Source organism: Tenrec ecaudatus, chromosome 4 (genome assembly GCF_050624435.1).
Source record: "Tenrec ecaudatus isolate mTenEca1 chromosome 4, mTenEca1.hap1, whole genome shotgun sequence".
NCBI classification, from domain to species: Eukaryota; Metazoa; Chordata; class Mammalia; order Afrosoricida; family Tenrecidae; genus Tenrec; species Tenrec ecaudatus.
This window is the reverse complement of record NC_134533.1, coordinates 20,656,338-20,709,801: the sequence shown is the minus strand read 5'-3', so window position 1 is coordinate 20,709,801 and position 53,464 is coordinate 20,656,338. Positions and strand designations below refer to the sequence as shown.

The window sequence follows — 53,464 nt, the reverse complement described above, 5'->3', positions numbered from 1 at the left end:
GTAAACAGCAAGGCAGGTCACCAACAGTCAGTAAAATGGCAGGGTCTGACACTCCCCAGATCAAGAGATGTAAATCCCAATGGTGTGGTGAAGCAGGTCTTGAAGGGACCTCAAATTATAATGACACAGTCCATGGGTTAGGTGTCCCACAGGTAGTGCAGCTTGCAAATGGAAGCACAGAACAAGCAAGGCAGCCGCACACTGGTCCAATGATCAAAGATCAAGATATAAGAAAGGAAAGGCTCACTGAGCCATTTATCTCTCCACCCTTCAATTATTCTCACAGAAAGAAGGTAATGTGACAAGAGTGGAGACTGTGGGCATTTTGGGCCACTTCTTCATGCAGCTCACTTGTTCCTTCAGGACCTACTATGGCCTGATCTCATATATACTTCTTTCTTTTAAGAATGGAGTGTTACTGCACACATCCAACTTTATGATTCTGTGGGTCAGACAATAACCTGTTCATAATGGGTAGTTCAGGACACATTGTGACTTGGTGGCCCATGGTGAGGCATTCAGTCTCCACCAAGGCCCAGTAAAAGGCCAACCGGGCCATAAGCACATGTGGGATTAAATGAAGGGTAGAGGGAAAAATTCCTCAGTGAGCCTCGTCTTTCTTGCTCTCAGGTCACTTTCTTTCTGATTGTCGGACCAGAGTGCGCCTGCCTTACCATTTCCCTGCTGTAGCTGGCAAGACGCATCAACCCCTAGAGAAGGGCTCAAGAAGCTCCCTTATGAGGATGCCTCAGATGCTGTTAAGTCATGTCCTTGAGTGAACTAGAAGATATGAAAAGGCTCATGGAGGCCTTTTGACCTGTAGTACCTCAAAATCATGGCAAGGGGATGCTGTGGCTAGTCCATCTCTGTTCACAAAGAAAGCAAGGTCAGGAATCTGGGTGTGATGAAATTGACATCTAGGATAGTCAGACCCTGTGCCACTCAGACCTACTCTTTATTTTTCTCTCAGGATTTCAGAGAGGTCAAAGAGATTTTAAGCATGAGAAGGTCTTGGAGCACCATTGTTGATTTCAAAAGGGAGGCAGCAACATGATAAGAACTGCAGGTGTGTGGAGGAACTGGGAGTTACTCCACACTGATAGTTATCAAAGAAACAAGTACCCTGAGTTTATAAGCAACTTAAATATTCACTGTCATGGGCTGAATGAGTAAAGCATGGCATTGTTAAATAACTAAAGCATAACTATATGTGCAGATATAATATTTCCTTTCAAGTCCAACATTAACCCATATGTTCAACACCAACCCACAAAGTCCTCCTCCACCTCAAAAAAACACGCGATGATGCTGACTGCATGAGGAAAGCTGAGTCAGTGAACATGTAAGCATCTCGGCGCTAGCAGGGGTCTCCACACGGCTGCTCTAGCACCCAGAGCTGCATCAGGGTAGGTCCATGTGGTTTCTCCTTGGGGATGTCTGGCAGGAAGTAAGCCTTACCAGCTGAAGCAGGGAAATGGCTAAGGCAGCTGCATCCTGGTCTGACTCTCACAAAGCAAGAGACCAGAGAACTAGAAAGGCGAGGTTTGCTGATCCCTTTATACCTCTGCCCTTCAATTAACTGCACGCGTGTTTATCTGCCAGGTTGGCACAATAAACTAACTACCTCAATCCTCTCCTTGCCAAATTGACTCGTGTGTATACTTCTTTATCCTTACAATTGCAATTAAGTAACACCTACACCTTAATGCTATAATCCTATGAATATGTTCCCCCACATAGGAATGATTGCAAACCAACTACTTCATGTCTTTATCCCCTCCAATTTAGGGCATCCAATATATATATATACTGCCCATTTACATCAATCCAGGTCTCCGAGGAGATTTTGTGGCATAAAGGATCTTCATTCCAGTTGCAGCCTTGTGAAGTCTACATTCATAAGCAAATTCAAATCCGGACAACAATATGCACCAGTTCACAGGCTTGAAAATCTCCAGCTGGTCGGGTTCTGGTCAACTCAATGTGGGATACTTCACTCAGCCTCCACTGGTTGCCCATTGGTTGCCTTGCCGTTAGACCATGGGCTCTCACCAATACTCAACAAGTCTATCCCCCTCGTGCTAGCTCATGAATTTAGACCAGTCTACCTGATATCCTCTTCTCCTTTTTTCCTTTAAACCAAGTCCGCAGGTGTCACTGGCCAAACTCTACCCATGTCTTTACTGCTGCATGTCTTCCGCTTCCACTCAGTCAATAGATCCAGGTGGTCCCCCTAGCAAGCATTTCAGACTGCTCACAGGCTCCCTTTAACATTCGGTGCTAGAGGGGAGTTAACCACATGGAGATGAAGGAACAAGCTCCCAAGTACATGTCAGTCTAGGCGCCACATGCCCCTACCAACCTCGGTGGTGTAGTTGTTATGTGCTGGGCTGCTCACCTGAGGTCAGCGGTTTGAAACCAAGGGCTGCCCCAAGGGAGAAGGATGAGTCTACTCTGACAAGAAAGGTCCAGTCTTGGAAACCCACAGGGACAGTTCTGCAATTGTAGGAGCTCCCTGGGTCAGAATTGACTCGGCATTGACTTTGGTTTTGCTTTCATAGGTCTTCGAGTCTCCCCTCCACGATTAAGAGTTTGGTTTGAGGAAGACTGAGCTCTCCTTCCACTGAAATATTTTCTGCAGACTAGAGAGAGGGGTCGAGACCCGGCGGCAATGAGGAGGCGGGCTGTCGCCCTCAGAAAGACGGGACGCGGAGATGGGTTCAGGAGTCCGGTTTCCTACCATGGCGGGCCCGCACCAGAGGCATCCTCTGCTGAGAACATGCTTGCCTCGTCGGGAGCGTATCCAAGCTAGCATTCTGAATCCCGCGGAGACCCCATCCCTGTCTGTAGCCAGGGGACTCAGGGTCTGTTCTCTTAGGAGCCCTAGACCTGCCCGTCTTCCCTTAAATGGCTCCTAAGGATGGAGTGACCCAAGATGGTAGAGGAATCTTGAGAAAGGGTCACAGTGCAGGATCTACCCAGGCCAGGGCCAGACTGATGTGTTGCACAGACTGGGGTGTAACAGGGAGGAGAGAGACTCGTGGGTCACAGATCTGAGGGCCTGGTCCCAAGGGCACTTTCAGGGTTGCAAAGAGACTTTCATATGTGATTACAACCACCATAATCGACTTTCCAAGGCCCTGTCTGATAGCAAGGTATTCACATCCCTTGACGATATATCTCAGAGGGGATTCGCCTGGGAATGAATCCATGTGGAGTTCCATGGTTATCCATGGTCAGGTATTCCCAATTAAAGCTCTACAATCATCCTCTCCTCTGTATTTGAGAAGTTACACTTACAATCCTGGGATCACTCAGGCTGGTGAATTGCTTCCATGTTGATATAGTTGGCCCCTCACTTAGATGGAGACTTATTTAAAGAGCAGTCTCTCAATTCCCTGGTGCCACAGTGGTGATGTGTTGGGCAGACAGCTGTAATGGCAGCAGTTGGAAACCACCAGTTGTTCTGTGGGAGAACTAGTTCCACAAAGAATTACGTTTTTAGAAAACCAGAGGGGCAGTTGTAACCCGTCTATAGGGTTGTGATAAGTTAGCATCGACTGAAGGACAGTGAATTTTAGGATCCCAGAGCCTACTTTTTCTGATATTCATTCATTATCTAGCTTCTTCATCATACTATTATGGTACCTATATCTTCAGTGATCTCTCCTTATCTTAAGTGATCTTTCATGAGGGCAAGCATTCAGCAGGGTCATGTCATAAGAATTAAATGTTCTTTGACTGGGGATATAATTAAGTGACTTACTAAACATAAAGTTCATCTTTAAATATAAGGTGCAAGATTCCTGAAAAACCTTGAACTGTCTCCCAGAAAGGACCCAACTCTCTAATCAGCCATTTCATCAAGTTCATTTAATAGACATTTATAATGTGCTTACCACTATACTTTAAATATTATTTATGTAATGCATGCATGTTGTGATGTCTTGAAGAGCAGTTCGACTCTCTTTGCTAGGTCACTGTAAGATGAATTCAGCTGGACGCCACTGGGTATGATAAGTATAAGAGTCCTAGTGGAGGAAACTGTCAAGCAGTTCAAATGCTCATTGTGTTACTCCGGGTAGAGTATAGAAACAAATCCACGGAGACTCTTGTGATAGTGACATAAACTGGTGTCAGTTGGGGATTTGAGAGGATTAAGTGTGAAGGGGTGGAATCTAGTCTGTCAATTGAGTCATAGTCAATGAGGCCTCAGTGAGGGCATGGCCTTCCACTGAGGACTCTCAGAATTCCTGTATTTCTTCCTTAGAGGCAGGAGACACTCTCTTTCTCTGCTCATGCCCTGTGGGACACGCTACTGACAAGACACATGGCTCTATACTGGTACGATCCTTGCCCACAGAACTTGAGAATCCATGGGAAGACCCCTGCCAGCGCTGAGATGCCTACAATGGCACTGGATCCACAAGATTTTCCACCCACTGGACTGTGATCTTCCTGCAACCGGTATCATTGCAGGTTCTTTCGTGAGTCTGAAGAGGATTTTATAGATTGGAATCAGACATATGGGCTAAGATGGAACATATTGACTTAATCTGAACTGGGCTGGAATGCTCTCTCAATATTCAATTACTCTGTATATAAAGTTCTTTCTTGTACACATCTGAGTGTGTCTATGAATTTGTTTCTTTAGTCCACCCTGCATAACACAACTCATATGTGTGTTGTGGGACACACACACTCTTTCTTGGCTATGAGAAACACCACAGCCAAGAAACCTTGTGCAGCAGTTCAGCTTTGAGTCATGGGGTTGCTATGATGCAAACACAATTCAGTAGCATCTACAAACCACAGAAATAAGATGATCCTGTAATAGAATTGCGACTCAAATAAAAGTGTTGTGAGGGATTTTGTTTCACAGAGGTGGGAATAAATAAAGCTAGAAAAACAAGTGTTGGGAAATGGGATGGGAAAGCGGTATAAGAGGATAGTGTACCATAGAGTGGTTTGTGAGAAGGAAATACTCATTTTAGAAGATGAAGGGCTGATGAAGCCCTTCATGAAGTGCTGTTTCAAGGTTCATGCAGAGTGTGGCTCATAGTTCAAGTTCCTCAGGGAAGAAGAAATGCATGGTCAAAGTTAAACATTTTGTCCCTGTTGTTCAGTGGAAGAAAGTGCTCAGCTATTCTTTGTGAAGCAGACAATGAGACTAAGAAGGATCTGTATGTAGCTTTGCTAAAAGTAAACCAGGCTCTCCTTGATTCTTTATGTGGAAATATGGAGAAGGACATTAATTTGGCAGTTCTTCAGATCACAAAAGTGCTTTAAAGGCAGGAGGAGTTAATAATGGCTGCTTTCTAAGGTCACAGGGATCAATACCGTTCAATAATTTCCAAGCCATTTCCATTGTCTGTTAAGTATATGGCCCTCCTCATGCATTGCATGTCATCTTGGGATACTAGTGTTGACAGGAGATTTCTGAATGTCCCCGAGAAGTAAAAGAAGTGTGATTAAAAGATTAGTGTCTTTTACTAAATTTAATTTGAAAATATGACTAAGAAAAGAATATTGTTTGGATTTATAAAGTTTCTTTGACAAAATAATTACAAGCAGTGTTAAAATGAAATGGAATCTGACCGTGGTAGAGATGCGTTGCACAGTTCATGCCCTAGCCCATGGCACGCACAGCACATGTGCTCTTTTTAACCTGCTGTTCCAGAAGCGTGGCGCAAAGCTTCTGTTGACAGTTCCAACTTGGGAATCTACACTGCCCTTCTAACATGAATTTTCAGTTTTATTTTGATTGATTCTTTTACACTTCACCAACCATAGAAAAGTTTCTTGGATGTCAATGATTATTTCACAGACACAATCAATTTTAAAAGAAAATAACATCATACCGTAGGATTCCCAAAAGTCTAATTCAATTTGATGGTCTCAATAATGAGCAAATTCCCTAACACATGTTCCAGGTGGGAATTAAGCGTAACATGAAACCATACCACTCTCATGTGGCATGGGTGATCACTATCTTTATTGAATTTTTTCATAAACATACGTAAAATAGAATTTGTAATATGTATTCAATCTATTCCTTTGATTGCATATGAGGGTGAAACAGGAAAATAATAAAAAAATTATTGTCCAGATAAAATAAACATTAATGTGGGGGATATTTTTATGAGTAGATAACTTCATGATTGAATGTGTTCCTACAGTTTTGTTGTCTTTGTATTGAGACATAATCTGTAATGAAGGCTGTAGCATTTGATTCGCATTAGCCAGTGGATGAAGTCCTCTTTACTTTCAACAAGCAAGATTCTGTCACCTGCAGATTGCAGCTTGTTAATCAATCTTCCTCCAATTTGGATGCTACATTCCTATACATAGAGTCCAGCTTCTCAGGTTATTTGATCGGCATACAAATTGAAGAGTTATGGTGAAATGATAGAACCCTGATACACCAAATTCAAAACTAAACTCACTGCCATTTAGTTGATGCCAACTCATAGTGACTCTACTTCGACAGGGAAGAACTACCTGTATGTTTCCCAGACTATATCTCTTTAGAGAAGTAGAAAACCGCATTATTGTCCCTCACAGCAGCTGGTGCATTGGAACTGCTGTCCTTGCAGTTATCAGCTCAATGAGTAACCTCTGTGCTCCCAAGGCCTCTGACACAGACCTTCCCTTATTTTAAACCACTTTGTCTCTCTTTGTTCTGGTGGAAGATCAGCCTCTTGATTTACATACAGATTCTACATGAGCACAATGAAATTTCTGTAATTTTGCTTTTTTATGTTATCCAATTATCCTAAGTTATCCTATGCAAAAACCTTCGGTATTTTCACATATGTGTGTGTGCATGTTTCCACTGAGATAAAAATGAAACCAAATTTACAGCTATTGGGTAGATTCAGACTCATAGAGACCATATAAATCAGAGCGCCAAGGGTTTCTAAAGTTGTGAATCTTTGTTGTTGTTGTTAGGTGCCACTGAGTAGATTCTGACTCACAGTGACGCTATGCACAACAGAACAAAACACAGCCAGTTCCTGCACCCTCCTCTTGATGATTATTAGTGTTTCATTATACATAATTATTTTTATGTTTGAGCCCATCCTTGTAGTACTGGAGTCAATCCACATTATTGAGTGTCTTCCTCTTTTTTCCTGCCTCTCTCCTTTATCAAGGATGATGTCCTTCTCCAGGCACCGGTCTCTCTGACAATATGCAAATCTTTTGGGGAGCTGAAAGCAGCATCCTTTTCACAAGATGTGACTAGTGAGGTTGAAATGCTGGCTTTGAGACCAAACATAAAATCTACCATAAACAAACATAAAACAAACAAAACAGCAACAACAAAATATACTAAGTTGAAATAGAAAGTAGAATTCTTCATAAACATCGTGTTCTTGCTGATTACAATAAGTGTATTTGGGCCGCTGACTTTGCTGTTGGGTGCTGTCAAATCTATGGTGACGCTGCATGTAATAGAAACCCCATGAACAGCAGAATGATGCACTGCCTGGTCTTCAACCATCCTCTCCATCGTCACGCGTAAGCCCATTGTTGTAGCCTTTGTGTTGCAGCTACTGTTAGTGGTTTAAAAAATCACTACTGTTGCGTCTATTTAGATTTCTAGTGACCCTATTTGACACAGTAGAACGGACCCTGTGGCTTTCTGAGACTGTACATCTCTGGATAGAGTACCTCATCTTTGTCTGCAGAGCGGCTGGTGGTTTGGAGGTGTAACCCTCTATGCCAGCAGGACTCCAAGGGGGTGTTTCCCTTATTATGAGGGAATAGTGGTAGCTACGAATTATGCTGTTGCTCTAGTGGATTCTTATCTGCTTACATTTACAACCATGGGATGCATTGCTGTGCAGGGTCACACAGCACTTTCCTTGGCTGCTCTTCTCATGGATGTCTATGGTTTTATTTCACTAACCTGTATCTTTGGTACTCCGGTGTGGTAGTGAAAGGAAGGGCAAGAAAATGTCTGTGTTTTATACTGGGATCGCCTTCATGATGAATCTCCTCATTGAGTTGAAAATATGCACTCACCTGGCACATTCAGAAAACAAGAAAGTGAGGTAATAACTACTATGTACTTGAATTTTTCAAAATACTAAACATGTGTATGTGGGATGATTATGGCCTTGAAGTACTTAGAGGTACTGAGGAGGGTTTAAGGAGAAGACCAGTCACATCAGGGAATGACAAACAACAAAATGATATTTCCCCCCAACTATCATTGATAATTTTTTAACCAAGAGGACACAAATTGAATTCAGAGAAGGGATGATGTAACTATGTATTAAGTCAACAAACAAACTATTTCAATGAGACTAATTGCAGGTTTTCTCCCTGACCTTCTGTTTCCATGCCTTCGCACACTGTTTGATCTACAAACTGTTAGTGAATGTGTGATGAGCTGATCAACTGTTTTGCTCAGCCCTGGTGCTGTCGTGGATTATGCCTTGGGATCCTAGCCTCAAGGTCAGCAGTTATAATTTTCAGGAAAAGATGAGGCTTCACCTTCCTAGAAGACTAATGATCAAACATATGTGGAGAGAAAGAAAAAGAGAGATAGAGAGAGAGGACGCTAAATTTCAGTGTGTGCCAATAAAATCGTTGATACACTTTGTGTTCCTATGTCTATATATTTTCCCAATTTTCCCAATTTTTGGGTCTCTTTTAGTTTACATTGAACCCTGTGTTTTTGCCAAGGGCACAGGAAAATAAGGTCAGTATTGTTTTCTTTTTTGTCTCCCATTCTCTAACAACCTATTCCAACAAAGTTAGCCCATAAAAAAGTGACTTGCATTGGTCCGACTTAGTGTTATGTACTTCAGACACATTGTCAGGAAGACCTGTCCCTGGACAAGGACATCAATCTTGGTGAAGTATCAGGCAGAACAAAAGATGAAGGCGTTTGACAAGTTGGATTGACGTGGCGGCTACTTCGATGGTCTCAAACTTAAGAGCAGTTGAGGATGGCACAAGATTGGGCATTATTTCATTTTTAGGTACATAGGGTCTATATGACTCAACAGTACATACCAAGAACAACAGTCATGAAATTACAAGTCACCTATTTCATGGTGCTACCTACTTAAACACACTTATGTCACTCTGGACAGGGATCTGTATTTTGACTATAAAAGCCTGTCTATGTTGCGTTTTGTCCATCTTAAGTTTCCTGATAGTTGACATAAAACTAATGTAGGTTCACAATTTTTTCTACTGTTCGTCAGTTAATATTGCCTGAATTAGGCAAATGCCAAGATAGAAAGGCACGCTGAGTCTGAACTATCTCAGAAGCATCAGGATCATTAAGATAGATAGAAAATTGGTATTATCTTGTAAATATTTCTACAAAAAGACATCAGGAAATATGGTTTTTGTGATATTGACATGCATATTAATTACTTTTTAGTAGTTTATTTGAATTTATTTATGTTGAAAAAATGAATATAACAGACACTCATTCAACAATTTGTACATGTGTGATTCAATTACAATTGAGAATACTTACATGTGTTATTCAGTTACAATTTCTGCAAGTGTTCTTAGCTTCCTTTACCTAATTGTTCTTCTACCATTAACAAAGACCTACTACCTTCTAATTTTCCTACTTCATCTTTGGAATTGCTTCGGTCAATTTGACCCCCTATAGACTGTTCAAAGACCCACTCATTTTTACATTGTGACATAAATTTATATTCCTCTATGCCTAATGATATTTCCTTCAGATATGCACATGAAACAGATGATCCTTATGATTAAATATACATGTTCTAATAATCAAGAATTTCTGAAAAAAAATTTTATTCAGAATACCACTATGCCAGTGAGGATAGTAAGATTGTATATCATATATTTTGGATTAGTTCCTGGAGAAGCTAATCATGGCTGGTAAACCAGAAGGTCAGCAAACAATGAACTTCCCCAGTCAGTACCTGTAGGAATGGCCTCAAACAGCTATATTTAAAGGGACAAATTTGCAGTTTATCTATTATCTACCATCTCTCTAATTATCTCAATATCCATTGGAAACAATGATAAATAACATCAGAATTAGCTTAGATTATCAGAATGAAAACAAGCACTACAAAAAAGCACAACTTCTGATTCAGAAACATGGGCCTCTTCAAACATGAATTAGATAGAATGGATGATAGAAGGGACGATCTAGAGAGAATAGATCTATATTCTAGATAGAATAAAACAGGTCTAGATAGAATAGAATCTACATAGAATGGATGATCTGATAGAGGGAATTCAATTGACCTGGAAGAATCAAATGGAATGTATTTGGATGGTGATAAGAGTTCTATGAGCCCCTAATAAAATGATTTTTTTAAGTAGAATTTAAGACCAAAGAGAGTTGATTGCAATACATTTGCAGATTTTCACAAGGTGGTACAGCTGTGATTGTGTGGGAGTGAAGACTCAGAGCTAGTATGTCTAGTTCACGGCCAGCGGGGCAGAATTGAACTTTCCGTGAAAGATTGAGGCAAACTTATCCATATGTATCTAAATCATTCTGACATTGTTTCTAGTTGAAATACCAAAAATTAGGATAGACATTCATATTATGTGGTAAGTAGAAAGAATGCTCAATTACTCACACCCGTATAATCATTAGCCATTATACAATAATAAATATCGTTGTATTTGACGTCTGTACAGAATATTCTATTACTGAATACGTCATCATACTCTCATTCATCATTTGTTTTGTGAGGTAAATTTGATTCGCCACAGCTTTCGCATGGCAGTCTTTACTTCTGCATTCCTTAGTGTGTAGATGAGAGGGTTGAGTAAAGGTGTCCCGATGGTATAAAAGAGAGTCACCATTTTGTCCACAGAGAAAGTGGTTGCTGGACGTGTATAGACGAATATGCATGGGCCAAATGATATGACGACTACAATGATGTGAGAGGTGCAGGTGGAAAGCGCCTTCTTCCTGCCTTCTGCACTGTGGATTCTCAGTGAATGCAAGATGACAAAGTATGAGATTATCAGAAGCAAGAAACTAGTCGAACAAAGAGCCCCACTATTGAACACCAGTAGGAGGTTGATCTCATAAGTGTCCATACAGGCAAGTTTCAACAAGGGCTGCAAATCACAACAGTAATGATCGATCAGATTGGGTCCACAGAAAGGCAGTTTCAAGGCCAGGGAAATCTGAACTGTAGAATGGATAAAAGAACAAACCCAGGCAAGAATAATCAAGATGATGCAAACCTGTCTTCTCATAATGGTTAAGTAGTGCAGAGGCTTGCAGATGGCCACATAGCGATCAGCAGCCATGAAGATGAGGACAAAGATCTCCATGGCGCCAAATACATGCATCGTAAAGACCTGCGTCATGCACTCATTGTAGGACATGGCTTTCTTTGCAGACAGAGCATCTGCAAGTAGTCTCGGGGCGGTGCTAGTTGTTAAGCACATATCAGCAAAGGATAAGTAAAAGAGAAAGAAATACATAGGACTCCCTAGAGATCGACTGAACTTGATGGTCGTAATAATGAGCAAATTTCCCACCATACTTCCAGTGTAGTAAATCAAGACAATTATAAACACCACTTTCTGCTTCACAGGATCCTGTGTCAGTCCTAGCAGTATGAATTCAGTGATGCTTTTGTTCTGATGCATTGTTTCAGGAGATGTAGTGAAAGTAGAGGTGAGGAATCCTTCATCTGAAAGGAAGACATACGGAGTTTTGTGCAATGAATACTGTGCTTGTAGTTCGAATCCCTGTGCCTCATGAGGGAACTGCCACTTACTTTGAGGTAATTGCTTACATGTTTGTTTCTCGTTTGTGAATAAAGTGAACCTCCTAATACTTCTATATCTAAGTTGCTAGAAAGAGTTTGTAATAGGAAAATCATGAAAAAGAAAATGACTCTATCAACAATCAATATTAATATTAAGTATTTGACATGAGTGGATCATTTCCCGAGTGTGATGTGTATTTTCAGTTTCCCACAAGCATCTTGCGGAGTCCGTGTGCTGGAAAAAAATAGAGAAAATTTGAATGTGACTTACTTCCAGGCTCTTTATAGTTTGAGCCTCGTAGTCCAATTACAAAATTTGATCCTACTATGTTCTCAAATAGTGTTCTCTTTAGTCATGGTTTTCCTGGGTCCTTTAATATATTTTCTTAGGAAAGAGGAAAACACTATGGATGAAGTGAAAGGAAAATTAGTGTTAGCTATACACCAGGGCATCTAGTTCTATTTCAAGTTAACTGCTTCTAAAATAAGGATCTCACAAAACTCTAAATTCTAGCAGACGATTCTCAGTGTAATTCTTGTAGCATTTATTCTTTATTTCTTATATCCTAACTTTAATTAAGAGAAGTAGACCTAAAAAGAAAACTTGTACTATTCGTTTTATCAAACTACATGCCTGACTCAGGGCTAGATATTTAAAATGCCTCATATGCATGGACAGAGAATACACTGGAAAATGAATTCGGTAGACTAAAGAAACTTGAGGCATTTTAACTAGGGCGTTGTTGAAGAATATTGGATATAAAATGGACAGCTAGAAGAACCACTAAAATCAACAATCGCTAACAGATAATGCTTGCTCATCATGGACTATCACCATTAAATGCCTTTGCGGGTAGCAGTTTAAGTAAGTACAATCTCTGAGGGTGTTACAGACAGCATACTATATCTCTGTCAGTCACTGGTTCAGTTTCCTTTATATTTACTTCTAAATACAAAGAGTATCATTGCCTGTTCTGTGCTAGTCAAAGAAGAGAAAAATATAAATGCTCATTAGAAGGCTGATGAATGAAGTAAGCCTAACTTTCATGGAATCGGGAATTGTTAAAAAGCAGACATAGAGGCAAGTATCTTTAAAATATACTGTGAAACAAACTGTCTGAAGTCATATGCATAAACTTAGAATAAAAATATCCACAATGGAATAAGGACAATGTTGATCACCCATGTAAGCTTTTATGTAAATTATTTCCAAGAGTACCAAGAAATAGTAATTGTTGGTTCTAGAGAAAGAAACTGCATTCTAGCCATCAGTGACAGAAGTAGAGTAATTTTAGAGATATATCTGTTGGTGATATTTGAAAATATGTCTTAAGTATGGTTGACATTAAAGAAGAAAGATTTTGAAAATTCTACCATAGTAGATAGATAGTGTGATTAATTTATTTACAGATGCAAATCACTCTGCACTAACTCTTCTGTGGTAGGCAGAAATTAAAATTTGTTTGTAGTTTCTAACAGTTAAGAGATAAAAATGAGACTATGCCTTTAAATATGTTATGTATATGTGTCACTGTGTGTTATATACATACAATCCAATTTGTGTATGTGTATCTCTCTATATAGGCAAATCCTATGTGCGTTGTTCTTATATACCCTCACATGTATTCTAATTCATAGCCCTCTTAAGAGTAAAGGTAGAACAGAACTGTCCCATGGGGATTGCTTGGCTGACAACTTTATGTGGAAGGTCACAGAGTCCTTTCTCTTTTAGAGACGTTTGGTGGGTTCCAAACTCTAACTTACCAGTGAACAGCCAAGTTCTTAACGCTTGCCCCACACGTGCTTCTTATACACACACAAACACACACACACACGAGTGGGCTTACACACACACACAGAAGGGTGCTTTCAGTAGTTTATGGAAAAGTCACATTATTTTTATTATATATTCTGCAAACTTTTTCAAGTGCCTCATACATGTATACATAAATAACTCCCTGGTGGTACTCTCATAAACAGACTGCTAACTGCTGGCTGGGAAGTTCCTACCCACCAGCCTCTCTGCTGCAGAAACATGAGGCTGTTCAATGCACTAAAGATGTATAGGTTCAGAAATCCTCTATAGTGTTGATATGATTGAAAGGGGGAGTTAACTGCAGTGAGATGAGCTCTATATGAGTTATTCTTTGGTGCTTTTGAGCAAGTTCAAACTCCCAGTTACCTTAGGTACATGACAAAGCACTGGCCCATCCTGCACATCCTCACAGTATATTTGAGCACATTGTTGCAGCTGTTCATCCATCTCGTCCTGCACCTTCTTCTGTTTTGCTGGCTCCGTACTGTATCAGGGATAATTTATTTTTCCAGGGGCTGATCTCTTCTCATAATGTCCAAAATCTTGAGCCCAAGTCTTGCCATCCTTACTTCTAAGCCTATAAGGAGAGCAGTGGCTAGTCTTTCCCAAGACAGATTACTTTCATCTTCTGCTACCTTCAGGATTCTTCGTAATACGACATAATTCAAAAGACACCAATTCTTCTTTATTCATTTCAGCAATTGAAAATGCAACGCCATCGGGTAGGCATATTTCAGTTCTTAAGAGACACTTTGGCGTATTTTACATTTTTTTTATCTAGTGGTCTCGTGCAGCAGAGATTCCCAATGCAATACACTGGCTGATGCCTTGACTGATGCTTCCATACACAAGCGTTAATTATGAAGCTCAGTGAAATGAAATCCTTGATAACTTATCATATGTAAATAGGTCATTGAGTAGCGCAGAGGGTTAAGCACTAATCACTCTAATGCTAGCCTTGCAAACTGTGTGGAACACATTTCTAATCTGTAGGTATGTGAATGCTTGTAGGAATCGATCCAATGGGAACTAGCAACCTAAACAGCATTATATGAGCACTCATGTTAGGAGATGCACACATATTTCCTAATTAATGTAACTGACGTATACCCAAGTGAGATACAGTAAATAAAACAACGCAAAAACAGTGATTTTTGTCTGCTCATAAAGAAACTGCTTGCCTAGAAAACAGTAGTAGGTAATGAATATGCACATATTTTATGTGCCTCCAAAGCGAGTACTAAATATATATGTATTAAAATATATATGTATTAAAATGTATTGAATGAGTAAAAGAATTCAGAGACATTTGCTACACATACAATTCTACTGAGGACCATAAGATAGTGCGCTCAGGTGCCTTGGGATGTGAAGCCTCTAGCCTACTTTACCCATGACAAAATCATCCCGTTTGCAGTGCTTCTGAACACTCAAATCTTCTATTTGTTTCTACTTCACCTCCATCTACCAGTGTCCCTTACCTTGTAGTGCTCACGCCTTGTTCCCCCTCATGTTTTCTGATTTATTAGTTTCTGTTAAGCACAACCTTTGTTTTGGTGCAAAGGTTTACAGTAAAATAGAAGAATCATGCCATCTTTTATTTCCACCTGTTACTTTAGATTGTAAATCCCATCTAGTAAAGTCCCTGCACTCTCGTCCTTCCAAATGCACCTTCTACGTATTTTAGAGTTATTGTAATGCCATGGAACAGATGAGTTTTCTCCACATAGTAAACACAACTAAATCGTTGTACCGTAAACCTCACCAGACTTCATGTAGAGGGTGCAATGCACAGTTGCTCCTTTTCTTGCCATATTCATGTGGAAGCCACACACCCAAATGAGGAACAACAATAAAGGATGAGCTTCTAAACTTTGGATTATTCTAGACCCAGTATCTTTTTTTTTTTTTTAAATCTTAGATGCGTATGTTCTCATCTGGTCATGAGCAGCCAATCTACATTGGACACAATATCATCCCACATGCTATGAAATGCAACCACACACAAGAATTTGACTGTGAAATGCATCTCTTTTGCCTTCCCTGGAGTATTTAACCTGAATGATGCAAAATATAGGCGTCTGGGGAAGATCATGCCCGAAGTGTCCCTTTCCTCCCAATTAAGAACCATGAGCCAGGTGTGATACAGAACTTATCTACAGTTTGTCTTCTTAGATTATGGAGGGTTTGGGTGTGGCATGTGTCTTAATATTAAAATTAAAGGTATTTTGGCCACAAATGGTTTTTATTATTATTAAAATGATGGATTTCTAGAGTCTCTATCTTGGTTCCCAATACCATTCTCCTATAAGAACCATAATTCTTGGGTTGTTTTTCTATGATTTAAAATAAATACTTCTTTTATTTACTGTGATGAGAATGTCAAAGGGCAGCGAGTAGAGGAACTACTTGAAGGAACTCTTGGTTGTCACTGGAAAGCTTTAGACAAGTCAGGAAATAATAGAGTAGTGAAGGACAGCCACACTACAGGGAACATCCCCGGCTCTGAGGGAGAAAGATGGAACTTTCACCCCCTATCAAAATGACTGTTTCAAAAACGCACAGAGGCGGTTCTACTCTGGGAGTCAATGCCAACTACAGTTGCTATAGTAACTGTCAACTCCATGGCGATGGGATTACTTTTATTTTCATTAATAGGAAATCCAGAGATGGCCTACTGGCTTAGTGTTTACATATTGGGCAAGGTCAGAAGTTTTAAACCACCAATAATTCTGAGGGAGAAAGACAGGACTTTCTATTCCTTTAAGTATTTACGGTCTCAGAAACATACAAGAGCAGTTCTATGCTGTCTATAGGGTCCTATTAATTGGCATCTAGTTAATGGCAGCGATTTTTAGTATGCAGGAAATGAATATTCTTATGTCCAAGCTGATGGAAATGAGTGATGGAATATAACAATCAAAGTTCCTTTCTAAAACTGCCATGCTCCATTAGCTACTCTGTCCTCTGGGAGGCAGAGCGTAGTTTCTACCCTGAGTGTAGGCTGTATATGGTGCTATGGAAACAGAGTTCACATAGTGACAGTAGTATGGAACAACCTGGTAAACTCCCTCTCTCAGGTGTTAAGGTTGGCGTCCACAGCAATGACTCATATTGATAGTATGCACCCTTCATTTAATGAGACAACCATGGCCATTTATCATTATGATCATCCTTTAAAAAGTAATAGGCTCAGTCTAACTTCCATCGGTATTCTGTAGAACCAGAACCAGTGATTACATGTGACACACACATATACGTGAATGTATACCTACTGTCTAAGAGTTGATTCTGCCTCACGGAAACCATACATAAGGTTTCTGAGGCTATACAATTTTCAGATAGCTTATCCCCATAGATCATGTATTCAGCTCTAACCACTGATCTTGCAGTTAACGGCTTGTTGCATATCCAATTATGCTATTATACCAAGATAGAGAAAGAATACATTTTTCCATGAATTATCTGAAGCCCACAGTGTGTGTGTAAGGGGGTCTTTATGTGGCCATACACATCTGCATATACACATAGTGTGCACCCGCATGCACGCACACAAGTGTGTATTTGTGCATGTGTAAGTGTGTGAGTGTATGTGTTACCCTGGTGACATTGTCAGATATGTGATGAACTGTTAACTGCACGGCCCTCTTTTAATTTCAAATATTTGAAGATTCTGAGGTGTGCATCTGTCCCTAGTGCTATTGTTCTTATGGTAGAATGTTTATTGTTTGACAGAAAAATCACTGAAAGAATTCATTTCTAGACCTCAAAGGTGACTAAGGCCCACAGTATTGGTGAGGCTGACAGTCTCTATCCAACAAATAATCCTGGTCAATTTATGACTTTGTGTTTTGTTTTTTAAAATCATTTCATTGGGAGTTCATACAACTCTTATCACAGTCCAGCCATTGTGTCAAGCACATTTGTGCACTTTTTTCCCTCATCATTCTCAAAATATTTGCTTTCTACTTGAGCCCCTAATATCAGTTCCTCATTTTCCCCCTCACTCCCCACGCCCCCTCCCTCTTAAACTCTTGATAATTTGTAAATTATTATCATTTTTCATTTTGTACACTGTCAGACATCTCCCATCACCCACTTTTCTGTTGACCAGCACACAGGGAGGGCGTTATATGTAGATCCTTGTAATTGGTTCCCTGTTTCTACCCCCACCTTCCCTCCACCCTCCCTGAATCACCATTCTCAGCACAGGTCCTGAAGTGGTCATCTGTCCTGGATTCTCTGTGCTTCCAATTCCTATCTGTACCAGTGCATTTTCTCTGGTCTAGCTGTATTTGTAAGGTAGAATTGGGATCATATTGGGGGGAGGGCGAGGGAAGCATTTAAGAACTAGAGAATAGTTGTATGATTTATTCTTGCTCTCCTGCACCCTACCTGGATTGTCTCCTCCCCATCACCATTCTGCAAGGGAATGTCCAATTGCCTACAGATGGGCTTTGGGTCCTCCATCTGCACTCCCCTTCATTCACAATGATATGATTTTCTGTTCTTTGAAGCCTGATACTTGATCCCTTCAACATCTCATGATCACACAGGTTGGTGTGTTCTTCCATGTGGGCTTTGTTGCTTGTTAGCTAGATGGCACTTGTTTACCTTCGAGCCTTTAAGACCCAGACACTGTATCTTTTGATGCACCATCACCTTTCTTCTCTTAATTTCCTTATTCACCCATTTGTCTTCAGTGATTGTGTCGGCCAGGTGAGCATCATGCAATGCCAATTTAAAAGAATAAAGCATTCTTCCATTGAGGGAGTACTTGAGCAGAGACCCAATGTCCATCTGCTACCTTAATACTAAACCTATAAATATATGCACATAGATCTATTTACCCACCATAATATGTAAATTATATTTACATATGTACCTGCGTGTATTTAGACCTCTATAAATGCTCTTTGCCTCCTAGTTCTTTCCTCTATTCCTTTAACTTTCCTCTTGTCCCACTAACATGCTCAGCTTTCATTTTGGTTACTCTCCATTACATTGCCTTTGATAAAGGCCTCTTTCACCCGCCATGCCACTGATTTTGGTTCACTAGTTGTTCCCTTGTCCTTGCGTTGGTTAGCACCACTTCATTTCTCCCACCTCCTACTTGAAATTTCTTCCTGGAACCATCACTCCCGTTGTCTTCCCTCCAGATTGTTTATCCAGCCTACCTTACCTCCATAGACCTGCAGAGATAATAATATACAAACAAAAACAAGGCAGAGAAAAACAAAGTGACAAAAGAAAACAAAACAATGACAACATCAAAAACACCAATAACAACAACAAAAATCAGAAAAGCATGTAAATAGTTCAGGTCTGTTTGTCTACCTTTAGGAGTTTTTTTCTGGTCAAGAGTGATGGGGCATCCCACTCTGGACCCAAAGTCTATTTTTGGTACTCCTTCGGGGATTCCTTGCTTTGTTCCCCTTGCTGTTCTGTTGCACGCCCTTAGTGTTTTGCCTCAGTTTTGTGAGGTCAGATCGGGCACAATTTCCACATTGTTTCTCCAGTGTTGTCCCCTGTAGGACTATGAGTCAGTGAGGAAGTAGCAAAACTTCCCTGACCTATTGCCCTAGGTCACAGAAACTCATCTGGGAGCGCCCGCTAATAAGCTATTCCTGGGGAAAAAATGATATTGCATTTTGTTCAACATTTTTCTCTTAATCTATCCAAGACTTTGTTTAAATAAAATACAGTAGCCCTTGTTGTTGATTTTTTTAGCATTTTATTGGGAGCTCTTACATATATTATTACAATCAATAGTTCTATTAGATCAAGCATAATTCAACAATTGCTGCCATCATCATTTTCAATAAATTTTCTTTTATTTTTAAAATCATTGATATCAGCTCCTTTATCCCTTCATCCTCTTCCTTCCTGAATATACCACCTCCTGATTCCTCATTATGTTATATTACTTTATATATATTTATTTGCTGTAAGTTGCACCATCCCACTTATCAAATCACCAGAATTTTGATTTATGTTCCCTGTGAGATCCTTCTAATAGGATTTTTTTTTAACCCTAGAATTTGGTGGTCGTAACCAAGAACTATGGGGACTTACTTTGGCCCTTTGGACTAATACTTTCCACGTGTCTTTATTATGTCAACTCCCTTTCTTTAAGACATGAGAGAAAAAGAGTTACCTCTTAGATTATCATATACATATACAGGATAAGTAATTGTGTCCTTACAATAGGCATATGCTTTTTAAATGATTCTGTTTGGGCTGGTAAGTGCCATTGTGTTAGTTCTGATACACAGCAACAAACATTGACACACAACAAACAATCGTCAACACCCAGCACCATCCTCACAAACATATAAGTATAAGAAAGAGCTTTATATCAGGAAGGACTCTTCTATAACTAAGGCATCCTTGCTCAGTTCAACTTCAGTTCATAGGCCCAGTGATAGTTGAAGCTCCCTTTGTACTCATGTAGCTGCAAGCCTATGGGGCAACAAGGTGAATCTGCATGCAGGAGGATCACACGCTAAGGGGTGCACAGTGCCATGGATCATCTAAGGTTGGTGTGAACACGTCAGGGTGCTGACAGCTGTCAGGGTGAGGCAGCCATATGGAATTGCCCTTGGAGATAGGCCCAGAAGCCATAGCATGAGAAATGTGAAGGGACAGTGAGAGAGGAGAGCAGACCTCAGTGTCTCCTTGTGAAAAAGGCCAAATCTCTGAGTGACAGGATGGATCCCCCCCTTACACTTTCTTACAAACTCAAGTTGATATAAATTATAACCACCACCACAGTTACTGTGTAACTCCTTGTTGAGGGACTTAGTCCCTTTCAATGCCCTTCTACCTTACCAAGCTCCATGTCCTTTTCCAGGGACTGGATGGCCTCCGTTAACCACATGTTCAAATTACATGAGGCCGTCTTACATCCTTGCTTCTTTGGAGTAGTTCAGCAGTTCTTTTTGCAAAGCAGTTTTGTTGGTTCACTTGGCAGGCCATGGTACTGAGAATTCTTCACTAGCACCATAATTCAAATTCATCAATTTATCTTCTTTCTTCCTCGAAGGGTTCTGGAATTCCCATTATACTCAAAGCTGTCCATAGTTTGTTATGATCCCCCAAGTTGAATGCCTTGGCACAGTCAATACAACAAAAGTAAACATTTTCTGACATTCTCTCCTTTCAGCCAAGATCCATCTGACTTTTACCATGATATACTTTGACCAATGTGCTCTCCCAAATCCAGCCTGAAGCTCTGGCAGCTTCCTGTCAATGTACTGCTGCAATAAACTTCAGCAAATTTTTACATGCATGTGATATCACTTATATAGATTTATAATTTGAGATTTCTATTGGGTCAACTTTCTTTGGAAAGAGCACAAACATGGATTTCTTGATTTTCATTTTTCCACATATAAAATGGGCCCTCTGAGAGAAGCACAGGGGGATTGTACAAGTAACAAGAGTCAGGAGCAGAGCGTGTGCTGTGGACACCGAGATCCTGCACAATGAAGGTCCTTGAGCTAGGGAAAAGAGCGTTGCCACCAAAGGTGTGATTAATGGGCAGCAATAGCAGAACCAGGAAGCAGAGCAGGAAGACAGAGGAGTGGATGCCCTAGCCAGCAGAGAAGTGAAGCTGTGTGCTTCCTGGAGTGAGACTGACTAGTGGAGGAGGCTGCCTGGGCAATTAATTGGGGAAGCTGGGCTTCCTGAAAGAGAGCTTAAGCTGAATGCATTTTGGTGGAGACTAACTAGAATTGGGTGCATCTGTCACTTTATTCAAGGAGCTGGGGTCACTGACTCGGGGAGTGAGTGATTCAGGTTGAGGTTACAGCAGGACAGTATGCCTTCCAGCACTTCTTATGAGCCCCAAAAGATCTTTATAATATGTCTTGGCTGAACAGCTCTATCTTAAACATTCCCTTCTGGATTATAGCTTTTCAACTGTCATAATAAATTTCCTAAACATGAGTATTGTCGATGTATTTTGTGTGGCTATTGCAATTAATCATAGATAGACTATAAGAATAGACTGCTGTGGGAGAAATAACTAGAAAAGCAGACAGTCTTGTTTGAGCCAGAATGGTCCCTATTTGCATAACAGAACTAATAATTACTCTGTCAAACTATGAATCCTAAATTATGCTATGCATACTAAATTATGTTACACATTTAAAGCAATAAATATCTACTTAAGCTATTCTGATGGTTATTACTTTTAATTTTTTTCAGTGTATTTATCAGAACTGGATAAGTAATGCTAAACATGATTTATTGAAGTTTTATATATGTGGGAAAATACTTATTACCTGAATTTGTTAAAAAGAATGCATATATTGGAATAAGCCTATACCTCATATAAATATTCAATGGCAGAGGGAAAAAACTGGAAATTCTTACATTTGGTTGATGACTTTCTCCATTTCATCCATTTTTCTTATACTTAATAATTAGTACTTTCCTCTTGTCAAAACTGTGGGGCAAATGAATTACTTCTATTTTCTTTACTATTCATTTGTCAGTGGTTTCCCATCCCCCTATTTCAGTCATGGTAGGTCCTGGCCACAAATCATGATCTGTGGGTCAGTAGTTTGGGTTTTTTTTAAAACATTTTATTAGGGGCTCATACAACTCTTATCAAAATTCATACATATACATACATCAATTGTATAAGGCACAGGGTCAGTAGTTTTCATAGTCTATTTCTAAGCGCCTAGATTCATAATAAGAGAGTAAGTACTGGACTCTAAATTTTGTCTATTTTTCTCTCCTCCCTTTCTCATATACATTAGTTGAATACAGAATCAGAAAGATTTCCAGAACTATTATCTGCCTGACTACACGGTTTTGAGAGTTCTAGAGAAACAGTGCCTCCCCCAGTCAGGCTAAGGCAAAGATAGGCAGCAAACTTAGGACCAGAAAATGCCCAGAGGTATCATTATGGTGGACGAGCCAGGCAGTGCCGTTTGGCAAGGACATGGTTAGAAAAGCTTCTGGGAATAGGATTACTTCCAGCGACCAAAGAGCTGTTCATTCTCATGCCGCCTCCTCAGTTTATATTCTGCTCCTCTCGTGCGATTGCCTCTGACACAGGCAGGGATGACGTTCAGGACTTAAATCTACGTGTAAGTATTTTACTGTTGTTTTTTTGGAGTTTCAACCTTTTTAATTGTTAAAATGTTAAATCTGTATTGAAAATAATCCCAGCTTGGCATTTCTGTGGAAATAAGATCCACTTTGTTTTGCTTAAAAGTACTAGTGTCACAGCAGCTAAAGCACTCAGCTGGAAATCACAAGGTTGGCAGCTCACACCCACCAGCTAGTGGCTGGGAAAGCACGGTGTGTGTCTCCTGAAAAGAGAACAGCCTGGGAAACTCCACTGGGCAGTTCTGCTCTGTCCTTTCTGGTCACTGGGAGTTGAAATCCACTCTATGCAAAAATTATGGGTTTCTGTGCATCCCTGATGATTTAGCAGATGTGTAACATCCACAACCCTTGCAAACCTGCAGGAAGTCCTAAGGGTTTTGAGATGTTATATATTTTGTATAATAAAAGTAGTCTAGTTGTTTCTGAACTGTTTGTTCATAATTCCTTGCCTTTTATTTCAGAATCAGCTGCTGCAGAAGAGTTAGCGCAGTGAGTATTTAAGGAAGCACTTTGTCCTGAGGCTTAAGGCTTCCTAAATGGGTCTTTAATGATAAGTGAATGTTGTTTGGTTTGGGGAAAACCCATCAACTGCATTTATGTGGAGGATTTGCTATTTGTCTATGTTTCATCTATTTCTTTCTTAAAGCTGTCCATTCCTTGCATTCTATGATTATATATATATATATATACACTTTAGCCTAAGTGTACACAAACAGAATTCCTGCTGAGAACAGTTGCTGAAGTTAATTAAATCGTCATCTGTAAGCTAACTGTCCTGAGAGTCAGTCTGGTATTCATTCTTCTATGATAATTCTAATGGAATAATCGTATTTATGCCTGAGTAGCTCTAATAATGATGTCCCCAAATTTCAGTGGTCATTTCACCACAAAATAGACTAGCATCAGCTGTATACATTTTAGTATGATTTTAGAATGAGACATTCTCAATCTTGTATGAAAAAAAATTTGAACTTGTGGAAAAAGCTGTACTTGAATTATAACAACATCTGTTCGCCTTAAACTGGGAACCTACGGAAAAGGATACACATTATTTGTTCTAAACTGTCCCAGAACTGATCACTTGACTATATGGTTCTTTCAAGGCAATGATAAAACATCTCCACAAAGCTCACGTTAGTGTCTATAGTGAAGAGATACTCTAGAATAGTCATCCTGCTATTACACACAGATTTCCAAACGCGTTTTCATTAAAGGGCTGCCAATTTGAATGGCAGTAAACTATGATTGATTCTTAGTCAGGGGGTTTCTGAGCATGCGCATCTTTACAGGAGGAGACAGCCTCTTCTATCTCCCCCAAGATTCAGAAGGGGTCAATTTATTGACTCCTCTCCATGCTTCTACCTGTCTCTGTGCGCACGTGTCTTTTTTCTCTTACAAAGTAGCTGCACAATATTTCTTTCCTTTCATCAATTTTGATTTCATTCTTCTCCTAAGGGTTTCTTTCCCTTCACACAATAAGAAATATTCCGTAATTTTATGCAACACACATGCAGTTTTATGCAATTTTATAATTATTTCTCATCTGACTGTATTCATAGTTCCACTTACCTTTGATAACAGTACTGATCATTAATCATGCCTCACAGGGAAGAGTATTTTAAGGGATATGTTACGTTACATATTTTGTGGAAAACATGAAAGTATCATGACCTACTGAATTTTCATTTTGGTGAAACTAAGAAAATTATTTCAAAAAGACTTAAAATCAGAAATTTGACCATCTATTTGGGTGAATATAGAACACTTTAGCATACATATTACATGACAATAATGTCCCTCACTCCTTCATACTCTGCTCTTAATCATGGATGCAGCACCATGCAAAGTGAGAAATGGGACAGCAGGCTTCTAGTTCAGGAACCTGAGTAGGGGAATGGGTTATGCCCTGGGCTGCTTAAGGTCTGCAATCAAACCACCACTGCTCCTACTCCTGTAAAGATGTCCAGTCTTGGAAGCCCACCAGGCCAATTCTATACTGTACTATAGGGTTGCTATGAGTCCTACACATGGAAATGAGTTTGATTTGGAGTTTGATGATCCACAGAATCTTATTTTTTAATCTGAAGAAATTACTTAGAGTTTCTTGATCATCTAGCTTTTCTTGAAAACAACAAACAGGGTTTGAGTTAATTCAGTAATTTCTAGTGTTAAATTATTAATCAGCTTACTTGTATAATAATAATCTTTAATTATTTCCAATAAATATGCATATTAGAAAATTAAATATGTCATCTTACATATAAAAATCAACATTAGTTCTATGACTAAAAATAAGTTACTTATTGCTAAAATATTAAATTTGTTTAATTACTTTTAAGGCATGAACATTTTGAGCCTGATAAATATTCTTAGTTTGTTCAAATATTTATATATATTATTTGTGGATTATGTGCAATACAATTATTTTTCAAAGTTATGATCCTAAATGTTAACTCCAATCTAAGTTTTCACTAGAAAATAAAAAGAGAAATTCAATGAAAACAAAAAATATATGTATATATATGTCTGTCTATTATCTATAGATAGATAAATATGAAGGTACAGACGGCTTAAACTGAATAAAGAAGAGCAGAAATCTGAGATTTTCTCCTGTATGAAAGGAAATTTTGAATATCAATTAAAAATAGAATTCATATTCCTACAGGATTGCTCCTTTTCTTAGCAATGTCCCAATTGTTAGCTGTTTGCCATAAACTCTTTAAATGCTATAGGTAGAAGCTATTAGAGATACATTCTTCAGAGGATGTGTTGCATTCTAAATAACCTCCCTACAAAAACTCAACATTGTACCACATGGAGAGTCAATTGACTATTAAATCAGTTCCTAAAACACAAGGAATTCTATGATTTTTGTAGTTCCATTGGATATGTTATGATTTCTCATGACTGAATAAAATAGCCATTAGAAATGCATTGTTTCCATTCTGCATTCTATTTTCCCCAGTGTAAATCTCTTTAGATGTATCAAAAGCTATATGAGATTCATGAGATTTTCATATATTATTTATGTAACAAAAAGCATAACAGAAGATCAAGTTTGTCTTTGTTTTATTTGGATCACTTTGTGTTGGCATTTCGTGTGTAGGGTGTACATAATATCATTAGATTGTAGCAGAAGCACTAAAATAGGCAAAATTCAGACATATTTGAGTAATTCAACTCTTTTATCTTTCCCTCGACCTCCCGACTTGATTGGCAGTATGCTGAAAGTATTTTTTAATCTGTGAACTATATAGTAGAAATAAATCAATTTGCTATTTATCTTTCTGGATACAAATCACGAATTGAAATTCTTTGTCAATGGATACTTTTACGTGTAACCAAACATTCATCAGTCATAATTGCTCACATGACAAGCAAGACTAGACATTAGACATCTTATAGTTCACGTGTAATGTGCAAAGACTACACATTTAACATACTTAATTTGAAGAGTACATGATATTTCTTGAGCAAAGGTTCTTAGATTATTTAGGATAGGTAGACAAGCTCAAACATTAAGAAAGGAAAGAGATCTTAAAGATAAGGTACAAATGCATTTAAAAATAAGTCAAATATAGTTTTAAAGGTATTAATTATTTTTATAAATATCATGTAACTAAAAACGGTTTTTATAATGAAATACATTAAAATAATATTGAAACTTAATACTATATTGCATAAAATACTTATTCATATTATAATATTCTTTCCTACTTTATTTTTTAACAAGATTAAGTTAACAGCTTAACTGTATATATTCAAAATAATGTATACTAATATTATTGCATGCTATTTATATTTTATCTATTTATTGCTAAACTGATAAATCTTAGTCCATGCTCATGTTTTCTTTATTTTCAGGTACACAACTCACTTGTTTACAATTTAAACCAAATGAAAACAAATATGGAAAGCCAAAGAAACATCTCAGAATTCATTCTTTTGGGATTTTCTTATGACTCAAAGATACAGCTGTTTTTTTGTATGCTATTTTCATTTTGTTATATATCCCTCTTGGTAGGAAACTTATTGATACTTCTTTCCATTCGATGCAGTTCCCTTTTCCACCAACCAATGTACTATTTCCTTAGCCACTTGTCTTCTATGGACATCTGCTATACTTCAAGTGTCACACCCAAATTGATTGGTGACCTACCATTAGAGAAAAAATCCATCTCTTATGGAAATTGCATGTTGCAGGTCTTTACCATGCACTTCTTTGGCGGCATTGAGATCTTCATTCTTACTGCCATGGCCTTTGATCGCTATGTTGCCATCTGCAAACCTCTCCACTACATGATCATCATGAACAGAACAAGGTGCCATCTTATTGTCTTAGTTGCCTGGGCCGGTGGGGCTGCCCATGCCTTTCCACAATTGTTCATGACAATCTCATTACCCTTTTGTGGTCCTAATGAAATTGATCATTATTTTTGTGACGTCTTCCCTTTGTTAAAAGTTGCCTGTACTGATACCTATATCATAGGGGTTCTGGTGGTTGCCAATTCAGGGATGGTGGCCTTAGTAACGTTTGTTGTCCTAGTTGGTTCTTACGTGATTATATTATTCACCTTAAGGAATCACTCAGCAGAGGGCAGGCGCAAGGCCCTGTCTACCTGTGGCTCTCATGTCACGGTGGTACTCTTATTTTTTGCTCCAACAATATTTATCTACCTTAGACCTCCTACCACATTCCCTGAGGATAAAATATTTGCTCTGTTTTACACTATCATCGCTCCTATGTTCAATCCTTTAATCTATACTCTGAGAAATACAGAGATGAAAAATGCCATGAGAAAAGTTTGGTGTCAAGGTTATTTTCAAAAGAAACATGTAATTAATTTCCAGAAGAATAATAGACAAATTCCTTAAGATAATGTCTAATTATAAAATGCAAATGTTAGAAACGATGTCAAACTTTATCTTTCTATTTCAACATGATAGGATTATCTAATAGAAATGAAATTAATAAGTTAGGAGAGCATTAATTAAATACTAATCTATGTGAGTATGAATACTAATCTATGAGTATGAAACATTTGACTGGGGGGGCATTAACGTGGTGTAGCGAGAATGAATTGCATTGAATGACTTTTGGGCTATTCCCATTAATATGGTGTTATACTGAGAAGATATTTATAAAGAAAACACTTTTTCAAATTAGTTTGTCTGCTTTTAAGAATTTCTCAGACCTACAAATTACAGAGCATCCATTTCAATATTTTAATCATGTTCAACATAAAGTAATCAAGATCTCAACAAGCGTTTACTAAGATATCATCAGCAAGATGGTTCTTTGAGTTATATGAAAAGACAAATGAACAGCCACCCAAAAAGTAAAGCATATATTTCAGAACACAGATCACCCAGTTTAATACCTTATATGGAGTTTTAATTATCAATAAATTAATAGAAAACCCACAAAGAAATTATACAGTCCATCTATATTTATGACAAAAATGTAAATATAACAGATAAAAGCTTAGCCTTTTCCCCATTGTGTCTTAGAACAATTGGACATACAAATACAAAAAGTAAACATGCCAAGATACATGCCTAACACTTAACTAAAAACAAAAAAAATAAACAAACTCACTGCCATCAAGTCAATTCTGAATCATACTGAACCAATAGGACAGAGGAAATTCGCTCCTGTGGGTTTCTGGGACTGTAAATGTTGTGACATATAAAGCTTCATCTGAACCTAAGTTATAAACATAAGGTTTTTCTGAAGAGATCAGTAAAAGAATTTATATATAAATACTTTATGTGTAGGGAAAAGAGATGCCATTGAGTAGATGAAATTTTTGAGTAAACAACTAGAGCTAGAAAACATCAATCTGTTAGAAAACAGCAGGCAAATATGTGGGATGTTATGGGAGAAATTGTAAGTTAAGAAGGAGATGCCTAACTCAAGATTTGGGAGGCATTTGACAGGGAATGATGGAAACTTTGAAAAATTAAAAGCTCAGTTGGATTGTAGGCAATAGACCGATTATGTGTAGATCTTCCTTACTCCTTTGGTAACAAGTCCTTTGAAGACAGGGCATTCATAGTCTGTGATCATTTCCAGTGCCTTGGACTTTGGCCTTAAATTAGTGTCTTGGTTTCTGAGGGCTGCTCTAACAAATTCTGACAAATCAGGTGGCTTTGAAGAACAGAAAACGTATTGTTTCACTGTTCTGGAGGCTACTGATGTGAATCCAGGGCATCAGAAGCACCATGCTACCTACATCTGCTCCAGAAGAAATGTACCCCAAAGAGTTGCAACTCATGGCTAATAGGTCAGCAATCATCTTGGGAGCTGTTACTGAGGAATAACAGCTGTCGACAAAAGACAAATGGTGGACAAAGAAATACATTGGAGACGTGAAAAGGTTGCCCGCATGTACTGTCAGCATGATGAGAAGGTTTCCCAGAAGAATAATTGCAGAGAAGAAAGAAAACACTGCAAAACAAACTTCTTCTATCACTGGATTCTGAGAAAGTCCCCAGAAAATGAACACAGTGACATTGTTTAGTTTTTCCATAGAATTAGTCTAATAAGTAGAGTTCCCAGAAGGCAATTGGTCTGAAAAGGATAAAAAAGACCAATAACATTATTGTAGGGAAATGTATCATCATAATGGAAATGGGTACTGACTACTCTTTGAGACCCACAGTCTAGGGAAGTACATTCTGACAATTGTCCCATCACACACCAGTCCACTCACCACTGCGGACGAGTTCTCGACATCCAGCGAGATCAAGCAAATCCCCTAAGTCACCCAGCACGCTAAGGGGTTCATCGCTCTTGCCATTTTAAAAGGTTTCTTTATCTCTTTGCTTGTAACCATGCATCCTCATTGATTTGAAATGATGTCCCTGTTTGGGGCTTTTCTTGGTTCAGACCATGAACAGGGTCAGATGCTAACCTTAAAATCAGAGATAATTTGCATCTATGTGTCTTCGTAGGAAGATCTCTGAATCTATTTTTGAAATATCAGCTATTAAAACCCTCAGCCAGTAAAACTATGCCTTCCTTGGGCTTTGGGCTCTTTAAAAATTTGTGAGATCAAATAGGTGATAACTATTTGAACAACTGGCTGGAATGTTCGGGCAATGTAGGTTTAGGTCAATGAGGAAGGATCAAATCAGAAGAGGTGGGTGAAAATAATTCCACAATTCAAAACTATATTCCATGTCATGGAATTATACACGTGAAAGCTTATGTTGGTGTGTTTGTGTGTGCATATAAAACAGCAGTAGCAACAGGATAAGCAGAATTAAATACAACTAAAATATCCGTTGAGCACAGTTAGACTCTGACACGCGTGGGGTCACCATCAATTGGAATCAACGCAATGGCACCTGGGTGGTCTGTGTTTGAGGGCACAGTAGCATTTCTATATCCGGAGAAGTCGACCTTCACTTTCACACAGATTCAAAGACATAAGTCTACAATTTGTCTTTTGACTCTCGACATGCCTGGACACTGCCGTCACCGGGGAGTTCAAGTAGGGCCAGTTGGATGGTCACATCCATATGGAACTTGTATGTTTTCATGCTTCCCAAGGTTATCTTAAAATTGATGCTTTTGAATTATGTTGTCGGCAAAGCCTATTGAAAGTTTCATAGACTGCCAGATGAATAGACAAATCTGGTTTGGACAAAGTCCAAACAGAATGCTCCTTAGAGGTAAGGAGGGTGAGCCTGCATTAACGTGGAGTGTTAATACCATTGGACACGGAATCAGGAGAAACCAGGTCCTGGAAAAAGGACACAATTCTTGGAAAACTAGAAGGTCAGTACAAAAGAGGAAGAGCTTAGACCCGGGGGCTTGATACAGTGGCCGCAACAATTGGCTCCAGCAGAGCAACTGTGAGGATGGCACGGGCCTGGGCAGGGTTTTGCTCTGTGGTTCTTAGGGCTGCTCTGTGTCTGACTGGAATCGATGGCCTCTGACACCAAATTGTCCCCACGTTCCGCAGAGTCAGGATATGGTGTGACGTAATAGAAAGAGAAACAAAACAAAACGCACCCAACGCTTAGATCAGGGTGCTATTGTTACTGTTGTCTTAGATAACACCAAGTGGGGTTTCAACCGATAGTGACCCCACATCCCGAGGGACTTTGAACGGCATAGTGCTATCAGAACTTGGACAAATCACTTCAGTCCGTCGACATTGGTTTCCCTTTTTGTGAAATGAGAATGTTTCCATTTCACGTTCCTCTCTGTCATTGTGAAGGGAAACCACTCTGCCAGCTTGGAGTTGTCACTAAACCCTCTAGGAGGGAGTGCTAGGAAAGGAAACAGAGCGAGGTCTCACGTGCTTTCTGCACTTCAAACTCGGGCTTCCCTGCGCTTGAGTTTCGGTGAGTGTTTTGATCTCATCCAGTGACCAAGGGGGTAGGGTTTTATAATTATCACAAGAGAAGTGCCTACATGCTTCTGAAACCCTCTTGTAGAAACACCAAAATAAAAGAAAATCATTTTAGCCCAGGAAAGGGAGCTGGGAAGCCAGGAGTATCACTAGAGAGTGTAGTGTGGGAGCTTTATTTGGGAAGTTACCACACATAGTTCTAGGTAATTGCAATGAAAAGTGTTTGTTCTCTTGTGCACAGCTTAGCTATGCATCAGATCAGACTCAGTGGCACATAACCACCGTGTCTTGAATATTCACTAAAGTCATGCAGCACAATAGAGAAGATGACTGTTTCTATTCTTAAGCAGCCTGGGTAACTTACTGACATGGTCAGGTCACAGTTTAAGCGTATGGATCAGTGAACGATGTCATATAATATTATGATCTACCTATAGATTAATCAATTCTCAGTTAGCAACAACATTTTCATGATTTAGGTACTCAACACATATTTGTTGAATTTTAAAATTCTGTGCAGCACACCACACACATGACATTGAATGTTTTCTCCGGTCCTCTCTAATAGAACTCTAGACGGCCTGGGAGAAGTGCCCTGTGGATTCCCGGGATTGACACACTTTCCAGGAGTAGAAAGCCTCCTTTCCCTCTGGCGGAGAGGCTCGTGCCGACCTTGCAGTTAGCAGCCAGCACTTGACCCCTCACCAAGGCAGCGAGAGACGCAAAGACAGTTCTTTCTAATTTGTCTTTATTTAGTTCTTTGATTCTTACATTGACGTTGTGTTTGTCGGCATTTAAAGTTTCTCATGAAGACGATGGTGAGAGAAAGGCTGCTTTCTGCTCCTGTAAACAGGTCGCCTCAGAAAAGCAGAAGAATTGTGTTGAGTCAGCACTGACTTGATGTCAGTGAGTTTGGTTTTTTGGGGAGTAGGTCATATAGGACATTGGGGGAAATTGAAGATTGAAATGCATTTGAAAAGCAACTGTGCTTTTCAAGGAAACAATATATAGTGAATTCATGCATCAGTATTATTTTATATCATGAAATTTGATTAATTTTTATATCAGTAGCCCTGCATTACTACCATTTCTTCATTGTACAGAAAGACTGTTTCATGGAAGTTTTCTTAAGTAATTCAGTTACAGAATTACTAAATTTAAAATTCACCATTAACTATATGGTCCACAATGTCCAGATTGGCCTGGAACTCTGTTCTAATGATGGTCCAACTCTCCCATCTGCCAATGTATTAGCTTCTTCAACTGATTAAATAAATATTACACTTCACTAATCACTGTCCTTTAATGCTTCTGTATGCATGTTTATATATGTATATATACATGTGTGTACATATTAACTTATTAAATAATGTGTAAACTGTATTTTATATAGTCATATTAATTGGTCCCATACACTGGGTATAATATTTAATGAGAAAAATTAAGAAAATAGTAACAATTTATCTTTGAAATAATTTAGTAGCAAAAACAGAAAAAGGGTAAGAAAACAGTTATTTCTTGATTATCAAATATAATTTGACAGAGAATCTAGATTATGCTACTTTTAAGAATCATCATTATCAGATGTGATCATGTAAGTAATATGAAGTTCAGTGATATGTGCTTTTTTTTCTTCTTCTTCAGAGTAGGCTTTATGGCAGTGGTTTTATGAGTGAAAGACTCAGGCGAGAGCCAGAGATGACTTCCTCTGTTTCCCCACTGCCACAAAGAACAAACAAACAAACTCATTTCCCTCAAGTCAATTCTGACACAAGGCCTAGGTAAAGTTTTCCTCCAACCTGTATCCTTCTTCACCTACTCTCAAAGGAAATGTTCCTCCTACAACTCTGTGTATCCTGGGTTCAATCATGTGTTACACCTCCCACACAGACATCATAGACAATACTCACCACTGTGAAGATTCATTAAGAAAGTTAACAAGTTACTACAAGTTAGGATGAGAAAACTTTAAGGAAAAAGTCTTTTGTCCGCAGTGGTATCTCTTCTCAACTGACAGCTCCAACTCCCTCCGGTCTTCAGCCTCTCAGCCAGAGAGGCTCTTGAGTGTTGCCTGGTCCTGTGGGTCAGGAAACCTGTCACCCTGCATTATGAGCTTGACATTTCTGAGCTCTGCCTCATAGCTAGTGCAGATCTTTTGCTTTGTCTCATGGTTTCCGTGTGGCAAGATCTCTGGTGGCATTGCTGCCTCCTCCACTTCCGCAGTAATCTTGCTGGTTCTTGGCTATGCTTTCTTAATGATCTTGGGTTTGTTGGTTCCTGCTTTGAGATGACTGTCTTAGACCCAAAGTAATGGCAAAGTCAATAAATCACCTCTACTAGTGCTTCACATACCCCTTGTCATGGTCCCTCCCAATCACTTGGTGAAGTCACAAAGACCTGGACAGATGAGCCATATTTAAATTGGAAATTTAACCTCACCCAAAAGATATGATGACGTGAACATAAGACCCTTAATCCAAAAATAGGAGTGCTGGTGGCCCAATGGTTGGTTTGCTTGATTGTTAACCAAGAAGGCCAGCAGTTTGAATGCACACACTGTTAGGTGGGAGAAAGGTTTGGCATTCTATCTCTATAAAGATTTACAGGCTGAAAAATACTATAAGACAGGTCCACTCTCTCTGACCAAGTGGTCATTGTTTGGATTTGAGTTGACAGTGGTGGAAATGTAACAATGTTATTAAAAATCAACCTTATAAAAGGTTTTAAAGAAAGATTAAGGTTATAAATCCAATGGGATCTCTGTTGTTTTACAAATTTTTATGGTCTCCAAAAGTTTTTTAAAAATATCATTGTGTCCTGTACCCTTTCAGGTGATTAGGTTTCTCTTCTGTGCTTTGGACTCAACTCCACAGAAAATCAGGACAACCGCACTGTGAGTCCGCATCAGCTCAATGGCATTGTTTCCATTTTTCTCTATTCTTGGGCTTTCTGTGTATTTTCTTTAAGATCTGAGATTTTCCTATTGTATGATCATGATATACCCCAGCTAGTTCAAAGGAATAACTAATGTAAATAGACATTATTCTCTAACCAAACATAATATATTTTACTAGATATATTTGATTGTACTAAAAGTAACTTAGACACATTTTTATCTAAAATTACACACAGTCTTATTTTTTTTTGTATTCTCATAATTTCATTATAAATGTGTCATAAGCTATATATACTTCATGTGCCAAAAGGACCTTTGGAAACAACTGTTTTCAAAGACTGGGGGTTTTACCAGATAGCAGCCAAGTCCTTGGACTTCAGACTTCCTCCTTTTATTCAAGCACATAGAAATAGAATTTTAAAAAGCACACATGCTTGGATCTGAAGCCCTGGTGGCATAGGGATTGACCTTGAGCGGCTGCTAACTGCAAAGAAGGCCAGTAGTTTGTAACCACCAGTCAATCCTGGGGAAAATATGAGGCTCCTGCTCCTGTAAAACATCTTAAACGTACTAGACCATTATTATGGACAGAATAATAGTGACACGTGGTAAAAATATGTTTAATAATACATCAGGGAAAATGATTCATTGGGCATCAAAGACATATTAATTCATTTAATATTTTGTGATGGTTGGGCATATACACACACTACATACTGATTCAAAAATTTCACATAAATAATTAAATTACACTGATTGTATTCAATAAATTATGCAATCATTTACACTCTCTTTTCCTAAATGTTTTCTACCATTCTCACAAGCACACTGGGCCCTAAACTTCATTTCTAAACTTTCTAGTTGCTGTTCTTAATTTGGTCCCTCAGAGATGGTTCAGTGACCTATTAACTCTTGTCCCAAAGGTTTCCATTGTGCTCTTCACAACGACTTTTCCTGCACAAATATGGATGTGACAGATGATGCCTAAGACTAAATACATGTTATGTTTTGCAGAACTTAAACATATTCTTACTCATCATTTAGTCGGAGCTAATTTAGGATGATGCATTTACATTCAACATCTTTTCTTTATTTCCATATTGAAAGGTAAGATGAGACATATGTAGTTTAGAATATAACTATGCAAAAATACAACAAATTAAAAAAGGCTCTGATTCAAAACATGGAAATATTAAAGCATAAGCCAGTGAAAAAAATTATATAGATTTGGATGCACTGCGTTTGTGGATTCTCCCTAGTTTGCAAGGTTGTGACTTGAAACATTCTTGCTTATCAAAAGAATGAATTACTATGCATTATTCATATGCTGCAATGGAAGAATTGAGCTTTCGGGAAAAGCTTGACTCAAGTTGATGTAGCATTGGTCCACATTGATCTTATTTATTCTGGCTTTGTGTCTAACTGTATCAGAAAATGCTATACATTTACATCATATTGTTAACTATAAAAACAATGACCTTCTACATCTGATTGACTATTATACAATAATATACACAATTAATTTGATGTCTGTCCACATAGAATTCTATTATAGAACATGTCATCATATCCTCATGTCATCATTTGCTTTATGAGATAATGTTGACGCTCCACAGCTTCCTCACGGTATTCTTTACTTCCGCGTTCCGTAAGGTGTAGATGAGGGGGTTGAGAAAAGGTGTGCCGATGGTATAAAACACTGCCACCAACTTGTCCACAGGAAAAGTGGTTGGAGGACGTGAGTATATGAATATACCAGGACCAAAGAATAAGATGACCACAGTGATGTGAGAGGTGCAGGTAGAAAGGGCTTTTTTCCTTGCTTTTGCATTATGATTTCGCAGTGAATGCAAGATGACAAAGTATGAGATCATCAGCAGAAAGAAAGTAGTCGAACAAAGAGCCCCACTGTTGGCCACAAATTGGAGGTTGATCACATAAGTGTCCATACAGGCAAGTTCCAACAAGGGCTGGAGGTCACAGCAATAATGATCAATCAAATTGGGTCCACAGAAGGGCAGTTTCAAGGCCAGAGAAATCTGAGTAATAGAATGTATAAAAGATCCTATCCAGGCAAGAATAATCAAGATGATGCAGACCTGTCTTCTCATGATGACCGGGTAACGCAGAGGCTTACAGATGGCCACATAGCGATCAACGGCCATGAGGATAAGGACAAAGATCTCCATGGCACCAAATAAATGCAGGGCAAACACTTGTGTCATGCATTCATTGTAGGATATGACTTTCTTTGCAGAGAGAGCATCTGCGAGTAGTCTCGGGGCAGTGGTAGTTGAAAAGCAGATATCAGACAAGGATAAATAAAATAGAAAGAAATACATGGGACTCCCTAGAGATCGACTGAACTTGATGGTCACAATAATGAGCAAATTTCCCACCACAGTTCCAGAGTAGAAAACTAAGAAGATTATGAACACCATTTTCTGCTTCACGGGATCCTGTGTCAATCCTAACATTATGAACTCAGTAACACTCTTATTTTGATGCATTGTTTCAGTAGACATGGGGAAAGTAGATGTTAGAATTTATCTGGAAGGAGAAATTAGGTAGATTGTAAAATGAGTACTGCATTTGGAGTTCAAATGCCTCTGGGTGATCATGGAAGTTGTACTTACCTGTGAGTAATTGCATCTCTGTTTACTGGTTTTTATGAGCAAAGTAAAATACAAAACACTTACATATTTAATCTGTTGCTTGTAAGGGTCTGATAGGAAAATCATGAAAAAATAAGTGTTCATTGCAAATAATTAACATACATGTAAATGATTTGCTATAAGTGGATAATTAACTGAGCTAAATATTGACCTTCAGCTTTCAGCAAGCATTTTCAAAAGTAGCCTGTTGAAAAAAATTCAAAATATATATACACATATATACATACACAAATATGTATCTATCTATATATCTATATGTCTATATTTAGAGAGAGAGAGATAAAATGTGTGTGTCTTACTTCAAAGTTATACTTTCATCATGGTTAAATTGGTAGTCCCGTTATAAAGTTTTATCATACGACATTACTAAAAGTTATATTCTCTTTATTCATGATGCTCCTCTGGCTCTTTGAACATAGTTTCTTAAGATACAGAATAGGCCTTAAGCTGTAGTTAAGGAAGAGGGGATGGAGAGCATTCAGCACATATCAGAACGGGTTGCATGTTCACAGCTTACTCAGTACGGACCTAGAAACAAGCTCAAGAAGTGCCAAGTCGCAGTGGAAATATTTTGAAGGTGGTTTTTGTTGGACGTGTTCATGATTTTCCTAAACCTTCACTTTAAGTGAAAGAAGTAAAAGCCAAAGGGTAACTACTGCTATTCATGTATATCTACTTATATGTCTGATCCAGGGTATGGCATATGTTAATATGCCTCATATTAAATGTGGGACAGGACAATGAATAAAGTAGAACTACGAATACTTGATACATTTAATTATGATGTTAGTGAAGAAATCGGAACCTCTCATGGATGGCCAAAAGAACAATAAAGATTCTTTGGAATAAGTACAAATAAAATTCTCTTTAGAAGCAAGAAAGATGAGACTTTGTCTTACTCTGGACATGTTAGTAGGAGGGACTAATTCTGTAGATGAACAAAATGCTTGGCAAAGTAGAGGGACAGGGACAATGAGGAAGATGCTCAATGCGGTGGGCTGACACAGTGGCTGCAACAGTGGACTGAAGATAGCGACGAATGTTCAGAGGGTGTAGGAATGGGCACCGTTCCACTCGTCCATGTTATCTACAGGTGTGCTATGAAGTACAGCCAGCTCAGCATAGCCTAACACCAATCATAACTTCCAGAAACTCTACAACTCCTTTTGTTCACATTTCCACACTTACTACCGCCATGGTTACATAATCAAAAGTAAAATTAGTGTCAAACAGGTAAATTTCATTTGCAACACATTTGCAGGCATAATTTATTTTAAAGAGACTTCCCCAACCTTTTTTCAAGTCCATGAAGAAGAAAAATGGGCAAAAATAATCAATTTTGAGGGGATATTATTCTATCTAAAGAATCAAAAATCTGAAAAGGTATTTGATCCCATCATAATTGAAGACATAAAATCAGAATCCCAGCTAAACTTTGTTTTCAAATACAAGTAAAATTTTTTCGAATATCAATTAAATTAACACACAGTGCTTGCAAAGGCATGGAGTCCCAACCATATCATATTGTTTTTATGAGTGTAAGTGAGTTAATCCCTCAGGCTGTCATGTTCATCATACTCCATATCAAATATGGAGCCATAGATTACAGTTTGTGCACATTCAATTACAAGCAGAAAGATGATCATTGAACCCCTTTCTATGATAGCAAAATATAAGAAATAAATGTCCACCACAAAGTCATCGAGTAAATTAGGAGTAGTACTTTTATGGAACTGGTCATAAAGCAGATATAAGTGCATAGGCCATTAAAATATATTGTAAAATAAAATATCAGAGAACATGAGAATATACTTATAATGATAATATTTCCATTAAAGCGAGGAAAGCCTAGACTACACATTTAATCATTTATGTAATAATTTATTGATTGAACGGGTTTTGAGAAAGTCCTAATATTTTCAGGTTCTGTGGAGAGAAACAGAATTTTGGGTGTCAGTGATGATGACAAACAGCTACTTTTAGAGACCTGATGGTTGGTGATATTAGAAGACATGGCCGAAGCATGGTTTGAATTTAAAAAGAAAGATATTTAGAAACCTTATTATAGGAGATGAGCTAACTTATCTATTTCTGTTGTCTTATACGTGAGCCCTAAAACCTTCTGATATAGGTAGAAAATTAAAAAGTATCTTCAGTTTCTATCTACACAGTGATAAGCATGTTAATATGACTTACTCCATCTGATCACTGGGGTGCTGTGGCATAAGGGCCATGCTTTGGGCTGCTAACCGAAAGGTCTATATTTCAAAAACACCAGTCCTCTTTGAAACTCACAGGGGCAGTTCTACCCTCTCCTTTAGGATTGCTATGAGTGGTCTTTTTAAAAAATATATATATATATATACCACTTATTATATATTGCACAGTATTTGTATTAATATCTCTCTGTAGACACACATATTATGGATGTTTTATTCTGTATCCTCAAGTTGATCCCAATTCATAGCAATACTATATTACAGAATAGACGATTCATCAGTTTAACTAAACTCTAATAATTATGGGGCTAGATCAGAGTGATTTTAATAACTTTCAACAAAGTAGTTTTTGCCAAGTTATAAACACAACTGAATTGTTTTCCAGTGAAAGCGTACCTTCTTCTGTGCAGAGCTGAGCTGTTCAGCTGTTCTCTTTTCTTGCCCCAGTCACTTGTAAGCCACACACTCAAAAGAGGAACAACAACAGCAAAAAAAGAGCTTCTAAACCTCTGATTGTTCTGAAGCCAGGGTCTTTTTGATCTTCCAAGAAGCTTAGGCTCTCCTCTGTCCCACTACAAGCCAAACTAAATTGGTCATATCATCATCCCACAGGCTCTGAAACCCAATCATGCTCAAGAATTTGACTATGAAATGCTTCTCTTTTGTCTTCCCTGGAGGAGTATTTAACCTGAATGATGCAAAATATAGGAGCCTGGGGAAGATCATTCCCCAAAGTGTCCCTTTCCTCCCAATTAAAAAGTATGAAGTCAGATGTGATACAGAACTTATCTACTACTTTTCTTCTTACATGTGACGTAGGGGGTGTGGCCTTTTATTGAAATTAAAGACATTTGAGTCATTAAAAAAACATTTTATTAGAATTGAAATGATGATCATCTAGAGCAGTGGTTCTCAACCTTCCTAATGCCATGACCCTTTAATACAGTTCCTCCTGTTGTGGTGACCCCGTATGTGGGCTTGTCTGCATGTGGGCAGAGCAGCCTGGAGATGCATAGAGGAGCAGTGTCTTGGTTCCTAAGACCATCAGAAATATGGTCATAGGCAACCCCCGAGACAGGGTCGTTCAACCCACAGGTTGAGAACCTCTGATATAGAGCCAAAATGCTTGTTCTTAATATCAGTTTTCTATTAAACAAAAAAGAAAAGAAAAAAGTCTTGGTGTAATTGCTGCTGGTATAAAGTTGGGGCATGTTAGTTCTAGGAAGTATAAATTTACTCAAATGCATAAATATATAAATGAGTATGTAAAATTATTGTAACCAGTATATCAGTTCATACATGCATATATTTATTCCAGTAATAATTTTTTTTAATTAACTCTCTGCCATAGGGTCGATACTGACTAATAACTACCATGGGATGAGGTGCTCCTGTGAGTTTCTGAGACAGTGACGTTTCACGGGAGTTGAAAGCACCATATTTCTCCTTTGAAGAATGTGAAGTACAAGCTGAATAGCACAGTGGATTCATTGTTTTCATGTGTCTTGAATTACATCTTAGGTCTGGACATAGAGAAATAGTAGCACCTTAGACTGCCATACGTGTTTTTCAGGACAAATAATTTAGCCCATAGAATGGGCACATACGTTTTAAAGTAGTTCTTATTTTTTTCAAAATGATAAAATCAAAATATTGCTTTGTAACACATTCAAATAACTAGACATCAATTATTCAAGATGATGTAATTGAGGCTTCTGGTTTCTCTGGGAAGAATCCAGTGTGTGTATTTGTTGGGGATATTAGTAAGAGATCGGAATAGCTATTTCATCCTATGGAGTAAAACATCTAGCTTGCATGAACTTCAAATAACATTGGAGTTTTTTGAGGTGGTCAACCAGTAAAACCTTCATCTGGACATGCTTAATTATGAAATGCTAGAATCCTTTGTTTATTTCAAGATGTGTGACATTCAGAGTCTGGAAGAAATACATGAGAAATTCCCACTTTTTGCTACTTGAAATTACTAGTTCTTTGCACCACGTCATTATTCTCTAGATGCTTCAACGTTCCTAATGATGCTTATATCAAGAAAAGAACTCTTGTTTGAACATTAGATGGTGTAACAATTTTAAGAGTATCAATTCTTTCACAATATATTTGTTATTATTATATTGCTAAGTAGATAGGAAGATACACATCATTCAGATAACCAATATTATGGGGTCAAAAAAGGGTCCAAGGATTTTCCATCAAGCAATTACACAAAGCATGGAACAGAAAGAGAACTGTCTAAAATCTATGACTGGTGGATGCAATAGTTAATTTTATGTCAACTTGAAGATATATTAAAGTGTAGGGTCATATTCAAACTGTTAACCACAATCCATCACACACTGATGATGCCTCCTTGCAGAGGGGTGGTGGGGGTGGCCTTCTCAGGCAGGACTGAGCAAACTTCCCGCTCTCTCTGCCTTCACCTTTCTGCTTGCTGATACTGAGAGCAGCTGGAGTCCTGCCATGTTTGCACCGATCTTGGATCCATGTGACTTTACACCCAGCAGCCTGTGATACTCCTGCCTTTTGCATCATTGCATGTGGTTGAGTGAGTCTAAAGGAGGACTTGTGGATTAGTATGGAATTTATAGAGTTGAGTTGGCCAGGGCTAATATGCTGATGTGATTTATAATAAGTTCTTTATAAGTTATGCCAATCTAACACAGTAGCATATCAATACACCACAGTTACAGGTGGGACCATAGAAGCAGGAATAGGGACCTTGTTTCGAACATAGACATTATGTTAGAAGAGCTTTCAAGATTGTTCCATGGCTTTCCAACCAAGGCAGTCAGGGTATGACTAACAAGATATGACTCATGACTACACGACTCCCACCTAGTATGGTAATCTCCATCAAGGACACCCAGGCTATTTCTAAGTGAGAATAATCCTCAGTGGACTGGCTGGAGAGGGTGATGTAGTATGTGTGAGACAAGACTGTTCTGATCCCAGTGAATTTCCCTAAGGAATGTAATGGAGTATTAAAATGCCTGCGGACTCTGCACATGGATCGTGAGATTTCACTGTGGTTCATAGCTGTCTGCTCAATATTGCCAGGGGCTCATGATGCCAGGAAACGAGGTCCAGAAACTCCTGTCACTGTTTCAGTCAAACAGAGACTAGTTCATTATTCTAAAATTCTAGAAAAGAGGAAACTATGGGGTTTGATACCTCCAAATTCCTTTAGTACTCTAATAAAAGTCAAGAAAGTTATATATAGAGATATACATTAAACCATGGGACAGAAGCAGGGTTTTTCAATAATCACAGGAAGAGATAGCAGGTTTTTATAATGTCACAGGAAGGGACAAGCAGATTTTTATAAAGATCAGCAGTTACATACTCTAAGAAGGAAAGATTTGCAAGGAACATTAGGAAAGTGTATATATATATCAAGGGCCCATTAGATAACCTCTCCTAAAATTACAACATTCATGTTTATCTAAATTTAGGGAACAAGTTCGTGCTTGGCCTTACCAGACCTCCATCCACTGAAGCATCTGAGTGGAGGGATGCTTCATGCCGGACTACTTCTCTTAGTGACCTTGGCAGTCCTGATTGCATAGTGGTTACCCATTGCACTGTGATTAACAGGATCTGAAGTTCTAAACCACCATCTGGTTTGGGGGAAGAAAGGTGCTACTTCCTCCCTATAAACTCTCATAACAGGTACAGCCTAGGAAATCCAAAGAAGCAGTTCTACCTGTCTTTAGACCTCAAGGTACATGATATAATGAGAAATAAGAATAGACATTACATAGTGCTCAAGGGTTCAATAGACTGATAACGCATATACATAATAAACATATATGCACCCAACAAGTGACATTCAAAATTCATCAACCAAATGCCCAATGAGATGAAACATGAAATGATCCGTTCAACAGTCACAGTACGGGATTTCAATATTCAGCTCTCAAGGAAAGATAGCTCAATGGGTAAGAAATTCAATAAAGAATCGAAGAGCTGAACAGTGCAATTAAACACCTTAACCTTTTTGATATTTACACAGCTCTCCAACAAACAGGAAAAAAATACACATGCTTCTCCTATGCACACAGCTCATAATCTACAATAAAATATACATTGAGTCATAAAGCAAGATTGAAAAAATTGTAAGTCATAGAGATCATTCAAGCCATTTATTTCTGCCCATGGCACCAGAAAAATATAAATCAAGAATACAAAGAGCAAAAAACAATGACAAAATAGGAGACTCAAAACCACAGTACTCAAAAAAAAGTGGCTAATAACCCAAATTAGAGAGTAAATCAGGAAGTTCATTGAAATCAATGAGAATGAACACACAATATGCCAAAACCTGGGGGCACAGCTAAGGCAGTTATCAGAGGTAACTTTATTGAGATAAATACACACATGAAAAAGGAGCGAATAATCATGGTCAGCACCTTAACACAGCATCTCTAACAATTAGAACAGAGTCAACAGCACAATCCATGCAGCAGCAAAAGAAAAGAAATCATAGAAAGTAGGGAAGAAATAAGTAAACTGAAAAACAGAACATTGGAAAAAAAGTAAACAACGCAAAAAGTTGGTTCTTTGAAAGGATGAACAAAACTGAAAAACTGATATCAAACTTAACAACAGAAAAGAAGTAGCTGTTATCAATACCTAGAATTGGGGATGAAACAGGAGAAATCACAACAGACCGCCCAATGAAATAAAAAAGTGATAACAGAGTTCCCTGAAAAACTGTATACCAACTTCAATAAATTGGAGGACATGGATTGGAGGACGTGGACAAACACCTAGAAAAGCACTCTCTCCAAATTAACGCATATGGATATTATCAGACTCGGAGCAACTTTAACAGAAGAAACAGGCACCATAAGATACCCCAAAAAATAAAAAAAAATTCTGCATACAGACAACCAATTATTGAGAAAGGTCTCAAAAAATATTAAATGGGAAGCAGATGCCCTCTTCAATAAAGGATTTTGGCAAGCTTGGATATCCACCTGCAGACAAATGAAACAAAACCCATACGTCACTCCATGCACAAAAACACACTCAAGGTGGATCAAAGACCTTGATGTAAAACCCAAAACTCTCGGGATCATCATTGAGAAAATTGGAACAGATCAAGGAGCCCTAGTGCAGGGAATACATAGGCTTTTAAAAATAGCAAAGTAACACACTCCAAGGAAGACAAAATAGACGAGTGGGGCCTATTAAAAATAAAACACTTGTGTACTTAGAAAGACTTAATTAAAAAGTGAAAAGAGAGCCTTTAGACTGGGAGAAGATATTTCGTAATTACCTAACAGCAAAGGGATAATTTATGAAGTCTACAGAATTTTACAAAACTATAAGAAGGAGAAAAAACTGCCCAATAATCTGTGAGAAGTTGGGCAAGGCTTGAATGGACAATTCACAAAGGATAACATTCAAATGGCTAATAAGCACATGAGGATGAGGAAATGCTCACTAGCCATACAGAAAATTCAAGTCAAAGAAACCATGAGATAACACCTAACACCATTAACTATAGTACAATTTTTTAAAAATTGATAAAAACAAGTGGTGGATAGGTGTGGTGACATTGGAAGGGTTATCCAATGCTGGTGGAGTTGTAAATATGTACAGCCGCTGGAATGTGATATGGTGATACCTAAAACTGATGGAAATTGAAATAGCATATGATCCAGCAATACTACTACTGGGAATACACCCAAAAGGAATAAGACACATCATGAACAGATGTTTGTACCCCATGTTCATTTCAGCACAGTTTATGATAGCAAATAGCTTGAAGCAGCCTAAATGCCCAACAGTAGAAGTTTGGATTTAGGCTACCAAAAGACATATCACCTGAAGTCGCTGAAGACAATAGGTGCACAAGCAAATGTGGGGAAGAAAGCTGATAGTGCCCAGCTACCAAAAGATACGGCACCTGAAGTCTTAAAGACCTGAAGATAAACAAGCAGCCATCTAGCTGAGAGACAACAAAACCCACATGGAAGAAGCACACCGGCCTGTCCCAACTTGATCACTGAAGATAAAGTGGGTGCATAAGCAAAAGTTGTGAACAAAGCTGATGGTGCCCGGCTTTCAAGTGATATAGCATCAGGGGTCTTAAAGGTTTGAGAACAACCAGGCGGCCATCTAGCTAAGAAGCAAAAAAGCCCACACAGAAGAAGCATACCAGCCTACTCCTACACAAATGCTGAAGGCAAAGTGGGTACATAGGCAAAAGCAGTGAAGAAAGCTGATGGTACCCAGTTGTCAAAATATATAGAATCTGGGATCCCATAGGCTGGCAGATAAACAAGGGCCATCTAACTGAGAAACAACAAAGCCCACATGGAAATTGCACACCAACTTATGAGATGACGAGGCATTGAAGGGATCAGGTATCAGGCATCAAAGACCAAAAAAAAAAAAATCATAGTATTTTGAATGAGGGGGAGTGCAGAGTGGGGACCTAGAGCCCATCTGGGGGAAATTGGACATCCCCTTGCAGGAGGACTCTGGGCAGGTGACGAGCCAGTCAGAGTGCAGTGTAGCAATGATGAAACATACAATTTTCCTCTAGTTCTTAAATGCTTCTCCCACCACCACTATCATGATCCCAATTCTACCTTACATAACCGGCTGGACTGGAAGATGTACACTGGCACACATAGAAACTGGAAATACAGGGAATCCAGGACAGATGAACCCTTGAGAATCAGTGGAAAGAGTGGTGGTATTGGGAGGGCGGAGAGAGGGTGAGGGAGAAAGAGGGCACAGATGACAAGGGCTACATATAACTTCCTCCCTGGAGGTGGGACAGCGGCGAACTGGGCGAGGGAGATGTCGCATGGTGGAAGATATGATAAAATAATAATTATTTTTAAATTCTCAAGAGTTCAGGGGGAGGGAGGAGCAGAAAGGGAGGGGAAAATGATGAGATGATACCATGGGCTCAAGTAGAAAGTAGGTGTTTTGAGAATGATGATGTCAACATACATATGAATGTGCTGGATACAAGTGATGTATGTACAGATTTTGAAAAGAGTTGTATGAGCTGCTAATAAAATATTTTTTAAAATAACAAAAAAAAATTGAAAATGAAACCCCCCCCCCCCACAAATTCTGGTATATACACACAATGGAATACTACATGTCCCTTAAAAACAACAATGAAACCATGACAAGATATGGAGGGATCTGGAAGACATTATGCTGAGCGAGGTTAGTCAAGCATGAAAGGATAAATACTACATGACTTGATCACTACAGGAAAAAGCAGCAGAGCAGGCTCAGGCTCAGGCAGTAGGGCATCCAGTCTTCTGACTCGGGTCCAGACAAACCGGTAGAGAACCTGACGGGTTCCAATAAACCCCACATGATGTGCTCTAGGTAAGTATTTTATAGGTCACTTGACCAGAGGGTACCACACACCAGTTGGCAGATGGCCAAAGAATGGAAGGGAATCGTGTCTACTGAGCAGCAGTCATGTACATCTATTATAAGATACCCCCACCCCCACTCCACCAGCTGCATGTAGAAAGCCCTGTGAGAGTGATAAGTACAGGGATGGAAAATAGAGTGCTTCTGAGGGGACAGGGAATCAAACGCACTGGGGGAACACAAAGACATGTCTGTTGGTAGATTTAGAAGGAAGACTGATCCCCCGTGGGAGGAGAATAGAATGAAAATGTTTGGGGAATTCCAGGGAGGGAGTGACTGGCCCACATAGTCTAGAAGACTCTGGGAACCAGGCTGGGCGCCTGGATCTTCTGGACATAAATCATGCTTTGGAGGTTATGACAGTGAGATCCCAAAAAGTAACTCCACTGGATGAACTGGACCCGACTGCAGACATATTTGTAACCTCGGGAGTTAAGTAGAAAAATACATGGTTTCTGAGGAAGCAGAAGATAGCTGAACCAATAGCTTTGAACTGGTGGCAAGCAGACAATCAGGTCCTGCTTTATAAGCATACTATATATTGTTTTAAGATATGTATTATTCTGGCAAATGGGTTGTGGACACTCTGTTTGAGTATGCTTATATCTGTTCATAGTAGGGTTTATCTCAGAGGTGCTGTCATTGGGGGTCACTCTATGGAAGTTGTGTTATTTTTTAACTTGTGTTTTCTGTCTTTTGGTAAATGAAACCCAGGATAGATGATTCTACAGGGACAGTAAATAGAAGAAGTGTGTGGTGTGGGGAGCAAGTACATGGGGGTGAGGGAGGTGAAAGGAAAGTGATATCAAGGAGACCATGAAGGAAAATATGTTGGGAAACTGATTATGGAAGCTAATGTACAATTCTGTTTGATGAGATTGAACTATGGAATGATATGGCATGTTTTAACCCCAAGTAATAACAAATTAAGAGGAAAAAACAAACAAACAAGAACCATGAATCCAGGAATGGGTTTTGGATTCACACTAAATCCTTGCTCCAAATTAAGAACAATTAGTTGTTACATCATGGCCCATCTTGATACTCACCCTCAGCAATAAAACATGATAGACTTGGTGCTACAGCAAAATGTGGCAAAGACTGTAGATGGTGCCCGGCTAGCAAATGAAATAGTGTCTGGGATCCTGAAGTCTCATTTCTAATCAAGCAGCAATCTAAGTTTGATGTCAACTAAATCCACATGGAAAAAGCACACCATCATCAGTTAACAAAGAATTGCTAATCATATCATCTGAAGTCAAAGAAAGGACTTGTATCAGAGCCTAAATTGTTAGACCCTAGTGTACAGGAGCCTACAGGAATCATTTACTACATAGCACTACCTAGGGAGTAAGTCTCTGGAGAACTCCCTCTATCTACAATAGAGGGATCGTGGGAAAGTGGTTACTACGCAGAGATGACTATAGAAGATCAAAGCTCAACTCGGAATAGACCGGTTAAAACGTTGTTAATAGATGTCCTCCATATGATGCATGCTGGGCCTGATCTGGTTTCCTAAATTGTCTGTATCTTTGTTTTGTATTGTTCTGTTTGGATTTTGCTTGTCCCTACCAGGATGTATCTCAGTGGTGTCATGCCATTGGAGGAAATCACCCTCTTGAAATTGTTTCAAATGTTTAACTATTTTTCAATATAGGAAACCAGGGTTGATGAACCTATAGAGACAGAAAGTAGAATAAGGTTTTTGTGGGGAAAGGAGTTCAGTGGTGAATGGGGGGTGGGGGCCAAGGGGAGATGATGTCAAGGAGCCCATGTAGAAAAAGAATATTTGGAAACTGATTGTGGTAGCAGTTGTACAATTTTGCTTGATGTGACAATTACACAATGATTTGATATATGGATATATAAATTTTGTAAAAAAGCAAAACAAATCTATTATAATCCAAAATATGTTAAGATGCAAAAGACAAAGAAGAAATAAATGAAATTGTGGACTCTAAATATATTTGCTTATTTTATTCTAGTGACTATGGTGTGCTTCTTTGATTTATGGCATTTACATTTTTTAACCAAAAGAGTAGCCTTAAATTGTCTTTCATGTGAAAAATGTGTGCTTTATGTTCAGACTTGTATATATATGATGAGTTTGTTACATAAGAAACATTTCTTGTCTGTTATCTCCTTTACTGTGGTGACGTGTGTTGCTAAGGCGCTGGAAAGAATGTCACTGAGATTCCAAAAGCCAGCAGGGTCACCGAAAGTAAACAGTGATAGAAATTATAGACTGGAATGGGAAGCGAGTATTGATGAACAGGCTTTATTTAGAAAACACGGCCCACAGAGTTCTCCCAGACTAGAAGAGCAAGCAGAGTGTGGGTGATGGAAGATTAGAGTAGCAGAGCGAAGGGCATGATGGACAATAGCCAGAGGGGAGAGCAAGCAGGAGTGGGAAAGAGAGAGAAACCAAGAAATCTTACACTAAACACCCTCAGGTCAGTGACTACTCACTAATTTGGAAAAGTGCTCCTTATCCTCTTAATTGCAAAATTTTAATGCGGTATGTGACTATAAACTCCCCCAAGAAAAGTCTTTGACACACGGGGGAAATATGGGGGTGGCGGAAATCATGGGAAGAATTCACTTTGTAATGTTTAGGTGCTGCTTCAAGCTTAGCTGGATCTATTATTCCTGCCGTTTGTTAATAGGGAATAGAGCCAAGGTACCATCCTCTGCAGCTGTTTCCTGCTACACCAGAAGGAAACAAATCCTATAGCTGACTTGTCTCAACATGTTCCCGTGAGGGACACAGTGGTTGGAACCCCACCATATACAGCTCTGTGTATGTTTGATTGGTGCAAGATGTGTTTTGCTCTTTTGGCATTCCATGGTACTTCGCATATTCTTCATCAGCATCGTAATTCAAATGTATCTATTCTTATTTTGATCTTCCTTATTCAGTATCCAACTTTCACAAGCAGAGGCGACCATTGGTTTGCTTGGATTAGGTGTACATTAGTCCTCAAAGTAACACCTTGCTTTTCAACACTTAAAAAAAAAACATTTTATTGGGGGGGACGTCTTACAGCTCTTATCACAATAATCCATCCTTCCATACATTGTGTCAGGCACATACTCTATATCCTCATGTGTAAACTGAGTTTTTCAACACATTTTTAACACAGTTTTTGTAGTAAAATGAGTTGCCTCGACTGATATTCGGGTCAGCGTATACTCGAGTATATATGGTATGTTGCCATCGTGATTTTCAAAACACTTTCTTCTTGAGCCCTAGGTATCAGCTCATTTTCCCTCCTCACCCACCTCCCTTTTCAACCATTTATAATTTATAAATTATTATTTTTTTCATGCCTTACACTGACCACTGTCTTCCTTCACCCACTTTTCTGTTGTTTGGACCCCTGGGAGAGGGTTATATGTCAATCATTGTGACTGGTTCCCCTTCTCAACCCCCATCTTCTCCTCAGCTTCCTTTCCTGGTATTGCCACTCTCTTTATTGGTCCTGAGGGGTTTATCTATCCTGGATTCCCTGTGTTGGGAGTTCTTATCTTCTACTTACATATAGTTATATGTTAAGTATTAAGGTAGCAGTCAGAGTACTAGGACCTCTGGTACTGCCTCAATGCAAAAATATTTTGTTCTAATAGCCCGGTATTCTGTGATGCTCACTTTCCAAAACGATCGCTGATGATAAAATGGGTGCATCAGCAAAAGTGGAGAAGATAACTGAGGGTGCTTGTGTATCAAAAGATAGGGTCTTAATGACTCGAACATAAACAAGACGCCATCTAGCTGAGAACCAACCAAGCCCACAGGGAAGAAGCACACCAACTTATGTGATCATGTGGTGTCCATGGGATCAGGTATCTGGCATCAAAGAACAAAAAATTTATATCAATGCTAATGAGTGAGGGTGAGGGCAGAGGGGAGACACAAAGCATTTCAATGTTTTTAAAGAGGGTTTGTGCAGCAGATTCACGCAATGCAGGTGTCTCTAGATCTTTTGACTGCTTCTTTCACAAGCATTGTTTATTATTCCAAGCAAGATAAAATCCTTAAATAATTCAATCTTTTCTCAGTTTCTCATGATGTTAACAAATTATACATTTGTGAGGATTTACATTGAGTTGCATTCATATAAGCCAGCTTCTCTGATTCTTTGCTCAGCATCATATTGTATGCAAGGATACACCCATCACAAATCTTTCCTGATTTTAAACAAAGCAGTGTGCCCTTGTTCCATTTGTACAACTGCCTCCTGATCCGTGTGCAAGTACCACATGAGCACAAAGAACTGTTCTGAAAATTCTGTCCTCTCAAGGTTATCTATAGTTTGGTTTGATGTAAACAGTCAAATGCCTAATGAACCAGGAGTAAATAACTGCTTTCAGCCCGTATCCATCTGACATTAGCAATGATATTCCTTTTTCTACAAACTTTCTTGAATCCAACCTGAACTTTGACAACTCCCTGTCAAAATAAGGCTACAAATATCATTGGATAATATCAGGAAATTATATTTCCATTGGATATTATTCTGGAATTGGATCATCTGTTGGAGAAACCTTCTGTGGAACAAGTACAAATGTGGATCTCCTGTAGTCAGAAGGCCAGGAAGCTGTCTTCAACATTTCTAGGAGTAGATGAGTGAGCTCTCCCAGCGCTTCATCAGCTTATTGAAACATTTCCATTTGAAACATGTCATATATATATTGTTCACCAATTAATTTCACCAACTTCAAAAGCAAGATTACTGAATCAATGTCCACTAACTTCCAGATTCACATTTTTGAGATTGAAGTCTCTGTTTCTTCTTACACTGTCCTATTTTAAGTTAACGACCAAAGGAAATTTCCAGTTCGTTTAATCTGCAACAGTTGTGCTTAACGTAATTGTACTTTCAAATAAGTCATTTAACTAACTTGAATTAGTGATAGATATGGAAAAGAATTAGAAAAATGTGTTATATCTCTTACGTTGCACATAATTATTATATATGTAAACATCTAAAACCATATATATATATATATATACCATATAAAACCATAACTGCAGCCACTGCATACTTCCAGACAAGACTACTTTCCACCAGGTCCTTAAGCCAGCTTAAAGGTTGTGCATTAGAACTCCACAATAACAGTGGGAGAACAAACCTAAAATTCCCTTCCCAGACGGATCTTACAGAAACTGCTGAACAAAGAAGCTACAAACAGTGTACATAAGATAAAGGATAGTTTGCCCTATGTGTGGGAAGGCACTTTGGCCTTTCTTTCTTCACTATTTGTCCCTATTGAACTCCCTTCCATTTAACAGTATGTCTATAATTGAGGTTCCTTAAAACTTCTCTTTCTCCCTATGATAAAATTCAAAAAGTGCAACAGTTTAATATTAGATCTGGACAGAGATTAGTGGGAATCAACTTGATGGCAGCCAATAATAACTTGCTTTTCTGATAATCTAAAAAGACTAATGAAAAGTTAATGTATTACAGCACTGAGGATATTGCTTAATAGCAAGGGGAAGAAGGCGTTAGGGACTAATTCTCTGTAGAATTATATGCTCTATGTCATCATGTCTTTATTCTCTCTGGAATTAAGAGAGGAACATTTTTCATTTCTAGTAAGCTACGAGTAGCCTTATTTACAAGAGGAATATACAGACCTGATAGCAAATTACACAACCTTCAAACAAGTAAGTAATACATTAGCTCCATCATTATGAACTCTAAGATATCAAAGATGAATCCGATCTTATTTCCTTATATCTTTCCAGATGCTTTATGACTGTACTGATTTCATTTCATCTGTGTAAGTAACAGAAAAACCTTAAAAATTAATCTTTATAAAAATGACACTAGTAATTTAGGAAACTATTTGAAAAATTGTAAGCATTTTAAATATCAATCTATTAAAATGTGGAGCTTTTACACTATTTTAATGTTTTCCTCATCCATCAGGTGAAGGTTTAGCGGAAAAATAATTGGTTTTACATTCAATAATTCATATATATTTTGTTTCAACTCACCCATTGCAATCTCTTCGGTGTACTATCATTTATTCTATTTTCTCCTAATGTTTTCTACTTCTGTTCTTTCTTCATTCAGAAGTCTCTGAACTTTATCATTGGATAAATGATGCCCTTTCGCTCTTAAATGGTTGAAAATTCTACCATGAGAGGAGAATTCAGTCCCTGAGGTTGACTATGGGGCATCTTGTGGGTGGAGAGGGGGTCCCAGCATTCCCTTTCTAACCAGTAAGCCTGGTCAATTTTATTTAAAAAATGCATTTTGGGGGGATTCAAAAAATATTCTAAACATCTGTTATGTGAAAGTCATTGTTTTTGTGTGGGCACAATGAATGAAGGCCACGTCGTGGTTCTATGAGCTGACAGATGTAGAAAGGATTACAAATGCTTTTATTCTAAGGTAGCAATGAAAGCCTCGCTAAAAGCTCTAAGGACTAGAAAGTTAAATGAGATTATGCCTGGTGAGAAATTAGATAAAAAGTGAATGGAGGTGGTGATCTTGTTATAATTTTTGGAGAATGCCAGACCTTCTAAATCCATGTGAGTCCATGAATCAGAATATTACATATCACTGTATTATATACTTATTGTGTGCTTCCAAAATGAAATGGGAAAACTGTACTTTATAATTCACCCTCTTCTAAGATTTATTCTGTAAAGATTAATAAAACTTATGACAGGAACATTCAAACAAAGAGACTACAAATTATGTAAAATATGGTGAAGGATAATTTACTGTATAAAAGGAAAGGGGTGTTCATGGAAATATTGCCTAAAACTCATCACTTTTTACCAATTTTTCCCTCTTTTATTCCTGTTTTCTTGATATTATACCTATCATTATGACTCTATAATTCCCCTCTCTCTTTTACAATTTAAAAGAAAAAATAAATATTAATATAATATGCAGGGTACCATATACAGGAAGCATAGTAACACATGTTGAGTTCTTTGGCACGGTCTTTTTTTTCAGACAGATTTTTTTCTAGGTCTCTTTATCAGATAACAGGAGTCATGGGATTCAATAACACAGAGAGAAGAGCTCAAAAAGGGTAAACTATTTTATTCTTTAAATTAGACTTTAGAGAGGTAAAGCCCGTAACACCCTCCAACCTGCCCTTATGCACATGTGCTCCCAGGAGTTAAAAGCAACTTAATGATAGGTAACAATAAAGGTC

The 53,464-nt window shown here is 38.5% G+C and overlaps 3 protein-coding genes across 4 annotated transcripts; 1 reads left to right on the top strand and 2 right to left on the bottom strand.

Annotated features, from left to right (window-relative positions):
- Nucleotides 1-10,698: 10,698 nt before the first annotated feature.
- LOC142446499 (olfactory receptor 4C11-like) lies at nt 10,699-11,628 on the bottom strand. Its single transcript, XM_075548248.1, has one exon. The coding sequence runs from the start codon at nt 11,626-11,628 to the stop codon at nt 10,699-10,701; it is 930 nt and encodes a 309-aa protein (XP_075404363.1).
- Nucleotides 11,629-26,601: 14,973 nt separating this feature from the next.
- Nucleotides 26,602-27,567, top strand: LOC142445733 (olfactory receptor 4P4-like). Its single transcript, XM_075547661.1, has one exon. The coding sequence runs from the start codon at nt 26,602-26,604 to the stop codon at nt 27,565-27,567; it is 966 nt and encodes a 321-aa protein (XP_075403776.1).
- Nucleotides 27,568-35,543: 7,976 nt separating this feature from the next.
- LOC142446498 (olfactory receptor 4C11-like) lies at nt 35,544-41,687 on the bottom strand. 2 transcript variants are annotated; one of them, XM_075548247.1, is made up of 2 exons: nt 41,663-41,687; nt 35,544-36,475 (listed from the first exon to the last, which is right to left on the bottom strand). In XM_075548247.1, the coding sequence occupies exons 1-2, from the start codon at nt 41,682-41,684 to the stop codon at nt 35,544-35,546; spliced, it is 954 nt and encodes a 317-aa protein (XP_075404362.1). In that variant the 5' UTR covers nt 41,685-41,687. The 2 variants fall into 2 exon arrangements, with proteins under 2 accessions (XP_075404362.1, XP_075404361.1); XM_075548246.1 differs by lacking the exon at nt 41,663-41,687 and having other exon boundaries at nt 35,544-36,464.
- Nucleotides 41,688-53,464: the final 11,777 nt, after the last annotated feature.

Excerpts from the sequence above, each read along its gene's own strand:
- LOC142445733 (XM_075547661.1), top strand. The coding sequence starts at position 26,602 with ATGGAAAGCCAAAGAAACATCTCAGAATTCATTCTTTTGGGATTTTCT.
- LOC142446498 (XM_075548247.1), bottom strand. The coding sequence starts at position 41,684 with ATGAGTCATATCTTGTTAGTCA. Across the intron at positions 36,476-41,662 it reads GAGTCATATCTTGTTAGTCA|CTACTGAAACAATGCATCAA; the intron begins TACCCTGACTGC and ends CTTTCCCCATGT.
- LOC142446499 (XM_075548248.1), bottom strand. The coding sequence starts at position 11,628 with ATGCATCAGAACAAAAGCATCACTGAATTCATACTGCTAGGACTGACA.